General features: G+C 51.9%; 2 protein-coding genes across 2 annotated transcripts; one reads left to right on the top strand and one right to left on the bottom strand.

The window, feature by feature from the left end:
- The first annotated feature begins 14,009 nt into the window (after nucleotides 1–14,009).
- On the top strand, nucleotides 14,010–35,682 carry TF (transferrin). Its single transcript, XM_058030787.1, has 25 exons — nucleotides 14,010–14,186; nucleotides 16,216–16,379; nucleotides 16,557–16,665; nucleotides 17,284–17,475; nucleotides 18,401–18,536; nucleotides 18,809–18,864; nucleotides 19,894–20,063; nucleotides 20,185–20,371; nucleotides 21,718–21,872; nucleotides 21,973–22,066; nucleotides 22,706–22,735; nucleotides 23,398–23,556; nucleotides 24,679–24,823; nucleotides 25,277–25,341; nucleotides 25,450–25,634; nucleotides 26,297–26,483; nucleotides 26,870–26,905; nucleotides 27,326–27,349; nucleotides 29,306–29,506; nucleotides 29,658–29,752; nucleotides 30,543–30,620; nucleotides 31,642–31,724; nucleotides 32,263–32,399; nucleotides 33,175–33,229; nucleotides 33,873–35,682. Exons 1-25 carry the CDS (start codon nucleotides 14,144–14,146, stop codon nucleotides 34,087–34,089), a joined length of 3,003 nt encoding a protein of 1,000 aa, XP_057886770.1. The 5' UTR covers nucleotides 14,010–14,143; the 3' UTR covers nucleotides 34,090–35,682.
- A 2,338-nt stretch (nucleotides 35,683–38,020) lies between these two features.
- Nucleotides 38,021–60,726, bottom strand: SLCO2A1 (solute carrier organic anion transporter family member 2A1). The gene is made up of 14 exons (XM_058031298.1): nucleotides 60,637–60,726; nucleotides 50,805–50,942; nucleotides 48,173–48,335; nucleotides 46,493–46,708; nucleotides 45,381–45,479; nucleotides 43,723–43,850; nucleotides 42,657–42,738; nucleotides 41,672–41,836; nucleotides 41,200–41,389; nucleotides 40,045–40,204; nucleotides 39,546–39,709; nucleotides 38,725–38,789; nucleotides 38,500–38,623; nucleotides 38,021–38,414 (listed from the first exon to the last, which is right to left on the bottom strand). The coding sequence occupies exons 1-14, from the start codon at nucleotides 60,724–60,726 to the stop codon at nucleotides 38,294–38,296; spliced, it is 1,905 nt and encodes a 634-aa protein (XP_057887281.1). The 3' UTR covers nucleotides 38,021–38,293.
- Between the last annotated feature and the right edge of the window lie 7,457 nt (nucleotides 60,727–68,183).

Here is a 68,183-nt window from a genome sequence, read left to right as displayed (position 1 = left end):
CAGCCTCACTTTACACCTTTGCTTTTCCAGGTCTTTTGTGGCCTGGCTCCTTCATCACCATCATCTTCATCCCAAGAAGGAAAGAATTTCAAATCATATCCTCACAGGAAGTCCTTCAGGTCTGAGTTGTGCTGGTCCCACCAGCTTTGTGCTCTGGTCCCTGGAGCTCCCACAGGTGAGTGTGTGACACTCTCAGCCATGAATGAAAAGCTGATGCTCTATTCCTACCACTGCTCTATCACACACATCAATGACCCCAAAAGGTGAGGGTGGCCAGTCCTCCTTTCTCCAGCAGCACTTGTAGCTCTTCTACAAGGGGAGTTGGTCCTTTGTTGACCTGCTGATGGATCAATTTATTTATTTATCTATCTATTTAATTATTCATTAATTTTTGAGGTTTTTTCATGTGATGGTGCTGCTTTAGGGGAGTTCATGGCTCAAGGTGTCTGTGGGTTGTGTTTGCTCATGCAGGAGCTGCAGGCCAGGCTCCTTGCTTGGTTCTGCTGGCATTGAGGCTGTTGATAAACATCATTCCCATCCCTTCTTGCCCTCAGGACAATGTTGACATAAGGGTATCCAGGGCTTGGACGCTGGCCAAGTCACTGTCATCTTCTCCAGGACCAACTGAGCCCCACTGGACAATATTGTTATTGTTTATGGTTAATTAAACCATCACCCATATGGTTAATTAATGAGGTGTTGTGAGGTCCCCAGGACAAGGTGAGAAATGAGAATTTGACTCCATGTTCTCAGAAGGCTGATTTATTATATGAAAAGAAATTATATGCTATAACTATACTAAAGAAAGAGAAAGGAGACATCATAAGGCTAGAAAAGAATGAATAATAAAAACCCATGACAGACCCAGAGAATCTGACACAGCTGGACTAGGATTGGTCATTAAATAAAAACAATTCACATGGAACCAATCAAAGATGCACCTGGCACATTCCAAAGCAGCAAAACACAGGGAGAGGAAGTCAGATAATTATTGTTTACATTTATTTTCTGAGGCTTCTCAGCTTCTCAGAGAAAAGGTGAAAGGATTTTTCAGAAAATATCATGGTGACAAATTAATTAACTCTAAACCATTGTTTATGGTTGATTACCATATCCAGCTCCAGTAGTTTCCCTGGCTGGGGTGTCAGTGCCCTGTGGGGCAGTGTGGGGTAGCTGAGGAGTGATGAGGTGAGCCTCAGGGGGAGCCCCACAGCCACATGGGCTCCTGCAGGTGCCTGAGCTGAGGTGGAGGGGCTCAGTGCTCCACTGTGATCCTGCCATGGCCACAGGGAGGTGGTGGCACTGCTGGGGGGCTGCAGAGCCAGCTCTGGCCATTGTGTTTGAGCAAGGGCTGTGCAAACAGAGCACTACGTGCCGGGCCAAGGCTGCCGCTGCCATTTCTTGCTGGCAGCAGAAGGTCGGAGGTTCAGAGGGACAGGTCTGGGTGCAGAGTCTATGTGTGAGGAGAGCTGTGACTCATCAGAGTCATGACAGGTGCTGGGGACTGAGAGGGGTGGCCCCAGCAGCAGAGTGGGTGCACCGTGTGGGGCTCTGGGGCAGGAGGGATGAGCAGGTTGAGGTGGATGTTGTGAGGAAGAGGAGCACAATGTGCTCGTTTCCTTCCTGCATGTCTGCCCACACACGCTCTGCACCTGCACCAGGTCTGTGGCTGCCTTCATTCCTTCCTCCTGCCCTGTCTCTCTGATGTCCCTTCTCATCTGGCTCCTTGGCCTGGAGAGATCTCTCTTTCCATGCAGTCTGAGGGCACGTTTGTCCCACAGAAAGCCAAGGAGCTGAAGAAGGTGGGGATGGAGTCCCTGCTATGCTGTGCGTCACTGAGGGGCATGGGGTGCACTGGGGCTGTGTGTGAAGGTACATCCCCCACACCACAGTTGCAAAAGTGGCCCAAATACCAGTTCTTTGCAGATGTTCAAACATCCCCTTCTCTGAAAATGCTGTCAGGGCTGCAGCAGCAGCAGCAAGGCTGGGGCAGGAGTGTTTGCTGAGTAAGCAGCTGCTGATTGCACAGATGGGACTCATTAGGCTCCAGGTGGGTTGAACTTTGTTCCAGGAGTCACCTATTACAACTTGTGCTCCCCTCACCTCTGCCACCTGAGCTTTGGATTCTTTTCTCTGCTGTGGAATGATTTTCTTCTAGGCCATTTGTCATGGAATCACAGAATGGTTTGGGTTGGAACAGACCCTAAAGCTCATCCTGTTCACCCCCCTGCCATGGGCAGGGACACCTTCCACTATCCCAGGTTCCTCCAAACCCTGTCCAACCTGGCCTTGGACACTCCCAGGGATGGGGCAGCCACAGCTTCTCTGGAATAAGTTCTATTTCTATCTTTCCTGCCTCATGGCTCTTCCTCATAGTTATCTTCTAATCCTCTGCAATAGCCTGACCCAGGGCAGCTGGCAGGACTGCTCAGAGGGGCTTCTCTCTCACCAGACATGGCATTGGGTAGAGCTGATGCATTTTTTGAAGCCTGTCCCTGGGATGCTGTAAGGAGGCAAGAGCTGATATTTAGGAAAACATCCAATTCCCTGCAAAACCAGGGAATGTAGATGGCACATACTGTGGGTGAAAGCAAGAGGTGTGTGCAGGCAGGGAGGACATGTAACCATGACTGGCACTGCTCATGAGACATCTCTCTCCTGTCAGATCCATGCTGAAGAATACTCACCATGCTCAGCAAAGCTTGGCTGGGAAGCAGGGAAGAATGGAATAGAATCTGTTGCAAACAATCAGCAGGGAAACCATATCCCAAAAGGAGCTGTCTCCTCTACCCAATGGTTGAGTCCAGCTTTGAAAAAGCAATTTCTGAGTAAGGAGAATGCAGGTTCCAGGCTGGGGAGAAGTGAGGAGATGAGGAACTGAGCCCCCAGAAAGAGAGACTGGAGCACTCTGAGCTGTTTGGCATTGAGGGGGCACAAAGGAGAAGCCACAGACATACAAGTGGTTGAAAGTGTCTCGGGATGAATGACAGATGTGAGGGCAGGTCACAAGGAGTGGAGGAGCTCTCTGAGTGTCTGTGTAGCTGCAGTGGTTTCCACCAGCCTTGGAGGGCCTGCAGGGCTGGTCTGTGTGCTCCCATGTGTGGTAGCTCCAGGGAGGGTTGGGCATGATGCCCCTCCAGAACCACCCCTGCACCCCAGGGAATGGATATCCCTGTCCAGAGACCTTCAGACCACTGTCCTTCTGTTGGTGCAGGAGGTGTCTTTTTCCAGGTGTTCCTCAGCCAATCTGGGAGAATTATTTTATTTTGAACAACCAACACCAGGAGATACTGCGTAAAACCATTCTGCACCTTTACACTCCTCCTTAACCTAGTTAATCTTACAGATCACAACCTTCTAGATGTCCCCTGCCTCCCCTTTCACCATCCAAATCTCTGAGTAGGAGGTGTATGAACATGAGAGTTTGCCAGCTGTGAACTGAGGAAGGGATGAGTTAAAGAAGAGGGGATAGTTCCTCAAACTGAGAACCCAGAGTGGGACTCTTGCATTGTGTTAGAGCTCAAAGAGCAGCCCCAGCTCCAGCTGTATGTGCTGTTCCTGGGGCAGGGCTGTGTCTTGTGCCTGAGAGCTGGAGTTCCCTACTTGGCTCAGCCAAGAAGATTGTAGATGGAGGAAAATTTCTTGAGCAGAGCCAGCACCCCACTGAAATCCTTCAGGAGATGATTATGTCCAGGGTTTGGGTTGGGATACGGTCCCCTGGTTCGTCCCCTCAAGCCAGGACCCTGAGCGCTGCCAGGACTGGGACAGGAGCTGGCCACTGTCCCAAACTCCAGGTGCCCCAGCTGGGGGCAATGTCCCTGCCGCAGGACTCTGGCCATGGCACATCCTCTGTGTTCCCTTGGTGCCCTTTCTGCTTAGATCTCTTTTATTTTTGGTTGGTCACCTGTGACCAGGAGAAACTGCCCCGTGGCTGCTGGACAAGTGAGCAGCCTGTACTTTGGTGTTTGTGAGCACAGCAGATGTAACCCTGAACTCTTCCAGGTGCAGGCTCTCCTTAAAACCAGAACAGCTCGATTTGCAGTTAATCCTTTAATTCAGCTTGGATTGCTGAAGGTGGAATAACCTCTGAACCACCACCTTTAACAGGGGATACTCTGTGGTGTCCCTACTGTTATTACCCTCTGAAAGTGTCAACACTCTAGAATGAGAGAGGCAGCTCAGATTTATCTGTTAGGGGCTAAGCCAGTGTAACCTGCTCCCTTCTCTAGTTTAGTAAGTCCTCTGCCACAGCCAGAGCCTACAAGAGTTCCTAATGGAAATATTATGCTAATGAGAAAAAAGCTGATGGCTCATTTGGTGTAAAGCTCTCCCCTGTGCTCTGAAAATCTGTGCTGGCATCCCTCGTGGTAGACAAGGAAGAACACACAGGTTGGTGGCTCCAGCTTCCCCGAGCCTGCTGTCATTACACAAGGCTGATGACCTTGACCAAAGGCTCGGTCCTTTTTCGGGGATTTCCCACCTCAGAGAATGTGCAAAAGGAACAAAAATATTGCTCGTAACAGGATCTCCATACAGCTCTTCCTGCTGTTTGTTCATGTTATGTCTCCATGGCATGTTTATGGGGGTGGTGTTGATGTCAGCTTGGGGCTGTGGGACTCCTGTGAGAGCCAGGACTCAGTAAAAATGTTTGGTTTGATGGAAAAATCTTACTGCTGCATACAAGAAACCACTGCCCAGGGTAAAGTGGGATGGAAGTTGATTGAGGTATGGAATCAAAGCCCTGCAAAGAGCTGGGGTCTTGTTTCCCATTCCTTGGTTTAACCAGGGGAGAGCTTTGTGTTCTTGCCTGCGTGCCAGGCTACCACAAGGGCTGATTGCTCCCAAAGGAATGGGGACCCCAGCATGATCCCTGTCCCCCACAGTCTCCATCCAAAGTGATCAGGATGGGCCCTGGATAGCAGCTGGACTCAGCCCAGAGTCCAGATCTCCTGGGATCTGTTGGTGATGAGGAAGGTCTGAGCCTGGGATCAGATCTGGGGACAGTGGCAGGGTTGGAGATGCCCTGGGGACCACCAGGTAGGTCCAAGGTCTGGCTGAGGAGTCTGCCTGTGTGTTGGGGGAGCTGAGATGGAGCTGGGGACCAGCACTTCTCCAGCATTGCTCAGGCAGGGAATATCAGCTGAGCATGAACAGACTCCTGGAAGCTTTTAGTGGAGGTCCCCATGAGGCTGGAAAGGAGGGAGGATGGGGTTGTAGGAGCAGGTGATGCCTGAGGTAAGGGATATCTCTTGCACAGCTGACCAGTGTTTCTCCAAGGCTTGTTCCCTCTCTCTGCCCCCAGCACATGGCCCTGGCACTCTCTGGCTGTGGTGTGTGTCCAGGTTCCACCTGGCAGAGGCGTGGCAGTGGCAGGAGGAAGATGTTGGTGGCCAGAGATGTGCAGGTGGAAGGGCAGAACCTCTGGTGAAGGGGGGAGCAACAGATCTCAGATCAGGTCCTATGGACCATGGTCCTGTAGCCATGCTGAGACCCTCAGTCCCTGGCAGGGAGCAGACTCCCCAGAAGGAGTTCATTTCCCTTTGCCACTGCAATTAAAAGGGAATTGCAATGGAATGAAGTAATTTCTCCCCATACCTTGCCTAGAACATAACTGATCTTTACTGATCAATCTCCATTGTACAACAACAACAGTCCTTGTTGTCTAGAGAGGTTCTGGACCTCCCATCTCTGGAAGTGTCCAAAGCCAGGTTGGACAGGGCTTGCAGCAACCTGGGACACTGGAAGCAGTCCCTGTCAATGGCAGGAGGGCTGGATTAGATGAGCTTTGGTGTCCCTTCCAACCCCAGCCATTCTGGGATTTTATGATTACACCTACAGCGTGCAGCCACGTCCCTCCACCTTATGCAATTTTTAACAAAGCATCTGAAGCAAGAATTTTTCTGGTTCCTTCCTTATTCTTGCAACAGTTTTCAGGAGCTGTTAGAGCCATGTCACACTCCAACTGGCCTTTGCCATCACATTCCCCATTGCCACAGCACCCACATGAGCAGAGGGTGGGGACAAGGACCCTTGGATGATGCTGGGGGGCTCTGGGAGGGCTCTGCTGCATCCTGATGTCCACCCCAGCCCAGAGCTCCCTCACTGAGACCAGCCCCAGCTGGTCACAGCCAGACCTGTGTCCTGAAGCTCCCTCATCTCTGTCTATGTTTTCTGCTCCTTTATCCCTGCAGCTGGAAATGCAATGAGGATTAAAATGCCACGGGAGTCTAAAAGCCCTCGGGAGGGGGTTTGAAATCTGCTCAGCTGGGTCTTTTGCTCCCCCCTCTCTTCTCCTTCCAGAACTCTTAACAATCCCAAGACTTTTATTATTTTCCACATTGCAAAACAGTAATTACTGGAAAGGAGGAGGTTGTTTGAGAGCCAGGGTCCAGCAGTGCCTCGAGGCTGTGCCAGCCCCGGGTGGCCCGGGGGTGAGGATGGGAGGAGCCATTCCCCTTGGATTTTATCTCGATGAGAACATCTTGACCAGAGAGAAGGAAACAAACTCCTCTGATACTTAGGAGTGAGAGGAGGCACCAGAAGGTCAAGCCTGCTCGTGAGCTCCTCAGTGATGCCTGGGCAGGGCAGGTGTTTCACTGGTGGTGTGGTGGTCACCAGCACTGGGCTGGCAGGAGGAGATGCCCTCCCAGGTCCTGGGGCCAGTATTTGCTCACTGGTGTCATACTCAGCTCTTGACCTCTAAAGGGTGAGGTGTTTGCATGGCTCGTGACAGATCTGTCTTTGAAAATCTCAAGAGCAGGAGGGAAATTATTTTAACAAGAGTTCAAAGGGTCTCCAATAAAGACTAAGCCTTGCTGTTATTCTAAAGTGTTATTTCTATTAATTCCCTTTTAATGCTGCTTTAAAATTACAGAGTGGAAGGGAATGTTGGCCAACAGGTTTTTGGTGGTTTCAAAACAACCCCTATTAATCAGCAGGGAATTAAAATGACTGTAAGAGTGTTTAAATTGGAAAGTGGCTTCAACCAGGACACATGTAGCAGTGTGTAGCTGTGGTGACAGATTAAAAATTAGCTATTGTGAAGCTTCCCACATGGACAGGGGCTTAGAATTAATGATTACCATAAATTAACTAACTGGAAAGGGGTTGAACAGCAAGTGGTGGAGTTCAGCTTGACCCACTGGTGAGCTGAGCCTTTTCCCGTTCATTTAATGCCCAAATCTCATTTCTGACCAGAGCAGCCCTTGGGTGCAGCTCTGGGTGGCTGTGCCAGCCCAGCTGGGCTGCCTGGCCACTGTGGAGGATGGGAAGAGGTTCAGTCCCTGCTCCCTGGGTCAGATCTAGCAGAGAGAGCTGCTCCAGCAGATGGACAATGCTGCAGCCCCAGGGTTGGTACTGCTGGCATTGCTCAGGGAAGCTGCTTCCCCAGCCCTTTGCCTTCTTCTTTGTGTCCTTTTGGCTGCCAGCCTCTCCTGCCTGCTCTGCCTGTAGCTCCATGCCCACAGCAAAGTCAATTGCAAATTTGGTCCAGCAAAATTGCCAGCATCACTCTGCAGCAGGCTCAGAGCTGCTCCCCTGGCTGCACCTGCCAGGACCTGCTTCAGTGATGTCCCCCTGCTCCCTTTTGGTGGTGGAGTAGCAGTGCCTCACCCCCAGGTTCATCTTGTGCCCCTCCACTCTTCCTCCTCTCTCACTACAAGGTCATCTCTGTCCCCATCCCAGTGTCCTGGGCTCTGCCACTGCAGGAGAACATCCCTGGATGTGTGCACAGTATCTCACAAGAGCCACAGCTCCCTCCTCCTGGAGGTAAGCCACTTTTCCTCCTGTTCCCAGCCAGCCACATCTCTGGGATGGTCCAGCATCTCGTTGTGGGGACATGTCCCTGTGGAAACTGCCTGGCATGTCCCAGGGAGCTGGACACAGCCACTTTGTGGATGGAGGAGTTGTGCAACTGCCTGGTGTGTGCCCTGGCGTGGGACCTGGGGGCCTGCAGGAGAGGAGCAGAGGGTGCTGTGGCCACACAGGGCAGCTGGCACTCCTGCCATTTATCTCTCAGATAGCAATATTTACTCATTTGTTCCCACAGATCTTTGGAAAATATACAGGAGGCAAGGCTGAGTGTTATCAGGCTCCAGCTGCTGTCTTTGCAAGAGTGTCTTCAGCAGGAATTCACCACCTTCCCTTCCAAAATCCTTTCAGGAACACCACAGCTCCTGGTGTTGCACAGAGTTGCTGGTAATCCTGTTAACCTTTGGGTTAATTAAGCAAACAGAGACCCTTCATTAGGAGGAATGGCACTAATTGCATGTCTGAGAGGGTGAGTTTTGCGTGGACCGCTGGCTGGTGGAGCAGGAGCCACTGCTGACTTCAGCAAGGGGGCTGGGGAGTTAATGGGGGCCAGCTTGGGAAAGGAGGTCAGGAAAACCTGTTTCCTCAGCACTGCTGGGCCAGCTGGTGTTTGCTGGAGAGGGGGATGTGCACAGGAGGATGTGGGGCAGTGGCACTGTCCTGCAGAACTCCCATGAGGAGGGGAGCACGGAGGGTCGAGCTGCTGGCACCTGGCTGTTGAGCTGCCATTAATTTCCAACCTAAAAATGCAAATCTGTATTGGTATGACCTGGTAAGCAGCTCTGGACAAGAAGTCTCAGTCTGCAGCTGAGCTTAGCACTCCAAGCTGGGAAGAGCAGCTTAAAATCGACAGAGAGCTCTTTGTTTGCTGTGTGCGGTTTAGAAATTAGGCAATACTTAGGAGCAAATATTGGTTCAAACAACACCAGCTCCAACTCTCCAGTGGCCAGTTTGGCTCATCCCAGGTAGAAAACAACATTTTGCAACACAGTCAAAACCTGATACCGAATATTTCTCCTAACCAGCAGGGAAACGGGTTTGTGGCATTTCCTTAAAAATAAACTAAGCACAGTGACTCTGCAGTTGGAGCATGGCCCCAAAATTGACACATGGGTCCAAACACGGTCTGCAAGCCTGTTTCTGGAAAGCCAGCCACAGCTCTCCAGGGATCTGTCAGGCCTTGGGAGCCATGGGGAATGCCAAGCTGGTCCCAGTCCATTGCCAGCCAAGGCCATGCTCTCAGAGCTGGCACTCCCACAGTGGCTTACAGCCCCATGCTGACCTGGGCTCCAGGGCAGGACAGACTTCCTCTTCCAGGAGACACTTGGCATCAGGCAACAGGGCTGGGATTTCCCCCAGGTTCTTGCACAAGTGAGCTAAACCAGTTCTGCAGAAACCCCCTGACTTCTCCCTGCTCTTCCTGGGTACCTGAACATTGAATCCCAAAATGGTTTGGGTTTGAAATAACTGTTAAAGACCATCCTGTTCCACCCCCTGCCATGGGCAGGGACACCTTCCACCACACCAGTTTGCTCCAAGCCCCTTCCAATTTGGCCTTCAACACTTCCAGGGATCCAGGGGCAGCCACAGCTTCTCTGGGCACCCTGTGCCAGTGCCTGCCCACCCTCACAGGAAACAATTCCTTCCCAATATCCCATCAAACCCTGCCCTCTGGCAGTGGGAAGCCATTCCCCCTTGCCTTATCACTTCATGCCCTTGTTCAAAGTCCCTCTCCAGTTTTCTTGGAGTTCTTAAGGCACTAGAAGGGACTTTAAGGTCTCCCCAGAGCCTTCTCTGTTCCTGCTGCTCACACTGCTTTGGATGTGGCCCAGCAGACACTTGGCTGTCATTGCACAGTGCAGCTTACGTCCAATTTATCACTATCCAAATCTTCCTCCACAGGGATGCTCCCCAAGCATTCACAACCCAGAGTCACCATCTCCCATCTCTCAAGATAGGCACCTTTGCCACTTAAATGCCCATCTCAACTTCTGTCCCACCCAGGCTATTGTCAGAAGATGGTCTGGGAAAATGTGTTCCTGCTCTTCCTGCCTTCACCTGCCTCCACAGGCAGGTCCAGGACAGGACAAGAACCTGACCCCAGCTTTTGTGGTTGACCATGCTGCCATCCTTGTCTTGGGCATGCTCCAGCCTTCTCCAAGCCACAAACTGGAAATTCCTATTTCCTGAGGGAAACAATTCTGGAGAAGCTGTGACTCCTGGTGAGTGTATATTTTGCCCTCTTCCTTCAGCACACCTCACCTCGAGGTTCAGTAGATTCCCCTTGGGTTTTTTCTTCCATTTTCAGGCATTTTCTCCTTAGTCACTCAAGGTGAGCTGGGTTTTCATCACAACTGCCAGCCTGGTGGCCCCTGGGAACACCAACCTTAGCTCCAAAGGCTTCCACAGTTATCTGGGAGCACCTCTGTGAAATTAGATGCTCCAACATGTTGAGTGAGATACCTTTGTGGTGCCTTGATCACAGCTTTCCCTATTTCCCTCTTTTTTTAGTGTTTTTCAGAGGCCCAAACACAGCCAGAGCTCAGTTACAGCCCTGTTCAGCTGTGGGATGAGCTGTGCTGTGGGCAGCAGCCAGCTCTGTGGCAAAGCCAAGACTTCTCCCACACAGCCCTGCCAGCTCTAACTTTATCCCAAAGTCCTTTGGATAAAGGACAAACCTTTCCTGTCCTTTCCTTAGGACACAACCAAAACTCCAGTGCAGCCTCATCTCAACCACAAACCACAGGGCACACGCATGACCTTGCAGTAATGAGGGAGATGTGAAAATAAACAATATTACTTTACCTTCTCTTGGCATTGTTCTTTCCCCAGGGTTCAGCTGTGTTTATACATCACCAGTGATCCGTGGTTGGGCAGAGGGTGTGTTAATTTGTGTTTCTTCATCATTCATGTAATTTTTAGCAGCAGCATCCTCTTTTGGAAAACACAACGGCCGGTGTTGCAACGCAGCGGACTCGAGATGTGTGACAATAATTCAGGTCATTCCATGAAGATGTGCACTGCAGAGGGGTGAATGTTTCTGGGTAACTGGGACAAAGTCTGAGGGGCACTGACTTAGCTCTGTCCTTTCTGGTAAAGCTGCTCCTGCTCACATGAGCCAGAGCACGGAGCTCTTGCCTTGAAGGGCAACAAGAATTTTCAGCATTACTAAAAATTGGCCTTTGCTGCTCAGTCTCAGCTGAGTCAGCCAGACATGGCCACTTGGGAATGGGACCAACCATGCACCCAGGCAGCCAGGTATGAGTCAGACAGGACCTGTAGAGAGAGGTGAGTGTACTTAGCAAGAGGCAGGATTCACCATATTACTAAATATGTATTTTCTAATACAAAATTTGGCAAAGCAGATGTCTGATGGATGTTCAGGGGAGGAAATTGATTGCATCATGCAGTTCATCCCTCCTGGACTCCAAAACAAATGGCATTTTGCAGCTGGAGGCTAACCAGGACACTTTCCTTTTCCTTCCAAGGCATCCCATGGTGTGGTGGGCTGTACTCTTCAGAAAGAACCACCTTGGAGAGCTGTTGGGTCCTTTGGAGAGCAAGGCCTGAGCCTTCAGCCCAGGTGGCCCAGAGGGCACAGCCCTGGCCTGCTGTGCTTCTGCCATGGGGTCCCTCCAAGGAAAGCTGTGTATTCAAAGAGTTTCTTCTCCACAGGCTTGGCCACAGGAGTCCAAGCTGTTGAAGGAGCATCCACAGGAAGGATGCACACCAGGAGGAGAGTGGAATCATCATGGAGAAAGGTAGGATTTGCTAGCACCAAAAGGAGAAGCACCTCTGCATGTGGCTGGTGATGTTACAGATGACTTGTGGCTGGAGATCTGGAAACACAGGAGGTTGCTGTAGTACAAGAGGTATTGCAATCCAAGCCTCTTCCTTCACCTCTGGATTTGCCTTGATGCCAGCTGGGAGGGCAAGGGAAAGAGATGTGAAGTGAACACCACCCATCCCATCAGCACATCACAGCCATGCCCTTGGCAGGCAGAGAAGGCATTGAGATGCAAGCATAATGTGAGAAGGGAGAGAGGAGTTGTCCATGGAAAATGGTCTGGGAACCATGTCCAGAAGGCAAAGATAGTTTGGGCTCTTCCAGAAACTGCTCTGCTGTTATTTGAGTAGATCCTTTATGTTTTCCAAGCTCTCTTCTGCATCTTTCCCCTTCATCTGTCCTGTGGTAAAAGTATCTTTATCTGGGCAGTGCTGTAACTGCTTGTGGAGTCAATATGCCCAAGCATTTCCACCAATGTTTAGGTGCTCAGGGGTCTTTGTTGTTTCAGCTGCAACTACAGTTTCTCAATATCTCTGTTAGAAGAGGCATTTTGGAACAAATCAGCAAAAGGTTCTGGAAGAACCATGTGGGACATTTTCCTGCAAGCCCTTGTCCTTCTTCTTCCCATGGATGGGGATGTTGCTAAGGCTGCATGAGTGAGGCAGGGATCAGTGAGACCTGCAGGAAGCTGGGGATGGATTTCAGTCATTTCTACCTGCCTTGGTAGAAAAAGACCTTGTAAGGCCACAGCTTGCTGGAGTAAATATGGATGGGAGATCTTTTAAAAGGAGGGGCTTGAGGTGCGAGAAAGTCAGTCCTCCTACAGCTGCAGTGTGTTTGGAGACACTCTGGACACAGGAAATTCTTCTCTTCTGGGAAAGCAGGGGGTGAAGGGATGAGAAACAGGAGCCAGCCATGCTGAAGGAAGTGCCACAGATGATGCTGAAATAACCAGTGTGTCCAGGAGTGCCTCTCACTCAGCCACAGGCAGGGTGGGCTCCTGGTGCCACAGCTGAGGTGGTCATTGCCTGAGGGCCTCCACCTCCCTGGGTCACTCTGTAGAGCCAAATCCTTGGCCTGGCACTGGGCTCCCACCTGTACTGAAGCCACTCTGGGCACCACCACCACCTGCAGGTCGCTTTGCCCTCAGCCTGCTGGGAGAAGGGACAAGAGCCAGCCCAGGTGCTTCCAGTCAGCCTCCAGCTGTGTGCAGAGGAAGAAGGACCTGTGCAGGGGATCCAGGAGATCTTCCCTCCAAGGGAGGCTCATGCTCTTGAAGGCAAGCCTGGGAGCTGGACCTCCTGGCTGGGCTTTTTGCCCTCTTCCTTCAGCCCACCCCGCCTTGAGGTTCAGTAAATTCCCCTTTGGTTTTTTTCTTCCATTTTCAGGGCATTTTCTCCTTATTCACTCAAGGTGAGCTGGGTTTTCATCACAACTGCCAGCCTGGGGACCCCTGGGAACACCAGCCTTAGCTCCAAAGGCTTCCACAGCTGCCTGGGAGCACCTCTGTGGAAATAAACTGCTCCAAAGAGTTGGATGAGATACAGCTGTAGCTTCTGTGGGGTGGACATGGTGAGTGAATCAGCCCTAGCAGTGGTCCAGGGATGCTGTTCAGGCTCAAGGGCTGGCTGATGTGGTCCAGGGAATTCTCAGTTTGTGAGCATGTCCCAAAGGATGAGGCTGGTCCTGTACCTGGCAGCAAAGATGGGGACATGAAGGCTGGGACAGCACCCCAATGGCTGCCCTTCATAGACCAAGCCATGCCCTCTGGCCCCAGGGACAGGCCAGGAGTGACACAATGGGATGGAGAAGATTTGCAGAGGAAGTGGGAGGAGGCTGACTGCTAATCTCAGCATTTCTTCCCAGCTTCATACCAAAAATTTACCAAAAGTACAGCGTGATGCTTCCTTCTGTCTGCAGGGCACTTATGGAGCTGTCTGGCCACTGCTGTTGGCTTTTTTTTTTTTTGCCAGATCATGTGTAAGACTCATTTACTGCCTTTCAACCCCACTGCCATTGCCAGGAGCACACAAGGGAGCGGGCAGGCACTCGGTGCTGAGAGCCAAGGGGCAACGGGCACCTCAGCAGCAGTTACTGGCAAACACACAAAACTCAGCTCTGGATCCAGCAGGGACTTTCTGAGATTAGTTCTGGGCAAGGCAGGGGGTGGGCAGCACAAAGAAAATCGCCTCTCCTGCCGCGTTTCAGCCCGCAGGAGAATTCAAATGTCACAACTTGGGAATTTTCCATCTGAAGCCCCTTGTAAAATGCAAAGCGCTTTGCTCCGACTCCCGCCTGCGGAAGGGTTCAGTGCCAAAGTGAAAGGCTTCCTAAAAATGGGCTGATCCAGGGAGGGGGGCGATTTAGGAGCTATTGAGAAACAAGGAAGGACAAACAGTGTTAGGTCATTGCTTCTGCAAACACAGCCAAGGCTGTTGCTCTATAAAAGGGGCAGAAAGCGGTTCCAGAGCCATCACAGACTCGGAGGGGACGGTCTGTGACCAAGGCTGCTGCACCCCTCCCACGGCACCCGACCCCTGCTCAAGCATGAAACTCGCACTCTTCACTGTGCTATCCCTTGGGATAGTGGGTAAGTGTCTGCTGAAAGCAAACTTTGGGGGAAGGAAGTCAAAACCTCCGTGTCCCCCAGGCAAGGCTGTTTCGGAGCTGCGGCGTACACCAGAGCAGGCAGCTGCAAAGGAACAGCCAGGACACAAGCAGTGCTTGCTTTGGCAGCCGTGGATCTGTCACAGAGGATGGTGTTTTGATGTTACTGACAGCTTTGTGGGATGCAGGGAGGGTTGCAGCTGCCCACACTGCCGATGCCCACCCTGCAAGGAGGAGGGATGCTTGGGACAGGCTGCGCGCTCCGGCTGTCACGGGGCGAAGGGAAAAATCATCCTCTGTCCAATGCTGTGCTGGAAGAGGAGCACTGGCTCAGCCAGGGGGGAGAAATTATTGCAAGACATGCCTGTCAAGCTTGTGCATGTGTTTGGTTAAACTTGAGGGCAGTGACAGTAAAATAGAGCTTAAATAATGAAAGATGCTGTGCGCTTCCCACTCTGCTCCTGCGCTGCTCTGTCCTGCTGCTGCAGCTGCACTTTGCTCAGGCTCCTGCCTATTTTATGCCAAATTTGTGCTGCTGAAGGGCTGGCCCTGCTTGGAGCAATTCTTTCTTCTTTCTCTGCTCACATCTCTGGCAGGCAACAGGCAGGTAGCCGTGGCAAGGAGACTGCTGGCTGCACCTGGACAGGGAAAGAGGGATCTCCTTCCTGGAGTAGGCACCAGGTCTCTTCTGATCCCCCTTAAAGTGTGGTGGTGATTAATGTCCTCTGTTAGGAAGTGCTCCCTGTGCCTCTGGCATCAGGAAGTCCTTCAGCACCTCTGCTGAATATTAGCATGCAAAGATGTTTTTTTAATGGTTCCTCCTCTTCTTCCCCTGCACAGAAAGAGACAAGAAGTCACCCAAAAGGTCTGTGACAGTGGCCAGGGGACTCAGGCTGCCATTGCCTTCCCAGTGTCACCAGTACAGCTGGGGTGTCTCCCTCAGGATGTCCCCAGCCTCTGCCCCTGGCAGGATGCTTGCCAGCATTAGGTGACCATGGCTTTGTGCAGCCAAGACTTGAAAATTGTATGATGAACTTGGAAAACATATGAAAAGGGAGGTGGTGGCCACTGGAATTGAGGCTAAGGATTCTCCCTGTGGCCAAATTCAGCACCTCCACTGGGAGGCTCAGGAATCAGGTAAAGAGAGGCTATTTCTGAGATGAAGGGGAAAATGGAAATGACCCAGGTTAATCTGGAGGTGTTTGGAGGAAATGTGCCATGGAGGTTTGGAGGGAGAGCGGGGTGCAAGTGGCCTCTTGGTCTGCACAGCCCTGCCCAGAAGGGGCAGAGTGGAGGTGAAGTGACAGCACAGGCTGGCCACATCCTTGAACTGCAAGTTTCCAGCATTCCTGGCTTCAGGTTTCTGGAGGGGACATGAATCTGCATCCACTGGAGGCTTTTGCTTTGTTCTCGTCCCCCAGAGCAGCCATTCAGTTGCTTTTGCTGCTTGGGGCACTCATGGAGGGACAGTGGTGGTGCTGTGGCATCTCTCAGGGGTGCAGTGGAGCAGGTGAGACAGAGGGACAGTTCAATAGATCAGATCATTCAGCTGCCAAGGAGGGGAGGGTGGCAGTGCACTGCACACAGCCTGGCCAGCTCAGAGCCGCTCCCCCTCTGGGGTTATTGGCACAGACACTGCTTCTGTGCTCCAACTTTTCTCTCTGTTTTTGCAAAGGCTTGAGCTTGATTTCTATTGAAGTGTGTGGATTTGTTCTCCTAATCTTGTGGATGTTGCTGTGAGTCCAGGCTGCTTGAATCTCAATAGTCCAGGGACAGGAATGATCATCCTAGATGTTCCTGATGGTGCACACATCAGGCAAGAAAGAAAGAAAGGACCTTCCTGTGTGGCCAGGGAGATCCTGCATGTAGTAATCACCCAAGGCCGTGACCACAGGGAAGCAGTGACCTTGTGCTCACAGGGAACCATTGACCTTGTGCTCACAGAGATGCTGTTCCTCTCCAATCAATGCCTTTCTACCTCTCTGAGACTTTATTTCTGGTTCTTTCTACAGCTCTGTGTTTTGCTGCTCCCCAAAAGCCAAGTGTCAGGTGGTGCACAATTTCCTCAGCAGAGGAGAAAAAATGCAATAGCCTGAAGGACCAGATGCAACAGGAGAACTTTGCTTTCAGCTGCCTGCAGAAAGCATCATACCTTGACTGCATAAAAGCCATTTCGGTGAGTGGGCAGCAAATTCCTCTGCTGGGATGTTTCAGCAGCCTGTCACACCTGGAGATGGAGTTTCCTTTCTGGTTGTTACCTGTGATCCTCCTGTTATACACAAGGATCCAGGAGAGACTCTGGGAAGCGCTTTTCCTGTTCTTTGTTAATTGATGAAATCTCTTTGTTGTTTAGAACAGCGAAGCAGATGCCATTAGCTTGGATGGAGGTCAAGTTTTTGAGGCAGGCCTTGCTCCTTACAAGCTGAAGCCCATTGCTGCTGAGGTCTATGAACACAGTGAAGGTACATTTCCATGCCATTTTTAAAGCCAAATATTGGTAACAAACTGAGAGTGCAGAGGCCATCCCTTCCATGCAGAGTTCCCACTTATTTTGGTTGGGGGTCTAAGATATTGCCCCTGGTTTCCAGGTCCCAGAGGGGAAGGCATGGGGGGGCAGTTCAGCAAAATGTGAATCATCACCCATGGTCACAGGGCCCAGTGCTCCATTTCTTGTCATTTGCTGCAGTGCAGGTCTCTGATCCCATGAGCAGAAATCATGGTCCTCCTGAAACATGGCATAAAAATGGTCCCAGAGATCTGCTTTCAGTGGCCTTGAACTCTGTGGGTAAAACACAGAGCTGGGAGGCACAGATGAGTTCTGTGATTTCCTGTGCAGTCATCAAGATAAGGAAAAAAAAAGATTGGGGAGGCAACAGCATTACTTGTGGTTGGGAGGGACACCCAGTTGAGATCACTAAGACAAGAAATGCAGGCAATCCCCAGGAAAAAAGTGTTCAACCAAATTAGCTGATTGTTTAGAAGTGCAGCGCTCTGTTCCCTGAAACTGGGGGTTTACTAGGATTTGAAATGTCCCTAAGTCCTCTTTTCCCATTGCTCCATTCCTTTTTCCTGCCCTGCAGGCTCCACTACCAGCTACTACGCCGTGGCCGTTGTGAAGAAAGGAACAGGCTTCTCCATAGATGAGCTGCAGGGCAAGACCTCCTGCCACACAGGGCTGGGCAGGTCAGCAGGCTGGGTCATCCCCATTGGGACCCTCATCCACCGTGGGGCCATCGAGTGGGACGGCAAAGACTCGGGCTCCATCGAGCAAGGTGAGCCAATACAGCTGCATAGGATGTGCCTGGGCTTGTCTGGCCCTTGCTGCTTGACCAAAAGGTGCCAGCCATGGTGTTTTCACCCCAGAGGCACCTTTGGCTGGCTGGATGCTGCAGCTGGGCGCATGGAGGCAAGTCCAGGCTTGCAGGAGCTCAGGATTACCTTGGCAGAGAAGCTTTAAGGTGATGGTGAAGGAAAGGAGTTGGTTCTGATGGAGAGTTTGGATCCAGAGCTTTATTCCTGGCCCAGGAATGCAGCAACAGCTCCAACAGAACTCTCAGACCACGTGGTTGCTGTTCCTTTTAACTCCAGGGAGAGAGGGAGGGAAGGAACACGAGGGACCACCAACCAGATAGGGGGGGAAAGTCTCAAGGGACAGAGGACACCTGGATGGCCCAATGTCTCCTCAGGAGTGGGGCATCTTTTGAATTCTGCCAATCACTCAATGCCCTTCTGGAATGCCAGGATTGACAGACAGCGCTCAGCAGGGGTCAGGGTATGGAAAGGAGGGATGATTGACACACTTGGCAGGGAATTATCAGGGAGGAACCTGGGGTATCTGAGGCAAACCATGACATCACACCGCAATGTCTGGTGTCACGGTGAAAGGGGTGACACCAGGTGTCAGGGTGAGACTGGGGTGGGAGCTCAGCCAGGGCTGGTGTCACCATGAAAGGGGTGACACCAAGTGTCAGGGTGGGAGTTCAGCCAGGACTGGTGTCACAGTGAAAGGGGTGTCAGGGTGAGACTGGGATGGGAGCTCAGCCAGGGCTGGTGTCACGGTGAAAGAGGTGTTGCCCAATCCTCTGTGGGGGTCCCAAGGTAGCTCACAGGACACTGACATTTCTTGGGGGTCCTCTCCCTTCCCTGTTCTCCTAAAAGAGGATTTTTGACCAACTGTTGTTTGTTTCTCATCCGTAGCTGTGGCCAATTTCTTCTCTGCCAGCTGTGTCCCTGGTGCCACCACTGAAGCCAAACTGTACCGTCAGTGCAAGGGGGATGCCAAGACCAAAATGTCCCGCACGGGACCTTATTCTGGATATTCTGGAGCCTTTCAGTGAGTGACAGTTATTTCTCCTTTGGGAAAACATTCTAGCCTGACATATGCAAGTTTTTGTTGTATCAGGGAGGGCTGAGTTGGAATCATGGGTCCTGAGGAGACTGAATTGTTTCTCTGCCACTACAATTTCTTCCCTTCCAGCATAGCTTTTTTGGGGAAGATCATTGCTCTATGCCTGCAGTTTATGCCAAAAATAATTTGTTGAAACAGGAGATAGGGAGTCACAATGCCAGTTTTTCTAACTTGTCTTCTGTTCCTCCCACCTGCAGCTGTCTGAAAGATGGCAAAGGAGATGTGGCTTTTGTGAAACACACAACTGTTCAAGGTACACCTGCAAGATCCCTCATTTCTCCTCTTTCTGGCCCCACCTCTCTCTGCCACTCCATGCAATTTGTCTACACTGTGCAGTTTTCATTCCTCTCCAGGCTCAAATGCTTCTTTCATCTTTTGAAAAAAGTTTTGCACATTGTGAACTGACTCATCCTTGTTAATGAGAAATGGGATTATGGTGAATCCACTTTTTCTTCTCTGAGTTCTTCTTTGTAGCCGAAATACCTACTTGGTGCCATATCTCAGAGCCAGCTGTAATGTGAGCAGCTGAGCAGGTCTCCCATCCCTCTGGAAGGGATTTTGGAGGGAATTCAGCCCACAGCAAGAGTTCACTAAGTCTGTGGAGACCAAGGGTGGCCTGGCACACCCAGGACTGCAGTGAGCTCAGTAGAGGGTCACCAAGGTGGTCATGGGGCAGGGATAACTGTCCTGCAAGGAGGTGATCTGTAGGATGGGCTTGATCAGCCTGGGGACCAGATACAAGGGGAATTATTTTCCCCTTGGGGACAGTGAGGTAGTGGGACAGATTGTCCAGGACAGCTGTGCACTCTCCATCATTGAAGGATTTAATGATCTACCTGGAACATCCTGCTCTGTCCCTGCATTCACCAGGGATCTTCAAAAGTCCCTTCACTCTTGAATTCTCATGTAACCTCTTGATGTCAGTCCTGGGTTTTCTCTGTAGCCTTGACATTAGTCACCTACTGGCCTTCACTGGCCATGTGCAGCTCCTGACCTGCTCAATCCATTTGTATGGGATTTGTAAACCTATTTGTACCTCTTTGTGCAGAAACCCTTGTACTGTTGGGTTAGTTATGGCAGAGGCTGAGGTGATCTCTCTTCCAAAGGCATTGCCTTCATATGCCCAAGATGACCCCATTGCAAGGGGGGTTCCTGCAACCTGTCTTCTGCCAAGAAATTACCCCAGAGCTTCAGCAGAAATAAATTAATTACAAATCTTCCCAAACTCACCTTTCTGTCTGTTTTTATGGTGGTGCAACTCATGGTTCCTCCCCTCCTTTAGAAAATGCCCCGGCAGAGAAGGATGAGTACGAGCTGCTGTGCCTGGATGGCACCCGCCAGCCCGTGGACAACTACAAGGCCTGTCACTGGGCCAGGGTTCCTGCTCATGCTGTTGTGGCTCGAGATGACAGCAAGGTCAATGACATCTGGAACTTCCTCTCCAAAGCACAGGTACCACCAATCTCTCCTTTCCTTCCTCTAACATCCCCTGGCCTCTGGTTTTGGTCGCTTTCTCCAGCTTTCCAAGAGTTTTGGTGTGGTTGTTTGCTGATTATTTTTTCCCTTGTGGCAGGAAAAATTTGGTGTGGGCACAACCAGCACCTTCCACCTCTTTGGGCCACCTGGCAAGAAGGACCCAGCCCTCAAAGACTTGCTTTTCAAAGACTCTGCAGTACAGCTGAAGCAAATCCCATCACTGATGGATTCTCAGCTCTACCTGGGCTTTGAGTATTACAGTGCTGTCCAGAGCCTCCAGCAAGGTAGGCAGGACATCAAACACCAGTGTCATGTCAGCATGGGCTGTGTGGATCAGTTGGCATTGGCAAATACAGCCACACAAAAACAACATGATTTTTTCACAGACTGTATTATCTGCAAACTATTTAATGTGAAATCACAGAACCTTCACAAACTTCACTAACATCAACAAAGGAATTTGTTGTATCCAAACCAAAATCACCACACTGACAAATATGGAAAATCTACACAAACTCCATACCAGTTGTTCAGCTGGTGGTAGAGATTGGGCACGGTCATAACTGCTGCTTAGAAAAAACATTTTTAGGCTGTAAAAAGAAGGAACATCCCAAGACACCAGGTTGAGACACTTGAGGTAAACAATGTCCTTGATTTCCATCTAAATTCATCAAGCATTTTGTGATAGCTTTCTGAGAGTCAAACATCCTACAAAGGATCTCTGAAACCCACTAAGAATTCATAGTACAATTTATGCTTCACTTCTCTTAAGTGATATTTATGGAAGGGGGTGAATGGACTTCACATAGCATCAAACCAGATTATTCAAGTGCTGTTCTACAGAAACATAACTAGGTTTCCAGTTCAGTGTGGTCTTAGTCTCATGGCTGTCTGGGCTGTGAGGAGTGCAGAAAATGTGGGACATATTTCAGGCAGCAATTTCAATTACTATTATCACACAGGTGTTTAGTGGTTGTGTAGTTCTAGCTAACAGAAATCTGCCTGAATGGCTTGTGTTATGCAGCAATTCACCTTTCTGACCTGTAAGTTGATTTTTGAGCCTTCTATAGCTCAAGAATCACTATTTTCTATTCTTGCCAGCCCAGGGCTTAATTAACAAGAACTCCTTGCCCTGACCAGCAGCAGGTTGGTGTGTACAGGTGGTTTGTGGCCAAGTCCCTCACACCAGGATGTGACCGTGTTCACAGGGGTCCCAGGATGGGGGAAGAGATGAGAATCCTGACTCCATGTTTCAGAAGGCTGATTTATTATTTTATGATATATATTATATGAACAGAAAATGCTATACTAAAACTATACTAAAAGAATAGAAGAAAGGATTTCATCAGAAGGCTAGCAAGGAAAGGAAAGGAATCATAATAAAATCTTGTGACTGCTCACAGCCTCGACACAGGTGGCTGTCATTGGTCATCAAGTAAAAACAATTTCACATGCTGGGTAAACAATTCTCCAAATCACATTCCAAAGCAGCAAAACATGGGGAAGCCAAAGCCTCCCAGCTTCTCAGGAGAAAAGATCCTAATGAAAGGGTTTTTCAGGAAATAAGTCAGTGACACCAGGAGGTGGCTGTGCAGGGCTCATCCCTGCTTTCCCTGTTTTCCCTTTGCAGATCGCCTGAGCCCCAGCCGCAGGGACAACAAGATCCAGTGGTGTGCCATTGGCAGGGATGAGAAGAAGAAATGTGATGTCTGGAGTGTGATGAGCAATGGGGATGTGGAGTGTGTTGTGGCAGAGGACACCAAGGAATGCATCACAAAGATCATGGTACAGCTTTTTTCCCCTTTTCTTCTTTTACCATCTGAGCTCTGGAAAGCGCTGGCCTGGGGATGTGCAGCATTTCATTTCTGCACCTTTTCCATTTCAGAAAGGTGAAGCAGATGCCATCAGCTTAGATGGAGGCTTTGTCTACACTGCTGGCATGTGTGGCTTGGTGCCAGTGATGGCAGAGAGCTATGAGGGTAAGCATAGCTCTGTCTCAGGGTCCAGCTGGTGGGGAATGGGCTGGTGCCAAAGTGCTGGTTCTATTCTGGAATCTTGCAAAGCAGCTGCGGTGCTGCATCCTGCAGAAATCACAGAATATCCTGGGTTGGAAGGGACCCACTAGGACCATCAATCCAACTCATGGCCCTGCACAGACACCCTGACAATCCCAGCCTGTGCCTGGGAGCATGGTCCAAAGGCTCCTGGAGCTCTGGCAGCTCAGGGGCCATGCCCATTCCCTGGGGAACCTGGGCAGTGTCCCACCACCCCACTCCTCTGGGGTAGGAACCTTTTCCTGATGCCCAGCCTAACATACGGTGCTCTGAGGCAACTCTGCCCACTATTGCATGTATTTTCATGAAAGCAGAACAACCATGGATAGTCAGGAACTCTGTTTTAATTAGGATGCCCTGGTCCTTTAGCACCAGCCTTGGTAAAACTGCTTGTTTTAGCTCAGAGGAGCAGCTGGAGGCTCTGCTTTGTTCTGCTGATTCATAAGATGTTACTTGAAATAGTCACTTTTACAACAGAGTTTTTCCAGAAATTAGTGAGCTTGATTCTTCTTTTGGATTTGAGGTGTATTTAACTTAACATCTTCTTCTTCTTCCCTCCCACAGACAATCACTGTGAATCACAAGAAGAACCAGGTAATTCCTGCCAACAGAAGGACAGAAAACAGTCCGGAGGGATTTAAGTAGAAAAGTAGATATGAGTCATGAGTGGAGAATAAATGGCCAGTCTCCACCCAAAGAGTGTCCAGTGTAGATATTAGAATTTTGGGAGATAGGTTTAGCAGTTGGAGGGAAAATTAGGGGCTGCAATAAGGTCAAGGTGAAACATTTGGTAGTGGCAGAGATTGGTGTGGTCACATTATAACAGTGTCAGGGCTGTGAACAGAGGAAGAGGGGCTGGGCTGCAGCATTAGGAAATTGTTCTTTCTAGAAATGGAAAGGAGAGAGGAGGGGAGGGTTTTGTTCTTTGCTAAGGAGAGAATAAGAAATCAGGAGTGGATAAAAAATCCTCATTTGTGCCTTGCCTTCTCATAGGCTTCTCATATGCCCAGGTATCAGAGCTTTGGAGGGCAGGGAAATGTCAGGGATAATAATTTCCCAGGAGTGTGGTGGAAGTAGATGCATCACATCTACAAACTCTTCCATTGTTGCTGCCTGGCCAAGTACTTATAAGCACAAAGTAATTCTGTGCTGTTCATAGATGCCCTTTCCCAAGTGAAGCCAGTGCTCTCTCCTAAGGGATTACAGTGGGATCCTTGGGTCAGGCCTCAATTCTTCTCTATTTTATCTTCTGAAAGCAACCTACTTTGCTGTGGCTGTTGTGAAGAAGTCTGACAAGGACATCAGCTGGAACAACCTGCAGGGCAAGAAGTCGTGCCATACCGCAGTGGGGAGAACTGCTGGCTGGAACATCCCCATGGGCCTGATCCACAACAGGACAGGCAACTGCAACTTTGGTGAGTCCAATTTGGAATCCATCTCTTTGAGCTGGGAATCTGTTCACAAAAAAATCTTTTACCATCCTTCATGGTTTCTTGTGCCTCGAAGATTCCCTCTTGGAGGGAGGAAATGGAGATGCTGTTATTTAAGGTTTCACTGAGCAAAATTTTAGGCATTTGGCATCCACTTCAGAGTATGATATGGCACCTCAGCTGCTTTGGGGGTCTTTGCTTTTTTTTCACATCTCTCCCCTTCCTTTTGCAGCAGCCGAAGAGGTGTTCCCAAAAAGGGAACGTGGGCTGCCCCACATGGGCCTGGTGCTTGTGCAAGGTGTGGAGTGGGGATAAAAGATGAAACTCAAAGGGAGGGGAAGGGCTGAGAACAGGGGACAGAGGCTGATCTTTAAGAAACTTAATCTGACTGCCTAAGACTTCATTGAGAGTTATGGTCCAACAAAAATAATTTGGAAACATTATCAATGTTAACAAGCAAGACAAAGTAAGCATATAATTATTAAAAGGAAGTCACTAACTACATGAAGATATTAGTGTTAGTAAGTTTTATTCTTAGCGTCTCTATCCTCCTGCCTTCCTTTTCCATTGTCCCTTCTACCCCAAGAGCTCTGACACTGCTGCCAAATGCACCTCTGCTGACCCATAAAGGCTGTGGAGGCTCGGGCTGGCTCTGTGGGAGCTGGGAATGGTTTGCAAGCAAAACATTCCTCTTTTTATTCCAAGATAGTACCTCTTGCACTTGAGCCTTAGGCCCTGCTTCGTCACAGATTCATGGAATGGTTTGGGTGGAAAGGGACCCTAAAGCCCATCCCATTCCACCCCTGCCATGAGCCCAGGTTGCTCCAAGACCAATCCAGCCTGGTCTTGGACACTCCCAGGGATGCAGGGGCAGCCACAGCTTCTGTGGGCAACAATAACAATAATTATCAACAATAACAATAATTATCAACAATAACAGGACCCAAGTTCCATGGTCAAACTTTGATGCACGTGATATGCTGCCCACTAAGCCATGCTCCTTCTCCCACCCCATTTCCAGCTCCCCAGTGAGCGAGAATGTGTTATTACAATAAAACCTAACTTCTCAGGGCAGGAAAAGTGAATTTCTCCTATCCCTGCCTCCAGATGAATACTTCAGCCAGGGCTGTGCTCCCGGGTCTCCTCCCAGCTCCCGCCTCTGCCAGCTGTGCAAGGGCTCAGGGGGGGTCCCTCCTGAGAAGTGCGTTGCCAGCAGCCATGAGCAGTACTACGGATACACCGGAGCTTTGCGGTACGTGCTGGGACAGCCAGGCTGCCTCAGGGCCCTGGGGCTGCTCACAGAGGACAGGCCACAGCTGAAGCACAGCCTCATGTCCACACGAACTCTTTTTCTCCATTACACCACTGAAAGGGCATGTCTCTGTAATTCTATACATGCTCTTTCTTTGCTTTCTGAAAATTTGCGTGAGATACCCCCATTCTGTAAAACTCATGTCCTGGTGCTTCCAGGCAAACCTGGAGAGGCACAAGCCCTGCCACAATGGCAGAAGTACTCCTCTCTTAACATAAATAAGGAGTGTAAAGGCTGTGTTTCAGATATATTTAAAATATTTGTGGCAGGGCTTCTAGACCTGGATGTCCTTGGAGATTAATTGTACAGAATAGACTCAAGTCTAAATCAAATCTGTGGGAAAGGGACAGGATTCAAGCATTTACATCACTGGCCTCTTTTTGTACTTCCCAGGTGTCTGGTTGAGCAGGGGGATGTGGCCTTTATCAAGCATTCCATCGTTGAGGAGAACACTGATGGTACGTGCACAGGGCTGCCTTCCCCATCTGCAGGATTGCTTATGTGGTGTTGAGGCTGATGTCCTGCTATGCAAGCACTCTGAATCTTCAAACCCATTCTCTTTATAGGCAAAAATACAGAAAGCTGGGCCAAAGATCTGAAAATGGACCAATTTGAGTTGCTGTGCACTGATGGGCAGCGGGCAAATGTCATGGATTACAGAAGATGCAACCTGGCCAAAGTTCCTACCCACGCTGTGATGGCACGTCCTGAGAAAGCACGCCAAGTCCGTGAGATGCTGGAGAACCAAGAGGTTTGTAGTGCTGAGAGTAGAAGAAATGTTGTGGGGCTGCTCTGATTTTCTCCAAGTCAGTGTGAGGTGGAAGCTTTTACCCCTTGGCCTCCCCCTTCCTCCATCCCTTCCCAAGTGCTCCTTCTCCTCTACCACCTTAGCAAACACACCTTTAGGTAGCAGTGGGATTACAGCTGTTGCTGCTGTCACACTGTACTTGTGTGACATGATTTTATCACCTCCTTTCCTGTCTCTGCTCCTGCTGGGCTGTTTCAGAAACTCCTTTGTGGTGCCTGGTCTGTGCCACAGCTGGGTCAGGCTCAGCCCCAACATCAGGCTCCCTGCACACGCAGAGCTGACCAGAACCAGGCTGGACCATCTCTGTTTCTCCCTGCAAACTTTAATATTGGCTCCACCATCAGGGTCTGGTGAGAGGTCTGGTCTTTTGCTTCTACTCATGGTTAAGTTGCAGGACCTGCTGGCAGCATCTCTGCACACAGGGACATGTTAAAATGAGACAAGAAATGTCCCTCCCAGTGAGCAATCCCTCCTCTAAGCATACAGACAGAAGGCTCAATCCTAAATTTCCAGAGCCTGGCTTGAGGCTTCCCAGACTGATGGTGAAGAACCAGGATGAAGTAGGCCAGCTTTCTATTTCTCTCCTCTTTGTGCCTTTATTTCAGAGGCTGTTTGGACCAAAAGGAACCAGGAGAGACGATTTCAATATGTTTGCATATGAATCCAAGGATCTCCTGTTTAAAGACCGGACAAAGTGCCTGATCAGTCTCCGTGATGGAATCTCGTACAAGGAATTCCTTGGAGATAAATACTATGCTTCACTTGCCAGCCTCAACACCTGCAATCCATCAGGTAACTGGAACAGCCCCAGAGGAAGTCCTGAAGTGCAGTTCTTACCTTGCAGGCATGAGCAGTTTCTTCTGGAACTGTGTTTTCAATGCCTTTAAAGGAAGAAAATGTCAATATTCTTTTCTCAAAGTTCATTGGGTGAACTGAGAACAGATTTAAAATCTGCTGCTCTGGCAGCCACGTGAATAAAAGATTTTTCCTTACCTTTAGGAAATAGAGACCTCCCTCCCCAGAGCCAGCAGTGTGGGATTTGTGGTTAAAGCTCTTTTTTTGTGTCACACTGTGGATTTTCCATGGTGTGACACTGTTGGCATGGCTGGATGTGTGCTGGTGGGACGGGAGTGTTTAAAAGCAGGATCTGAACTTCTCCCTGTCCTTTCCCTTTCCAGATCTTCTCCAGGTGTGCACCTTCCTTGCAGACAAGTAGGGAGATGGGAAGGATCCTCGAGGTGGGGGAGAAAACCTCAAGCCATGACTCCTCTTGTGCCCTCAGCAGCAAACACTGACCCACGGAGGGCCCTCTGCCTTCACTGCTTTGTCTGCCCTCCCTCATCACTCTGAAAGTAGCTCTTTGACACTTTACAATTCTCTGCTGCCAGCACAGCAAAAAATAAAATTTAAAATCTAAAAAGGTGTCCTGAGATTTTTCCAAATGGTCCTTAAGCCCATTCCTTCCTCAATGCCTCTCGTTGTAGTACAGTGACAGACACCAGCGTGGCTCTTGTCACTTACTGCTGCCCTTTAGGGAAATTTCTTGCACCATTTGCTGAAGCAAAATGGATTGAATATACCCTGGAGCCTAATTAACAGATGCTTTGTACTCTCTGTGCTTTTGCTTTACACAGATTATCCCATTGTCCCCCTGGCAGGTGAGGGTTCCCCAGTGTGGCTGGGACACAGGAAGAGGGAGAATGTTTGTGTCAGGGAAGATGAAGGAGGAATAAAACCCACTCCAAACCAAAATAATACAGTGGGAGTAAGATGGGAGGGGTGAACAGAAGCTGGTGTGTCTCAGATCTCAGCTGGCTGAGTCTGAGTTCCTCCCAGCAGGCAGGACATGTATTGATGGGGAGAGTCCAATCAATCCCTTTTACTTTCTGGAAAAATCTAGGATTTGCTCAGGAACTTATTTGTTTTAGCAGTCTGTCTGGTTTTGTGCTGCTGACCTGAAAACAAACATGTAGCTTGTTTTGCCTGATTCTGAACCACTTTAAAATAAAAAGGCAAGGCATAAAGGGCTGCTGAAACTCTCTGCTCCAGAGGAACAGCCAGGGTGTCCCAGTCCTGGAGCAGCCTGGGCTCATCCAGGGTGTCCCAGTGCTGCTGTCAAGGCAGGCATGGAGGAGATGCTGAGAGCACAAAGCTCCTGGCTTTGAGGGAATGAATATTTTAATGATTTTTGGATGCATATGCTAAGTGTAGTGAGAAGTCCAGCAGCCTGGCTGAAAATCCCCCTGGATGGCAGAAATGCAGAGTGTGACAGGAAAGGATGAAATGCAATCCCTCAGTTTATGTAGAATGAATACACTGGACAGGTGTTTTTTAAACACATTCTTCAAAATTAACAAAGAAAGAGAATCAGTGCCTCTAACAGGCTGTTTCTACAATTCAGTTAGAGAACTTTCCCCAAAAAAAGCTGCACCATCTGCATTTCATGTCAGCTGTAAGCTCTTGTCCCATAGGTAGAAGGCATTAAAGGATAAAAGGAACCTCACTGGAGGATCACTCAAGCTGGAGGGACCTCTGGGTCCCATCTCCTGCTCAAGGACAGTGTGAAAAATGCCAATCACTTGTTTTTAAAATTTTAAAGGTTTAATAGTAATAAAGTGGCTATAAAAATAGCAATATAATTAGAGTAATAAAAATTTGGACAATTGGAATTAGGACAATACGAGACAATAAAAACAAAGAGTTACAGACAGTCCGGGTACCTCTTTCTGGGCAAAATAAGCCTGAAAAAGGACCCACATTACCAGAGGATTAACCCTTAAAAACAATAACCTGTTGCATATTCATACATCTCATACATGATGCATAAATTCCATTCAAACACAGGATTCTGTCTAGTCAGTGTAAACTTCCTCCTCTGAATCCTGACAGCATCTTCAGGGCTGAATGAGGCAGGAAGAACTCGGTAAGAGAGCAATAAATTCTTTTTCTCTGAAAGATTTAGGTGTCCTGTGGCTGCTACCTCACTGCGAGTCTTAAAAAAATTATCCTACATAGCATAGTTTCTATTTTAATATTATGTATAACCTAAAACTATATTTAACACACTACTTAAGAAAATGAATACAGCATAACTTTCTAACACAACACATATAATATTCATTTTAATGTTCATAAAAAGCCAATCATAAAATACACATTTTTCACACTGTCCCTCTGTGCTGGGACCTGTGAGACACCTCCAGTTCTGAGCCCAGCAATTCAGGAAGGACATGGAGGGGCTGGAGCGTGTCCAGGGAATGGAACAGAGCTGGGGAAGGGAATGGAGCACCAGGAATGGCTGAGGGAGCTGGGAAGGGGCTCAGCCTGGAGCAAAGGAGGCTCAGGAGGGATCTTGTGGCTCTGCACAACTCCTGACAGGAGGGGACAGCTGGGGGGTCAGGCTGTGCTCCCAGGGAACAGGGACAGGATGAGAGGGAACAGCGTCAAGTTGTGCCAGGGGAGGTTTAGGTTGGACATCGGAAAATTTCTTTGCAGAATGAGCTGTCCAGCCCTGGCCCATCTGCCCGGGATTTAAAATCCCTGTGTATGTGGCACTTCGGGGTCAGAGAGCCTTTTGCACCCTAAACCACTCCATGTCTCTCCAGGCTCCTGAGAGGAGAACTACAGCTCCCATCAGCCCCCGCGCCTGCCCTTCCCGCCGTGCGGCGGGGCCGGAGGCGGAAGCGCGGCGTGGCCACGAGTGCGGACCATGGCGGGCGGGCTGGAGCCGCACCTGGCGGCGCTGCGGCGGGAGCTGGGCGGCCCCGCCGTGCTCTCCGTGCTCGTCGCGCTCATCGCCGTCGCCGTCACCTTCCGTGAGTTTCGGGAACCTCCCTTTCCCCCCGCCCCGCGGGCTGCTGAGGGCGCGGCGGTGCCGGCAGCGGCGGGCTCGGGTGTCCCCTCATCCTCCTCATCCTCCTCATCCTCCTCACCCTCCTCATCCTCGTCTGCTCCTCTCTCCCGCAGTGCTCTGGCGGTTCGTGCAGGGCAGGAAGAGCAGTCGCAAGGCCGTGCTGCTGCTGGGCCTCTGCGACGCGGGGAAGACGCTGCTTTTCGCGAGGGTGAGCGGGGAGCCCCGGTGAAGGAGTTCCCCTTAGTTCGGTTTTTAATCTTTTAATGAAAAGATTGAAAGTTGGGGTTTACAGGGGTAAGTAGGGATGGAGAGCGAGTTTTGTCCACCACGGGGTGTCCAAAGAAATTGCGTTTTGGTTTGAATTTGTCATGGTAAAAGGTTTAGGGATGCTTGACCTCACGGCAGTGTGCAGCTCCAATCTCTGGGAGCAGGGACAGCACCCCAGGGAATGGCTGGAGCTGTGCCAGGGGAGCTGAGGTTGGAGATCAGGGAAACATTCTTCCCCAGAGGGTGCTGGGCACTGCCCAGGCTCCCCAGGGAATGGGCACAGCCCCAAGGCTGCCAGAGCTCCAGGAGGGTTTGGACAACGCTGTCATACCCAGGGTGGGATTGTTGGGGTGTCTGTGCAGGGCCAGGGGTTGGGCTGATCATCCTGGTGGGTCCCTTCCAACCCTGGATATTCTGTTACTGTTGAGTCTGAAAAAGAAAGGGGCACAGCCATGGAAACTCTGAAGGATTTGTTAGTACACTCTCTTCCTTCTTATTTAGTGGAGATTCACAATTTAAATATGTATTTATTTTCCTAATGACCATTTATTAATTAACTGGAGAAAGCGACCCCAGCTGTAGTTCCCCGCAGGAACCTGAGATCAGATCTCTGCTGCCCGTTACCCTGTGGGACCATTTGAGTTCCTGAGGAGTCTGAGGGTGGTGCTGGTGCTGGTTTGGGCTGGGGAGCCTCTCAGGCCGTGGTTGTGAGGCTGTGCCTGTTCCCCCAGCTGCTGTCGGGGCGCTACCGGGACACCCAGACCTCCATCACCGACAGCTCTGCAGTCTACAGGCTCAGCCAGGACAAGGTGAGTGCCCTGCCCCTGCCCTTTTCCTGCTCCCCCTCCTAAACCTGGGAATTTCTGTGCTGCTCAGGCCTCAGTTTGAGTGCAGGACAGGATTTTTCCAGGCCATGCATACTGAGAAAGAAATACTGGGATGTGCAATATATAACTGGGTTCCACAGGCTCTTTTTTCTTTGCTTGTAAAGTAGGGAAACATTTCTGACTGAAAACCACACCTCTGGGGGTTTCACTGTTCTGTTGCATTGGTTTATTTCCTCAGTAGTAATTTCTGTTTCTGCGAAGAAAACCTGGAATTCAAAGTTTTATCAGGTTTAAGCAGAGGCTCCAGCTGGACTTTATATGGTCCCAGAAAGGATTTTGTTATTTTTAGGTTCCCAGATCTGGTTGTTTTCAGTTTTTGGCAGTTCTTTCATTTTGGAAATCTCCTGTGCTGGATGCACACGTGGCAGGGAGAGCAGAATGCTGGCAGCAGCTTAACTGCTGGTGAATTGTGAAAGCAGAGGCAGGTTTTGTGGCTTCACCTTCTCAGTCATTCTTAACAACAGTGATAATAAGGAAAAAACTTTGTACAATAATGTGCAGGGTTTTTGAAAATTTTTTTTCCATTTTTCTGTTTCTTTAATTAAGCAGACAAGTATCTGCAAGGCAGATTGTTTTTTTGATTGTTTTTTTTAACCATGGCCAAGTTTTCCAGTGAAATTCAGGAGCAGTGGGCTGCTGCAGCCTTATCTGGAGAGCAGTGACGTGGCCCTGCTGGGCCCTGCCTTTCCTGGGAAGGAAAACCTCTGCAGCCTCCAGTTAAAAAAGGCTCTTGCAAAGTCATTTTTGTGTTATTCCCAGCAAGGTTTGGTGCATTTAGGGAGGCTTGGTGTGTGTGAGTAGGTGAGGCTGTTGTGCTCTGCGTCAGGGCAGGTGGGGCTGTGCCTTCAGGACACAAATGCAGGGTCAGACTGCTTTTCCCAGTCTGTGATCACAGATCACCCCCAGATCAGGTGTTGTTAATTCCTCCTTGCCTGTGTTCCAGAGCACCAGTGTGACCTTGATCGACCTTCCAGGCCATGAGAGTCTGAGGCTGCAGTTCCTGGAGAGGTTCAAGGCTGCAGCCAGGTAACCTGGAGGGGATCAGCAGGGCAGGAGGAGGGGACAGGTGATCCTTTGGAAAGAGATAAACCAAATGATGGTGCTGGGAATGCTGTGAGCTGGCCTGGTGGTGCCCCTAGAGTCAGAGCTCTGCTGTGGGGGGATGCTGCTGGTTAATTTTTGCTTTGCCTTCATGGGATATCCTGAGTGGGAAGGGGCCCACAGGATCGTGGAGTCCTGACCCTGCACAGGACAATCCCAAAATCGCACCATGAATTTCTTACTTGCCTGTGCTTGTGGTGCACCAGGAGGCAAAGCCACTGCAGCAGGGAGGTCTGGGGGGTGTGGGATATCCTGGGGCAGGGGGATATCCTGGGGGACAGGGGAAGAATTCCTGCTGGAGTTGGAGCTGGCCATGGGATGTATTTCATCCAGCACACGCTGCCAGTCTGCGCTTGGGCTGGCTGAGACCAGATGTGGAGATGTCAGCCCAGGCTGGAATACCTGCAGGGAGAGGTGACTGCAGAGCTCCATCCCCATGCCCTGTCCTTGCCTGTTGCCCCAGAGCCATCGTGTTTGTGGTGGACAGCGTGGCCTTCCAGCGGGAGGTGAAGGACGTGGCGGAGTTCCTGTACCAGGTGCTGGTGGACGGCACCGTGCTCAGGAACGCGCCCGCGCTGCTCATCGCCTGCAACAAGCAAGGTACCCTGGGCTGGGCCTGCAGGGCTCCCTGCTGCCCCTGGGGGCTGGCATTGCAGCAAAAGGAGGGCTGGAGTTCAGGTTTAAACCCTGACTACTCAGCAGGAGTGTTAAACTCTCACTTGGGAGAGCTGCAGCTCTTTGGGTGGGTGTAGGTGATGCGGGTGGATTTTGTGTGGCTTTTTGTTTCTGCTGGCTTTGTGCAGAGCTGTTCCTCAGTCTCCATCCAGGCAGCAGGGAATAGGATCAGTTCACACTATCCCTATACACTCAGCAGCTTCAAAGTTACTATGTTCAGCTGCCAGAGTTCCATGTTTTCTCTGGAGTAGCCTGAATTCCCAGCTACTAAAAAAGACTGATTTTCAGATCCCTACAAATTCTGCAGTGAAAATGTGGGTCCCTGTGTAATAATGGGATGTTTTGGGGCAGTGTCAGATCTGGGTTTTGTAATTATTTCTTGCCCTAACTCATGGCTCTGTGTGCCACGAGTGGAAAGCACAGGACAGGAGGGAGTGCTGGTGCATCAAACCCATCCTCTGAAGTATCTTCCTGCCCAGAAAGAAGAAATTAATTCCCTGTATTGTGTCAGATTGTTAAATTGTTCCCATTCACGCCTGCTATCCCAAATCTCCAGCATCCCTCATCCCACTGCAGGCACAGCTGTCCTTGTCCTGGTAGCTCCAGTGACTGCACAGTGTGAACTGGCCTTACTTTAGGGGGAGGAACAAGGTTCTGAATTCTGACAACCAAAGAGCTGATTTCCTTATTTTCTCTCCAGATGTCACAATGGCAAAATCAGCAAAACTCATCCAGCAACAGCTGGAGAAAGAGCTGTAAGTATGGAATGGGACCTCAATCCCTCTTGTCCTTTTTCTCTTACCTCAGTGAGCTCCCTTGAGCTGTGTCTGAGTTCCCTGTGGAACTGGGAACAGTCTGTTTAGTGTGGGGCTTGGCAGTGCTGGGTTTGCATTGGACTCCATGGTCTCAGAGGGCTTTTCCAAGCTGAATGATTCCCTGGATCTATAACCCCTTTGGCCAGCAGACGGCAGCAGGGCTGTTTGTGCTGTGCCTCCTCCAGGCTGAACACTCAACCTCCTGCCTTTTAGCACAGGAGTTAGTTGCCACACATTCTCATTCTGCAGGAAAATAAGCAATAAATTGCTTGTTCTGATGTTGAGCATTTGCCAACTACCTGTGTGTAGGTGTTGGATTTCTAGGGAGTTGTTGTGCCCTGTTAGGCACTGTTATTCCAGTGCAAATTGGGATAAGGATATCATCATCATCATTATCTGATTTCTGCTGTCCTTTATTACAAAACCAAACCTGAGTGCCCTCCTACTCCCCTGAGCCTCACAGGGCAGTGCTGGGCCTTGTGTCCCTGGTGTAGCTGGCATGCTGCTGCCACCCCAGACATCCCAGTGCAGGTGGTTCTCCCCTGGTCCCCAATTCCTGACCCTTCTCCTTCTCTCCCTGCAGCAATACCCTGCGGGTGACACGCTCTGCAGCCCCCACCAGCCTGGATGGCTCAGCCACAGGGGGCCCTGCCCAGCTGGGGAAGAAGGGCAAGGACTTTGACTTCTCCCAGCTGCCCATGAAGGTGGAGTTTGTGGAGTGCAGTGCTCGAGGCAGCAAGGGAGAGGAGGGAGAGGCTGACTTGGAGGCCCTCCAGAAGTGGCTGGTGAAGGTGGCCTGAACACAGATGGACAGGGCTGGGGGGCTGAAGGGGAAAAGATGGTCTGGAGCACTCAAATCTCACCTTGATGTAAAAAGATGGAACTCCAGCTGGAAGTCAGCACTGTGGTGTCTTCTTCTGCTGCTCATGGGCTTGGGAGAGACCTGACAATTGCTGGTGTGATACCCTCTGGCTGTCCCTTCATGCTGCAATGTTTTTATCCTCTCCCCTCTTCTCTTGCCCTCCTCTGGGCTGCTGAACCTCTGGGTTTGTTTTTTTTTTTCCTTAATCTTTAAGCTTTTTTTTGGTAGTTGCCAAGCAAATCAGGAAGGAGTGCAGTGGCAGGTGAGTTCTAGAGGCTGGAGTGAGCCTTTTGTTTCCTGCCATGGTTTAGAGCCCTGTTGCCCCTCAGAGCCCTGACCACCTTATGGCTGGGGCTGCTGGGGAGCACTGCACAAGCTCCCTGAGTTGGGCAGGCATTGAGAGAGTACAAAAAGCTGTTCTCCTCTTTGTGTCTGCCTTCCCATTGTTCCAGACTGGTGCAGCCCCATTTCTGTGGGGCAGGAGGAGTGTGAAATGTCCAAACCAACCCTGCTTTACTCCCTGGGCCCAGCTCTGTGCCCATGTTTGGTGATTTCCTCTCTTGATCAGCTCCTGGGAGTTTTTCTTCAGCTGAGGGCTGTTCTGAAAGCTTCACTCTGCTTCTCCTCCCACAGCCAGGAACAGAGTGGCAGAGCTACAGGGGGTCATGGCATGAAACTGTGAGGTGGGCACACTTTCAGACCTGTGCCTGCAGCTGGGACCTGCCAGGCGTTTGCTGTGCAGTCTCCTGCTGCAGGAAGGTCTTGCTTTGTGTGTAATTAATTAGTCAGCACTTAGGGCACAGTGAGAGGGAAAGCCAAGGAGCTGCCAGCACGTGGGTGTGCTTCCTCCTTGTGGCAGAGATGCTCAAGGAAGGGGGGAAGGAAATGGGAGATTTTCCCAGCTTGTGTCTCACTGCACATTGCAGAGTCCTAGTGCAGTGACATTTTCTCTTTGTGGCTTCCCCTGTTGTTTTAGGGGGAAGGGGCTGGCTCCTGGCAGACCCTTCTGTAGTTTGTAGCCCTCTCTCCCCTGTGATTTGAGTCCTCCTTCATCCCTCAACTCCTCTGTTATGTTCTTTTCCTTCTCTGGGGCTTTCCCTGCCTCCCTGCAGCATTGCCAGGTGTTGGGAAGAGCAGGAACAGCCCTGAGCAAAGGCCTGTGCCTGTAATGAAGCTGGTCCTTGCATTTCCAGCCTCGGGAGCCATCCATGCAGGGGAGGGTTATATTTACCAAACATGTTACATTCTTCTGTTTCCTGCAGGCAGAGTCCTGTTGGAACGTGTTTGTCATGCTTTGAACTCCTTTAGCTGGAGGTCTTGGGCTGCCTGCTTCAAATATCCATAATGCTGAAATGATTTTGGGCAAAAAATTGCTGTTTGCTGATGTGATTGTTCTTACAGAGATGGCAGAAGACAAGCACCAGCCTCAGCTTAAGGGGGGAGGTACCATGAGGCCATGGTGGGTTTTAAGTTATTATTTTTAAAAAAAATATTCCTTAAGTAAATTCTTTTATGCTGAAATGTTTGTTCTCAAGTCTTGCTTCAGTCTCTGTGTTTGCCTTGGCTCTTCCCAGTGGTATCAGATCCACATGAATGGGGCTCAGCACAGTGCTGGGCATCAACCTTCCTGCTCTGTGGCCAGCTCTGTGTTGTCAAAAAACTTTATTTTCTGCACACAGAGGGCTTTGGGGTTGGGGTATTTTTTTTTTTTTTTTTTGTTTTCTATTTACTTCTTGGTCTGAATAATTGAGAAACTGATCATCACATAGCAAAAAAACGCCCACAAATCATAATTAAAAGGCACTTTGGTGGTGTGCACAGGAAAGCTCCAGCCAGCTGTGGTGGCTGTGGTGGCAGAGCAGCACTGCTGTGCCCTGGAGGTGGCTGTGGCACCCTGTGGCTGTGCTGGATGCAGAGGAGATGCCTCAGCTTTCCTGGGCTGGGGAGTGGCTGCACGGCCATGGCTGAGCTGGGGCTGTGCCCAGAGCACAACTCCAGGAGTTTTTTGGGCCTCACTCCATGATTTTTTAAATATTTAAATACTCAGGGCTGGTTTTCCCCAGTGGCTGAGGGAAGAGAGCAGAACTGGAAAGTCTGAGTGTTGTTTTCTTGTTTTTCTTGATTCCCCAGTCAGCTCTGTGCTTTGTTCTTTGCTCTCCTGACCTTGTTCCTAGCCCGTGGCTCTGTCAGCTGGGAGTGCTGCTCCTGAGGCTGCAGCTCAGCAGGGCTGTGTTGGGATGGCTTTGGCAGGACAGAGGGATGTGATGAACTCAGCCCCTTCTTGCTGCAGCTGCCTGACCCTGGGTGAGGAACGTGCTGTGTTCACACATCCCCAGGCACCGAGGCCCTCACTGTGCTACAGCTCTTTGGGTCAGTGTTTTTTTGCTATGGATTGTACTCTGAATTGTTCCCCTGGACAAGACAGATGTTTTTGGAGGAGAATGAGGAGCACAGTGATGACTGGGATAGCAGAAAACCTGAAAGAGGAGGAGAGATTGCTGAAAAGCAAAAATAACCATGCCTAGACATCAGCAACCCAAGGGGTGGTTTCTAAGGCTGCCCAGCACAGGTGCTCCAGCTGTGACCTTCCCTGTGCACAGAGCCACCACCCTGGCACCTTTAGGGTGCCAGCAGAAGCTCCTGGCCCCATTTGGGCCACCTTGTGCCCTTTGTGACCAGCCCCTCCTGGGGCTTTGTCCTGCTGGGTGTGAAAGAAGGGGAGAAAGTTACAGAAGGTCAGGTGGGTGTTCAGGGTGAATCTGCTAGGTAGAGGGGGAAAAGGAGCAGGGTTAACATGGAGAGAGCTCTTTTTTGTGAGGACTTTGGTGATCCAGAGCAAATCCAGGGCAGGTCTGCTCTTGTCCTTCCTTTTCCCTCGACTTCCTTCATAAACATGGATGCAGCAGGGCCACAACCACAGGGACAGCAGGGCCTGAGTACATTAAACCCGTAAAACCCCTGAAAAAACACCCCAAACCCACTGTTCCCTATCCAGAACCCACTGCACTGAAAAAATTTCAGGATTTTGAAGTAGCTCAGTGCTTGACCTAAGTAGCTGGACTTGTTAGGCCATGGGTTGAACTTGATGTGAAGCCTAAGGCTGTGCTGTGTCAGGCAGAGATGGATCAGAAGGAAGCCAGGAGCTGACAATCTGATCAATAATAATAGTAAAGATCATTAATAATAGTTAGAATAGACAAAACTGCAGTTAAAATATTACCTTAAAATGCTGGAGTAGTTGTGGTCTGTGTACTGGAACATGGTATGGGGTTCCATCAGAGTGTGGACTAACAGAACCAACCAAAACCCACCTGAGGGGTGTGAAACAACCCAAACAGCAATGCATTGAAGGGTGAGAAGGACCCCAGGCTCTTGGTGTGAGGGAGATGGAATGAAACTTCAATTGCCAGGCATTTCTTTGTTCAGGGTCCCTCCTCTCAGCCACCAGCTTGGGCAGCTGAATACCAGGACTGATCTGTGCCAACAAACCCATAGGGATGAGAAGCTCAGGTAAAACCTTGTGCTGTGCCTATCGGGGAGATGTGGGCAGGGCTCCTCAGCTGCCCCGAGCTCTGTGTAACCCCTACCAGCCCTCAACCCCTTCTGCCACCATTTTTTCCCCTTTCCCAGCTGCAATGTGCTCAGCATGGCCAGGCTGTGACCTGCAGCATCCCCAGGGCTTGCCTTGCTGCTGGTGGGGAGCCCAAGAGCTCACCACGGTTGGAAAAGTGACCTTTATTTAAAAAATAAAAAGAGCAACAAACCCCAGATGTTCTGCAATAAACCCCTTGTGCTGTCTTGTCCCAACACGTGTGCTGTGTCCCTGCTGGCCTCTGTGGGGACACCAGGCTGGCAGCCACCTCCCCTGCTCCTGTCGCGGCCGGGAATGTCACACCGGAGCGGCACCATGGCCCGCAGCAGGCGCTAATGCGGGTCCGGCTGTTCCAGCCCTCTCTGCCTCCTGCTCCGGCGGGCCGGGGCTGTCCCTGCCCGGGGTGACAGGCTGGGGACCCCGGGAGATGCCGTGCTGGCCCGGAGCATCCCTGGGCTGCGGGAGGAGTCGCTCCCGTGTGGAGTAAAACGAACCCAAACAAGATAAAGTAGTGGCAGCGTGTGATGGGGTGCGAGTCAGTCCTCGGCGGCTACACCAGCCCCGCCGCCTTCTCCTGCACGTTGTACTCCTTGCTCCTCTTCACCTTCCAGCTGATGAGCGCCAGCAGCACGGTGCCCACCACCTTGTAGCCCACCTGCAGCCCCAGGTATCTGCCGGGAGAAGAGCGGGGACATGTCACATCCGCAGCTGGCACTTCCAGCCGGGCCCGGGGAGGCCAGGGCACACACAGCGTACCTGTTTCGGAGGAAATCGTTGTTGTAGTAGGCGCAGAAGCGGCCCGGGGCGCACTGCTGCTGCTGCCAGTAGATGCAGGAGGAGTCGATGAGGGCTCCGAACATGGCCGGGGCCGGCAGCCAGGCTGGCGGGGAGAGAGGATGGAGTCAGCGCTGATCCCGAGGAGGCTCGGTGCCTCCTGCGGCTCCAGCAGCCCCGCAGCCTCATTCAGGGATGAGCACTCACCCAGCAGTCTCATCAGCAAGAACTGGACTCCGATGGCGAACGACTTCTCATCCTGGTTCACCACCCTGCAGGGGAGAAGCCACAGGAAGCCTGTTGTAGTGTGTTTTTATACTTTGTAATACTTTGTAACAGTGTAGGTTTTGTATCTCCGTATTTTTCCCAAATGGTTAACCTCAGATTGTATCCCCTCCCTTTACCTGTGTAATCCCTTTCCTTTGCTGAGATCATCCCCAAATCCCACCCTGGCTCTCTGTCAATCACTCAGCATCCCATCCCTCCATCTAGAAGCTTCGGTCCAGGATGTCGAGTGATCAGCCAGAGGCTTGGGGGTCAGCCCCCCAAGCCTTGCCCCACACGCTGTCCTAAATGTCTGTCCCCCAGTACCCATCCCTCAGGGTCACTTGTTGGTTAGTAAATGTTCTCTACTTTCAGTTTCCACCTCCCTTTAAATGTAACCTTGGCACATCTCCCGGGGTTCTCAGCAGGAGCCTCCTGAGGTGTGGGGGCTCCTTTGGGACTCCTAGAATAAAACCTTGGATTAACCCCTGCTAAGAGTCAGCCCTTTATCAATACCAATGTCTCTGGTATCTCTTCTGCCGCAAAGGTGACCAGCCTAGGTACCCTCAGTACCCTCAGGGCATGGGAGAGTGTCTCCCTGCTGTCAGCTGTGTCGGGGTTCCTGAGAGGCTCCCAGAGAGACAGAGACAGAGCTGCTGGCCCTGAACTTGGCCAAGACTTGGGCTGGTTGCACGTTTATGACATCCCATCGATCCCATGATATCGGCTCCCCCCTGGGACTGAGGGCCCCGCACACCACTCACCGTAACACCATCATGTACAGGGGGTTGTGGGACAGGCAGGCGACCAGGGCAGCAAAGGAGATGAGGAATATGGCAGGAAGGAGCATGTGGGAGCAGCTGACTGGACAAGAGCCCGTGTAGGTGGAGAACAGCTCATTCCCATTCAGGGAACAGTTGTGGTAGATCTGTTGGAAGCGTTTGGAACAAAACAGACGTCAGACTCCCAGCTCCAGCAGCAGCCTTCTTGGGATAAATCATCCCACATCCCTGTGCAGGACACCCATAAGAGCACCAGCTCCAGTTATAAGGCACAGCCATGGTATCCTGTAATGGGATTTGCCACCATCCGTGTTCCTCCAAGCAGGTTCCTGGGCCTTACAGCAATTCTCCAGGGCACCTTCCCAGGGCTCAGCACACCTTGTGGGAAAGGTTCCACCCCCTTGTTGCATTTGTTGGGCTCCTGCAGTATCACTCCACTATTCCCAGCAAGGCTGCTTTGCTACCCACTTGCTTCACTCACCTTTTGCCTGGGGTTGGAGGGGTTGGTGGTGCTGTTGGTGCAGCCAGCGAAGCAGGGGGAGATGTATTCCGTGGTGTTTTTCCAGCACACGGGGTGGAAGATCTGCTTAGAGCACTGACACCCAACCCGTGCCTTAACCTGCTGCTGGGAATTGGGTGTACTGCCAGAAAGGAGGGGGGAGAAATTGGTAAAAAGTTAAGAAGTAGGACAGGGGGAATTAAGAAAAAAATAAAAATCCCTTCTACTAGTTGAGCAGTTTTCCTGTTCCTGTTTGGGCTGGGACACTGCCAGCAGCAGCCTGGCCTTCTGCCAGCCCCTGATCCCTGCAGGTACCTCTGGAAGCGTGCAGTGAATGTCACAGGAATTATGTTATGTCTACAAACAAGTACTGACACACTTCTTTTCTCTTTTTTTTCTAAGCTGGAAATTAATCTCAGCCTGTAGAAATGGACCTGGGCTCCATCCAGAGCTGCACAAACAGATGTGTGAACAGCCACAGCTGGAAACACCACATGGACACAAACTGAAAGTGGGCACGATCCCAAACAAGCCTGATGGCTGTGGAAGTGAAGAGGACAAACCCAAATCTGCCCTGTCTTCCCTCAGTCCCCCAAGGAGTGAATCTGCTGGAGTCTGAGTCCTGCAGGAATGTGGCACTGGGGAGCTGCCCTTGGGCAGGGTGGGATGGGGCTGCTCCACCCCCTGTGGGAAGATGGCATCAGAAATCTCTTCCTTGCTGGCAGTGCGCTGGGAAATGAGCTCAATGCACTTGACATCAAGCCCTGCTCGTACACAAATGTCATTTTTATCTTAGGAAGTCATGGTAAGAGCCAAAAATATCCACTGAGGTGAGGAGAAAGACAATGTCCAGCTGGAACACTGGGAGCGTGCGAGGCGATGTGGACACGATGTTACTAATTTTCCCCTAAAAATCCAGAGTGAAAAATTACACCCTGCTTTTTTGGCCTAGAAAATCATGGATAAACACCCTCCCAAGCTCTCTGGGCTCCGGAGCACCCAGATCTCCTCTCCATGCAGTGGGGATCAAGGAGCAAGAAGCATCGTGGTGATGTCTTCTTCCTCTCCACCTGCATGCGTCCCTCCCCACGGGTAAGAGCTGGAGAAAGGAGGATCTGGGAGCAGCCCCTGCATTACCTGGGGTGGTAGATGCCCTCGATGTGCCCTGTGGAGCAGCCCATGAAGAAGATGGGCAGGCAGATGAGGATGGAGAAGACGAGCACCACGACGGCGAAGCGCGGGATGGCGCGCAGGGAGAAGGAGAAGCGCTTCATGACGATCCCGCCCAGCAGCATCCCCAGCGCTGCTGCCGGCAGGTTCACGGCTCCTGCAGAGGGATGGAGCCTTCAGGGGGGCCCTGCCTGCCCAGATCCCCTCCATGGGCAGGGCACAGCTCTCTGGGCCCCACAGGAGTTGGGAGAACACACAGATCCAACTCTTGCCCAAGACAGGCAGTGGGGAACTTCAGGAAAGTCACCAACTACCCCAAAGTGAAACCCTCATCCAAAAATGAACTTTCACTCACTTCTTCTCCAGAATTTAAAAAGCCTGGGGAATATGGGCAGCTGGGTCCCTGCTGATGGATATTTTTGCCTCCATCCATGCTCACCTATGAGGAAGTTGGCCTGGGAGGGGGAGGCACCATACTGCTTCTCCAGGAATTTGTTGAGGAAGGTGGCCAGACCCGCAATGACGGAGGAGAAGCTGCACTGAGCCAGCACCAGGAGGATGAAGAGGGGGTTGAGCAGCAGCCTGATGAAGATCTTTGGGAATCCTACAGGGGAAACGTAGGAAAAATGTATTTTAGCTATTTGTACTGGGAGTAAACCTCCACCCTTAGCCTGTTCCCAGTAAGGATATCTGTGGGATGATGATGTTGATCTGCTGCGGATGCCTGTGGGCATGGGAAAGCAGGAGGGGAGACACCCTAATGTGTCCCAGCAGCTGGCAGCACCAGTGATGGGACATTGTGTCCTCTGGCCCCATCAACAGAGGCAGATGGACCCTGGGAGCAGCTCTGTTTATTTGGTCTCTTATGAGCTTTCTAATTAGCTGAGAGTGGTGGAGAGCCAGCCTCCATTAAAGCCCAAATAAAGAAGAGGGAGCTGACAGCTCCAGGATGTGACTGCAGTGGAGGAAGAGGCAAGGAGGGAGGGGCTTTATCTGGGAAGAAATCCTCCTGCAGCGAAAAGAGTCATTAATCTGGTGCCTCGGCAGTGACATCCCTCTCAAGCCTGTTTTGGCTCCACATAAACAGCGTCAGCTGCAGTGGGTGACCTCGTCAAGGAGCTGGTGGCGCCAGCAGCCCCGTGCCCACCCCTGGAGACCTCCCAGAGACCCTTTTCTGGCACACTCCTACCGCTTTGAGGTCCTCAGTGCAAAATTTGAAACAATTGAGGCCCCACAAAGGGAGGCTGTGCCCACCTTCCCCTGGTCCTTTCTCCCTTGTGGTGCTGGAGCTGATCCACACAGAGTGCTGGACTCCCAGCAAACCCCCTTGGTGTGAACCTGCCGGAGTGGGGGTCCCCACCCCACTTGGCCCAGCACAGCCCAGGATCCCCATCCACCCTCTCCTGGACCCCCCAGGAGTTTACTTTTGATGAATTCCAGCAGGGAGGTGTCCTGGGCAGCTCCTGTCTCCATCTTCCTGAGCATGCCGGCCTCCGTGTTCCGCTCCTGCAGGGAGAGAGGAGCAGCCTGTGCTGACAGGGCTGGCACTGTCCTGGCACAGGGAGGCTCTGCAGGGCCAGGGGCTGTCCCAGGGGCCTGTGACCCCCAGCCAAGCCTGGCAATTACAGCAAAGCCACATCCCATGTGCCCTGAGCATTTCTCCAGGCTGGGAGAGCTGGGAGTGTTCTCCTGGAGAAGAGAAGGCTCTGGGGAGAGCCCTCAGCCTAAAGGGGCTCCAAGAGAATTGGAGAGGGACTTGGGACAAGGGCCTGGAGTGATAGGACAAGGGGGAATGGCTTCACACTGCCATTAGGGTGAGATGGGATATTTGGGGACAAATTCTTGCAGTGGTGAGGCCCTGGCAGAGGGTATCCAGAGAAGCTGTGCCTGTCCCATCCCTGGAAGTGTCCAAGGCCAGGTTGGATGGGACTTGGAACAACCTGGCCTAGTGGAAGGTGTCCCTCCCCATGGCAGGATGAGCTTCAAGGTCCTTCCAACTCAAACCATTCCAGGATTCTATAATTAAAGGGGTGAATTATCTCAAAGATCACTGCAGCCCCTGAGCAGAGCAACAAGACAACAGCTTGCTGTTGGGAGGTTTTAAGAGCTTGGAAATCTTTCCTCCCCTGAACCCTGACAAAACACCTCCCCTTTAACTCTGCAAAAAGTCTGAAAATGAAAGTTAGAGATAGTTCAGCTCAAATCTGGGGAGCCCTTTAGCCATAACTGCGAAATATTTGGGGTTTGATTTTACCTTTAAAGAATCAATGAGTAAACAATTTCAAAACAGAGCCAAATTATTTTGTAACAAACCTGGTGGGGTTTGGGTTTGAAACCACCAAAATTATACACATGAATTATTTTCCACCTTTTACAATTTGTTTTAATGGCAAAGGGTTGCTGGATTGCCTTCTTCCCTCCCACCGCTCTCCTCTGGGGACAGGTCTTCCCTCCCTGAGCACATCCCTGGCTCTGGAGATGAGGTCTCACCTCTCCTTTCAGCATGCACCGAGGGAAGAAGAAGTAGGGGATGGAGGTGAGCACCAGGCAGCCCGAGGAGATGAGCAGCCCCAGCCACCAGGCTCCGATCCAGCGCTGGTCGCTCGGCGTCAGCTCCACTGTCAGTGCAACACACAGGGACACTCTGTGAGAGATCGTGGGGGGACAGGGACACAGCTCCATGGGAATATGGGCTGGTGGAGCATGCAGAGTCACTGTGGGCACAACCCAAGCGTCTCTGCACTGGCATGTAAGAGAAATGGATGGAGGTGGGAGCTCCCTCCGGTGCTGGCAGCGAGACCGGCCCTGGTTGTGTTTGATCTGCGTTTTCCCTGGCTAGGGAAACAACCACTGCCACTCATGCCAGCTGTACCAAGCCTCCCAGGTGAGTGCAGGATGGATTTGGTCACCATGGGAGCACACTGGTGGCACAGGTTCAGCTCTAACCCCTGAGCCAACCAGTGAGGCAGAGATTATGGGGGCCTGACTCCATCCTCTGCCCGGAGAGCACAGTGGGTTGGACCATGCTGCTGAGCCAAGACAGGGACTGGGAAAGGCTGTGCTGCTTTGCTGGAAAAAGTTGCTGTCCCATTGTTCCAGGCTGGGTCACTTTCTGCTCACAGGACCGAGGGAAGGCCCTGTGCTGGCAGAAGCTCCCGGTTTCCGAGTGCACCAAACTCCGGGCGCCTTCTCCGGAAAAAGGAGGAGAAGGTGAGAGCCTCTGTGTCTCCAGCACACACATCCTTTGGCTGGGCCAAGGGATGCTCAAGAGAGGTCTGACAGATTGCCTGGCCTGCCTTGGGGACACGGCTGCCCACGGCCAGGATGGAGCCATGGCCAGCTTGGGATGGGAGCTCCGTGCCAGGGTGTGACAGGAGAGGAGCCCACACCCCTGTGGAACAATCAGCCCACTTCCCCAAACAGGAGCACTCCACTCTGGAGCCTGGATGTCATCATGGAGCGACCAGGAGAGGCTGCTAAATCCGTCTGCCGCCGCGGGGAGGGGGCCAAGGCTGTTTGGCATTTCCTGCCCACGTTCATTTATTATTCTTATCAGGCACCGGACAAAAATGTCAGGCAGGCTCTGATCTCTCTAAGGAAACACAGGAAAAGCCACGTTAATGATGGAGCTGGGGAGAATTCTTTAGTGATTAAGTTACCAGAAATAATAAGCACATGCCATGGATAAAGCAAATTGTCCCTGTGGTGGCGTCAGCTCAGCCCCTTGCTCTGCACGTGCTGAGGAGGAGGAGGATGAGTACACCCAAGTTCTCTGTGTATCCATAGGGCAGTGCTTGCTCTCTGGTTCTCTTCTCCATCCCCGGATTCCTCAGGTTTCCCTGCTCCTCTCCACCATCACGCCAGGGTTGTGGGACACCTCCTCAGTGTGGTGGCAGCAGGCAGACCCAGCCATGACCTCCAGTGCAGCACCATGGGCTGGCCATTGGAATGTGCCTGCCCTGAGCTCTGCTTCGGTGGTGGTGTCAGGACCACCCGTATCTTATGAGGTGACAGAACCCAGTATGACTTTTCCAGGGCAGTGGGTTTTATGTGTCACAGGGCTGGTGGCTTCTGTCACCTTTCATCTCAGAGTGGCCTTGTGGCCCACAGAGGGTGTTTGGAGCCCGTGCTACCCGAGCAACACTCACCAGTGTGAACCCTCCCGATGTCCACGAAGAGCCGCAGCACCACGGAGCCCAGCAGGTATCCAAAGGCAGGGCCAAACACAGCAATGGCAAAGAGGATGGCTGGGAAAAGTGAGCACAGAGAGCCCCTGTGAGCAGGGAATTGTAGTTCCCATGCGGATGTGGCTTCTGTCTTCCCAGGAAATGCAGGAATGGTGGCACGACACACAGAGGGCAGAAAGCACCCTTCATCACAGTGAGAAGGTCCCCACTGCCCTAACACTGAAGGTGGTGTTTGTCTGACAGAACAGAGGGTGCAGGCACCTGCCTGTGGACAAATTCCCTCTGCTCTACTGCCATCAAGGCTTTGCTGACACCATACAAGTTGTCAGCTACATCATTAATATCCATGATATTCATGAGCCCCAGGGAGCAGCAGGGCACTAACATCCAGGTGATTGAGACCTTCGTGTCCTCTAAGATGCCAAGGGAAAAAACACATACTAATCCTCAGATTAAAGGAAAAATATTTTGGTTCAAATGTCAGGAGAGGTGAAAGATTCTGAGGGCAGAAAGGCCACCAGACCACCCTGGGTGTAGCTGAACCCTCACATTCCAAAATAGATAACCCATGAGGTCAGAACATTTTCCTTTCATTTGTTTGCAATGACAGGATCCAAGTTCCCTCCTTGAGAGAAACTCTTTACACAACTTTCTCAAGATGTTTAAAAGGAGGCAGTGAGCTTGAGCTGCATTGGACATAAAATGAAATGGGACTTGGGGAGATGGAATTTCTGCTACATTGAGGCAACCCTGGAGCCATTCACCCTGACAGACATTCCCATAGCACCTGTATTATAAACAACACACCAGTCCCTCTTTCCTTCTCCTTCAGGTTCCTTCAGTCCTCTTTGTTTTCCTTGCAGATTTGGGAATTCTAAGGGATCAGTGGGACAATTCATTGGACAGTGATCCCTCACTGCAGAGGGGAGACAAGGACGCTGGACCTTGGAGCAACCTGGGATAGTGGAAGGTCCCTGCCCAGGTGAACCTGGATGAGCTTTCAGGTCCCTTCCCACCCAAACTACTCTGGGATTCTGTGAAACAAAGTAATTGCCAGAAATGTTCCCACTTACCAACATAGAGTGGGGAATTGTTGGAGTCTGCAAAGTCGTCCACGTAGGATATCCCAAAGGGCTGGATGGGCACGGTGCCGATCCCGGCCAGCAGCTGGGCAATGACCATCATGGCCCACACGCTGCTGGCCTCCTTCTCAGGGTCCTTGGTGCTGTTTGAGCACACAAATCTGCTCTCTGCATAGCACAGCTCATCCTGCCCCTGGCTTTTGTTACCTGGAAGGGGAAAAAAATGAGCATTTCAACACTGGGTACTGTATCCCCTGCCTCCTCCCACACTAAATCCCCAAATAGCAGGAATCTCCCAAAGTCACTGAGTAGGCACAAACTCCTGGATTTTGGAGGGATTGCTCATTTTATTCAGCAGTTCTTATTACCCTGTACTTCCTTTGGAGTATTATATGAGGTCAGCAAACAAGCAGACTATGATTTGAATCACACTTTTAAATAGTTCCATGACATGGAGTGAGGCTGCTCTGGGTTTGACGAGGGCAGAGCTGACCCATGGCTGGTTTTTGCTGTCTCTGGTCTCTGCTCCCTTGTGGTACCCAGGCAGGAGCAGCGAGTGATGCCCTCTGGGGTCACCTGGCTGCCCTAAGCAGGACACCCTGCCCTGAATCCCTGCTGCCCCCATGGCTCAAGACTGGCCCAGCTCCTTCCAAAACATGGCCCTTGCTTCTTCATACAGCCCAGACACTGGAGGTCTTCACCCCGCTCCATGGAAATTCCAGCCAGGACTGAAGTATCCTCAAGAGGTGTTCACAGACTGAATGTGTTCTTTTCCATCAGGCAGTCCTCATAATGTCAATATCTCTGCCCTGTCCATCTGTTTTTGCAGTCCATCCTCTAATCCTGTTCAGTTTAGCAAAGGTGCTCTGCAAGAATTGTGTTCTGTGCAGAACTTTTGGGTCATTTCCATTCTGCATGGAAAAGTGAGCTGTCATTGTTCACATGAGCTGGTTCCCAAAGCCTTCCCAGTGAAAGCATCAATCTTCCTTGGGCTGGATCAGATCAGGATCCTGGGCAGAGCAGAGCATGGGGACAGGGGAGCTTTGCTATCACAGAATTCCAGAATGGTTTGGGTTGGAAGGGACCTTAAACCCATCTCATTCCACCCCCTGCCATGGGCAGGGACAACTCCCACTATCCCAGGCTGCTCCAAGCCCTGTCCAACCTGGCCTTGGACACTTCAGGGATGCAGGGGCAGCCACAGCTTCTCTGGGCACCCTGTGCCAGGGCCTCAGCACCCTCACAGAGAATTTCTCCCTAATATTTAATCTAAACCTACTGTCTCAGAGAAACTGTGGCTGCCCCATCCCTGCAAGTGTTCAAAGACAGTCTTGGAGCCACCTGGGACAGTGGAAGGTGTCCCTGCTCATGGCACGGGGTGGAATGAGATGGGTTTAAGGTCCCTTCAAACTCAAGCCATTCCATGATTCTGTAACAACAGCTGGAATAACATGTGCAGGAGAGGCAGAAGAAACCCCACATGCAATTTTGGCATTCAGAAGGGGTTCCGAAGCTATAATCATGTCACGTTTGACCAGCAACTTCCCACCTTAAGGCTCCGTTCGAATCACGCGTGCCCTGGAAACACCCCCTTGTTTTGGGGGGCAGTCACACATCACCCCTGTGGAGCAGCTGATGGGGGTGTGTGGGGGCCCAGGCGGTGTCACTCACCCGTGCTGAGGGCAGTGTACTCGTAGGGGCCCGAGAGGAAGTGCGGCAGGGTGACCAGGAAGGCGCCCAGCGCCAGCAGCAGCCCGCCCAGGCCGATGACGCGCGGGCGGTGCACGCGGCTGCCGAAGTAGCTGACGAAGATGATGAGCACCACGTTGCCAATCTGGAACAGGCACAGAGAACGGGGGGGAGTGTGAGAATCCACACAGAATCACAGAGTGATGGAGTTGGGAGAGACCTCTAAGATCATCGAGTGTCAGAACTCAGCGCATCCCTCCGGGTGTCCAGAGCTGCTAAGGGCCCTGCCGGGGGGGCTCAGAGACCCTGGCACGCAGCCCAGAACACCTGTGGGTTTGATTGTGACCCCTGGAGCAAGTTACCAGCTTTGTATGAGGACCTGAAAGTCATAGAAGCTAGGATAGTATAATAATAAAATTATCACAGGGTGAAAATGTAGATTTTGGGATTTTTGGAATGGCGGTTTTGGGGACAAGATGGAGGAACTTGGGCATGCCCAGCCTTTCTTCTTCTTCTTCTTCTTGGTCTCAATATTTTGCTGTGATGTTGGCACCTTGGAATTGGTTTAGAATAGAAGTGCACTGTCTAACACAGGTGATAGGTATTGGGAATTAAGTGTAAATATGTTATAAGTAGTTTGTAGTATAAAAGGACAACACTGCCCTGGGGGCGGTCAGAGTGCCTGTGGCTGCCCTGCTGAGCAGACCTCAGCTGGGCAGAAAGAAAAAAAAACATTTATAAATAAGAATTTTATAAATAAGAATTAATAAACAACTTCAAGACCGAAAACTGAAGAGCTCCGACTGGTTCTTTGGACGCACGGGCTGAAACAGAGACATTCTGCACATCTCAGGCTGCAATTAAAAACTAAACTCTAAGAATCGAGTCCAACCTGTGCCCTAACACCTCAACCAGACCATATCACCAAGTGCCATGTCCAGTCTTTAAACACACCCACAGATGGTGATTCTGCCACCTCCCTGGGAAGAGCATCCCAGTGCTTTATTATTCTTTCACAGAAAGGGGACATCCAGGCCCTATGGCTGCGTCTGGGGGGTGGGCAGGGCTCTCATCAGGAAGGGTCTGGCCCTCACAGGAGCAGGAGCATCCCCAAGTGCCCATGTCTCCAAGTGCCACATCCACAGGTCTGTTAAACCCCTCCAAGGATGGGCAGCTGTGCCAGGGCTGGGCAGCCCTTTCTGGGAGGAAATTTTCTCTCATACACAAACTAAAACCCCCCTGGCCCAGCTTGAGGTAATTTCCTCTTGTCCTGTCCCTTGTTCCCTGGCAGAAGAGATTGACTGAAGTGGCATAAACTGACAATTCCTCCAAAACCAGCAAGGAATGAAACACATTGCCTCCACTCCTGTGACTCAAACAGACATGAGCTCTGCTACAAAGTCCAGCTCACTGCAAATATTTATGACCCTGGGCATTTGCAACTGCAGACAGCATCAACTAGAAAGGCATGAAACCACACAGCTTGCTCAGGCAAGTGGGTGAACACCACAAAATTCCCATTACAAGGGCTTTAACAGGACAACCTAAACATCATTTTAGCTCTGGCATGTTGAAGCTGTCTCTGCTCATTGCAGGGGGTTGAGCAAGATGGCCTTTAAAGGTCCCTTCCAACCCAAACCACTCCGTGATTCTATGTATGGCTAAGAAAACTCTGTATTTATGTTTGTGTGGGCTCCCTTGTTTGTCTCTCTGTGGGTTTTGTTCTTGGAATTGCTGTAGGCACCAACGCACTAAGATTGTTGTCCTGGACAGGCAGGGCACCTCACACAGTCACAGACAGCAGGAAGTCTCAGTGGGCCCTGAGACATCTTTTTAATCCCAAATGCCCATGCTGGTCGAGGTAAGACTGGGGCATCCACTTGCCCAGGGATCCAGGAAGATTCCCAGTGTCCAGATTCTTGATGGAGCATCCCCTGTGCTCACCAGGGAGCAAGTGTGCTGCCACTTGGTGCCAGCAAAAAACTCCCTGCCAGCAGATCTTTTCCTGTCATTTCCCAGGCCTCGAAGAGCTGCTAGGAAGAACAGAATTCCTGGAAACGTGAAGGAGGAAACTTATTCCAAGGGATTTCTTGATAAGAAAGTGTTTGTGAGAAAATCCTCAGCCAGCTCAGCAGTATGCCTTAAACTGCCCCAGGGCAGGGTTAGGTGGGATATTGGGAAGAAATTCTTCCCTGTGAGGGTGGGGAGGCCCTGGCAGAAGTTGCCCAGAGAAGCTGTGGCTGCTTTTGGATCCCTGGAAGTGTTGAAGGCAGGGTTAGATGGCGTTTGGAGCCACCTGGGCTAGTGGAAGGCGTCCCTGCCCATGACAGGGGGTGCAATGAGATGGGATGAACTTTAAGATCCTTTTCAACCCAAACCATTCTGGAATTCCATCCAGTGTAAGTCTCCTCTTGTCCAAGGGCCACCCCCACAGGACCCCCCATTCCCCCTGGACGTGGCAGAGCAGAATGAGGTGTGGGGAGGTGTCCCAGGGCACAGCACAGCTGCCCTCCCAGCACACGGAGCCTGAGGAAGCCCTGGCTGTAAGCAGCCCCGTTTTGGGAAGGTGCCCCCCAAATCCTGGCCACCCTTTGGGTGCTGCTGTCCCAGTTACCTCGTGCAAGCTGGAGATGAAGCCTGAGGAGAGGCTGGAGAGCCCGAAGCGCTTCTCGATGGTGGTGAGGCTGCTCTTGAAGTTGGCGCTGTAGAGGAGCTGGGAGAGCTGCAGGAGCCCATGGCACAGCACAAACACCTGTGGGCAGACAGAGAGAGCCACCCCAGTGAGGACCCAGTGGGAATCACAGACTCAGTAAGGCTGGAAAAGACCTCCAAGGCCATCAGGTCCAGCCTTTGACGGGGTACTGCCATGCCAACTAAACCTTATTGAGAAGTGCCACATCTACTTGCTGTTTGGACACTTCCAGGGATGGTGTCCCCACCACTTCCCTGGGCAGCCTGCTCCAATGATTAACCACTCTTTCAGGGAAGAATTTTCCCTGATGTTTGATGTGGGCCTCTCCATGCACCCTTTGAGGCCATGTGAGACCACAGTGCCCTGCTGCTGGTGACCACATCCTGATGAGTGTATTCCAGCTGGCTTTGGCCACTGGCAAATGCACCTCTGGCATGGAGCATCCTGCGATTACTCAGCTGGAAAATCAATTAACTGAACCTGCTCCAAGGGGTGGTGCTAGAAAAAGTTTAAAAAGGGCGTTAAAAGCCCCAGAGGGAGAGGATGAAATATGCACAGCGTATTTCTCACTACTGGAAGATTCCAAAATAGGATTCCAAACCCAGCACCTTCCCTTGAGCTGGGCAGTGAGCCGAGCCAGGAGCCAAGGTGAGCAGAGGCAAGGAAGGCAATACAGAGAGTTTGGGAGCAATCTGGCTGAAATAGCCTGGGTGGGCTGCGAGAGGAGAGCTCTCTCAGCCAGGCATGCAAGAGGCAGCTCATGCAAGTGCCTTTTGATCTATATTTAGTCAGAACAGTTTTCCTTTATTTTTCTTGGAATGGAACGCATCCATGTGGTGCCAAAAGCATTTCAAAATCAATTTTTGAAAATCCCAACAAACAAATAATAATAATAAAAAAACCAAATGGGGGAAGGTCTTTTAATTTAAATTCACAGGAAATCAAATATTTGCTGAATACCGGAAGAGTGTCCCTCAATGATAACGTCGGGAAGTGCAAGATGATGGAATGGGGGATCAAAGGGCTGACATTCCTGATGTTCTTGGCCAGAACAGCAGCAATAGTCCTTATGAGTATTTATCTGAAGGGCGGTAGCACCCAGTAGTCTTGAGCCATTAAATGATTAAAAAAAATAATCAAAAAAGACCAGCTTGGAGGATGCAAATTCCATCAGTGGGTGGAGTTTGGTTTAGGGAGCAGGGGATGATGCATGGCCAGCCCCAGCAATTGTAGCAGAATTTGGGTAGAAGATGGGCAAGAAAATGGTTTCTTGGGAGTCTTCTTCTGTGAAGGAAGAGAGATCCAGCCAACAGACTTGGCTGGGAATCTAAAAGCATAACGGATGGGAGAGACAGAAAAAGAGAAGAGGATGGAGATGAAGGAGAAAATGGAGCTCTGGCAGTGCGAGGGCAGGCTTAAAAAAACCTGGAGACCATGGGGAAGATGAAGGAGAAAGACAAACACCTCAAAATGAGGAAAGAAGGATCACAGGCTGCCATCACAGAGTCCCCAGCCACATCTGGGAGGGGTGAGAGCAGACAGGCTGGCATCAGGCTGGCATCAGGCTGGCATCAGGCTGGCACTGCCATTGCAATAACCAGGAGAGGACAAAGTCCCAAGCTGGGACTTTGCCCCGACAAAAAGCTGCAGAACAGGAATTTGGGGTGTAACGTGGGAAATCCTCCCAGACAGGGCCAAAGTGGAAGTGAAATATCTGCCAGTAAACTCTTGAAGATGAATGACCTCTCCATCCTCCCACCATCAGCTCCCACACTTGAAATCCCATCCCAGGACAAAATCCTGTGGGTGGAAGCCGGATCCACCACTTCCCCAGGCCTGGCTTGGAATCATCGTTGGGTTGATCTGGAGCAGAGGGGTGAGGATGGCAGCTGGGGAGGGGCTCTTGTTGCCAGAGAACATCAGTTTGAGTCCATGTGGCTCTGGGCAGGCCCTAGAGAAGGCACAGGAGCAAGGAAGTGCTGGTTGAACAGCAGCAGTCTGGGAGCCCCAGAGCAGCTGGACACAGAGCTCTCCTGCAGCCAGGCGCCAGCCAGGGAAGCAGAGCTGTTTACCAACAGGGAGGGAAGAGGGTGGATCACCAAGGCTGAATTTAGCACGGCAAATGTCAGCCTGACCCCAGGGCAGATGGGAACACAGAGTGTCACGGACAGAGGGGATGCTGGCACGGGGGGGAGACGAGAAGGAGAGGCAGCCTTGGTCCCCAGAATGGTGGGGGTGGCAGGAGATGGGCTGGAGGCATGGAAGGACCATGGCAGGAGAGGAGAGGGACAAGCCATGGGAGGAAAAGGCAGAGCTGCTCGGAGATGCCCTGAGATGCCTTGGTGATAACCTGGGATGGCCAAAACAGAGCCCTGGATCCCTGGGAACAAGCTGGGGCTGCCTGCCAGGAGGGAAGATGAGGTGGGAGAAATGCAGCTGGAGAGCAGCAGCAAAGGGAGAGGAAAGCCTTGGGGTGTGACTGCTTCCCCCTGCCCGTGGGTCCTTCTAATGCAGCTCGTGTCCGCAGGGTGAACCGGAAAGGCGGCAAAGCCTGGATGCTCCAGGGATGTGGGATGTGATCCCACCCTGAGACCACACAGCAGCCTCAGCCCTGGGATGTGCAGAGCTGGGAATGGGAGGGGAAGGGCAGGGGTGACTTTTCTTCTTGGGAAGAACCTGCCCCCCCAAACAGCCAGAGAAAGGCAAAACAACCTTGGCTCCGGGACTTGTGCAGCGGAGTCTGGCTTTTCCAGACACACTTCAAGTGTCTGGAGGTGAGATGAGGATTCTGATGAATTCCCAGGAATTCAGCAGACTCAGTTTTAATTATAATAAGGACATCCCAAACCTTGAAGGCTCCAAGCGCAAAAATATGAGAGAGAGCCTTACTTGGAGGGCTCCCCACAAGGAGTCCATGCACCCCCTGAGGCTGGTGGACATGGGGGGCACCATCCTCCTGCCTCTCCCATCCCTGTCTCTCTTCCCACGCCTTCCCATCCCCACATGCTCACCCTGACCACCCACAACCTGCCGGTGCACGGAAACCAGCCCCGTCCCGGCCCTTCCAGCTGCTCCAGATGTGCTGTGCTGCCCCAGGAGGGGAGGGAGCTGCCCTAATCCATCTTCCCCGATGACGAGAAGGGGCTCTTCAGGAGGAGCCGGGCTCGCTGGCGGGAGGTTTGGCTGATGCAAAGGGTGGGAGGCTGAGGAGATGGGGGCACTCCTGAGTGCTGACCCTCCGGAGCAGAGGCTCCCACGGGAGCCTGGAGCATTTCTGGAGCTGCAGGCAAGGAGGGCAGGCAGGCAGGGAGCAGCACAGGAGGGCCAAAGGCGCGCACCCACGCGGATGGACCTCCCCAAAATCCCCGCGGTTCCTTCGGAGCAATCCCGGCTCCAGGCTGTTTGCACAAGGCGCTTGACTCCCTTCCAAAAGGAGCTGCAGTTAGAAGGGAAGCAAACTCCTGGGGGACACAGGCTGCTGCCCCCACCCAGCTCGTGGGACCAGCGCCTCCCCAAAAGGGCAGAGCTTTTTCCAAAGGAAGAGAAACCCACCCCATGGCACAGAAGGGGGAGGACTGGTCCTTCCATGAGAGCTGGCAAGGATTCAGTCCATCCCAGCCTAGGCTTCCATCTGAGATGTGTCCAACAAATACTCAGGTTTCATTTCATAGAATAGAACCATCTCTGTGGAGCCTTCAGGATCTCCAGGAGCCAGGATAAGGCTCTTCCAGGTGGGAGCCTAACTCTGCTCTGCAGGGACCACAGGTTTGGGAGGATCCTGCTACACGTGGCATGGCCATTCCTCCAGCTGGAGGAGTGAGTTAAGGGTTAATTCCTTGCTGTGCTTCCACAGTTCCTGTTCAAATTCATCCCTCACCTCATTTTTCAGTGTCTTTTCCTTGGCAGCCCGGGTTGGAGATAATGAGAGTGGAAAAGACTCCAAGCTGCCTACCTCTGGAGTCTCCCTCCACTTTAATCTCCTGAGCTTGTGAAAGAAAAAAAAAGGAAAAGGAGGAGGAATTGTAGGAATTAATAAGAATATCCCCAAAATTTTAATAGGGAGAAGACAGTGTTTATTTTAGAGTAGGGAGATCCTCCAGCAGTAGGACAGCTGAGGACACCCAGCCCAAAAGAAATATATCAGCTGGATATGGAAAGTGTAGGGTTAGGGTTAAATAGAGTGAGGAAATACATCCCTCCGTGGCATCACTTTCCTATGGGCAGCTGCCTGGATTTGTAGACCAAGAAGCACCATGAAGGATGAAAAAAAGCACAGCATTTCCACAAAGGGAACCAAACACCCTGCACAGAGCCCATCCTTTGGCACAGAACCTCTGAGTCTGGCCCGATGGCAAAATTTGGCTTCTAAGTGGGATTTGTATTGCAAATAATAAAATAATGTATAAAGTAACCTGATCAGGGATTGTCTGAAGCACGCTGGAATGACGACTGTCTACTGCCAAGCCACACATGTTTTACACGCCCAGCTGTCACACGCAAAGACAATATTTGCTCTTTTTGCAACAAACACATGCACACGGGATTTCCTGGCACTGTATCCCTTCACAAGGCCCAGGTGAGCCCAGCTTTGCCCAGAACGGAGGTTTTTGGCTGTAGAGAATTGCTGAGGCAAACCCTCAGTGTGGGACGCTTCCCAAGAAAATACCCCCCTCAAAATAGGATGCTGGGCATCCCTCAGCCTCTCCTCCCCCTGGCAGGTTGGGTGGTTGGTGTTCCTTCATTCTTTCCCGAAGGTCTCTTTTCATTGTGGGCCATCAGGAGCCACTGAGGGTTTCCCTGGGGCAGGTCCAGGCTGGCAGTGCTGTGCCTGACCCACAAGTGTGTGCAAACACTGCTCCTGCCCGCCCGGCCTCGTGCTCCCTATCAGCGTCACTCCTCTCCCGTCCTGCTCCCATAATCTTATCTACACTGACCACTCCTTGCTTGTGTTTGGGCACCCAACCACCTCGCCCCTCATAAAATTACCTTGCCTCAGGTCTCCTAGACCTTGATCCCACTGAACTTTCCAACCCATCTTTTTCCTCATCCCACTGCTGGTGCTGCTGGTGGAGACCCAGGTCGTTCTTCCCTTCTGGAGCCTGATCCCACCAAAAGCAGATGTGAGCATAGTGTTGGACCATCCAAGCCCAGCACCATCACCACAAACGCTGGAAGACCCTGGTCCTTCTTCTCCTGTCACTGAGGACCCTCCTGGTGTCTTTGCCACAAACACTCATCACAGTGCCCAGAACTGCAAAATTGCGTTGATTTTCCTGCTTAAATCAATGCCTCTAATCAGCCATCACTTTCTCCTTTCCGTGTTCCCCTCTCCAAACCTACAGCCATGCTGCCTCCAGATCTGTGCCTTGATAAATCTCCTGTTCTGGCTAAACAAAGCCATTAATAATCTTTTCCAACAGGATATGAGAGCACAACTGGTACATCTCCAGGCTTCTAGAATACACTCCTCAGCAAATTCCTTTGGTCCCTTGGAAGGAAGGGACAAAAAACTTGAGCTGCTGCTGGGGGGACCTCAGACCCCAGGGCCAGGCTCCGTTTCCTCTGCAGGAGACATCCAGCCTCCCCAGGGAGGTGAGAGCTCCCTGCTCTGCTCGCTGCTCCCAACACCTTCACCCCAGGATGCTTTCAAGCCTTATCACACCCTGAGAGCCCACAGTCTCCTCCTGAAGCTGCTGTCCCCTCCCCTACCCTTCTTCCACTCCCTCCCTCTCCCTGCCCCAGTACAAACCCAATTTAAACCTCTCCTAAGGCTTTTAAATCTCTCTCTGGCTGACATAAGTGAGAATAATTCTCTGTTGTCCTCCTGTTTCCTTTTCCATGCCAGGCATGGAAAGAAAAGCCTCCCCCTGACTGCACTCACAACACTTTCACACTGCTCCTCTGTGCTCCCCAGCTTCCAGCTGAAACCAGTCCAGCTCCTCTAAATCAAAAGATATTTATAAAGCTCTCCTGCTTGTCATCTTTCTGGGGATCCCAAAATCAATTAAAATAGTTCAAAACCACGAATGAGACAGTAAAGGCGAAGAAGCCAGAGTAATTGAGGCTCTGTAAACAGAGAATTCCTGTGAAATAATCCTTCTCCAGTGGTTGCCTGGGAGCAGAAAATGGACATAGAATCACAGCCTCATTAAGGCTGGAAAGGACCTCCAAGATCATCAAGCCCAAGATGAGCTTAAATCACACGGCTGGGGCTCAGGACTGGGGGACACTGGTGGGGTCCCTGGCCATGGGGGGGTATCAAAAGCACCTTCTCCATCTTTCAGACCTGTTTCAGTCCTTTAGGCTGTGAGGTTCTCGGTGTCCCCAGTGCCACCAGGTGCTGGTGTCCAGCTGAAGGTTGGGCTCATGCTGCATTTGCTGAGCCCCAAACCCTGGTGCCAGTCAGCACAACCCTGAGAGCTCTGGTGAATGTCCAAGCAGAGGGATCAGAGAAATCATGGGATGTTTTGGGTGGGAAGGGAGCTTGAAGCCCATCCTGTTCCACCCTGCCATGGGCAGGGACACCTTCCACTCTCCCAGGCTGTTCCAAGCCCTGTCCAGCCTGGCCTTGGGCACTTCCAGGGATCCAGGAGCAGCCACAGCTTCTTGGACACCCTGGGCAGAACCTCAGCACCCTCACAGTGAAGAATTTCTCCCCAATATCCCACCTGAATGTCCCACCCTCACTCCCATCTCCACCAGTGCCGTGGGGTAAACGGGATGCTCCAGATTTGCGGCTGAGCTCAGAGCTCAGCAAAACCTCACAGCACCTGCAGTTTTGCGCTGTGCTGTGTCTTTTCCAGGGGGATGGGGGTGGCAGCAGCGGGCAGAGGGCTCGGCAGCCCCGGAGGCAGCGCGGGGCAGGCTCAGCCCGGCGCTATCAGCAGGGACCGAGCCCGCTCTGTGTCACTGCCCCGGCGCCGCAGACCCACGTGTGACCGGCAGTGACTCCGCAGCCCCACGCGGAGTCGTCACACCGGGCTCCAGGGCAGCTGGAACCGCACCTATCCAACCCACGGCCACACCACATCCACCGGGAATTGCTTCCTCAAGTGCAGCTGCACCGTTCCTGCATCCCCAGGAACCGCACCTATCCGAGCCCATGGCCACATCCCCACAGGGAATTGCTTCCTGAAGTGCAGCTGTGCCGCCCCTGCATCCCCAGGACTCCAACCCCATCCCATGGAATCCCCCAAACTGCCCCTTTCCTCCACCCTTCTCCCTCCCCGGTGCCCATCCCTGGCACCATTGTGTTCCCACACCTCCAAACATCGCTGGCAATGGGTTCAGCTTTCCAGTTCTGGAAAACACCCAGAGAGAGATGGCGTCTGGTGCAAGAGGTGGTGGTCCCTGCCACAGGCATCATGGAGGGGCGAGATGATGGAAAAATTATTTGTTATTTCAGCCCCAGCACTGCAAAAGACACCCTGGATATCATCCCGTCACATGGGCTTTGGGGATTAAATATGAGCTTTAGTGATTAACTCTTCCAAGTCTTAATTGTGTCCTTCCAGGCCTGTTGAAAGTAGGGAATTTTGTGTTGTTGGAAATGCTGTGAGGATGTTGTGTCTGATGGTTCTGGGGAGGGCGATGCCCACAGCTTCCCATAAAATCTGGGGCTGGATGAGGCTTTTTTATAATCCATCATTCATAGCAAAGTGGCTTCTTGTACAAATAACAGCTACAAACCCTTTCAAAGCCAGATGTTGGCCACACCTTGCCCTCTGATGACCATTCGCTCCAAAACTCCCCAAAACTGGAAATTCCCCACAGTGGAAATTCCACTGTGACACTTTGACATCCTACTCATTTTTGGAGGCTGAGGGAACTGACACTGCCCCCAGGCCAATCCTTTCTGACATGAAGCAGTTCTTTTGTTAATGTATATGCGTTTAATGCAAATGTCACAGGACAGGAAGAGTGAATAGGTCAGGAAAGGGTGGGGGATCTTGTTGCCTGTCAATTTATACATTTTTTTCTTAAAAGCAGGAATATTTCTCTGTGGGATGGGTGTCCTGACTGCCCACCATCCCAGATGGAGCACATCATCCAACGAGCTTGGATGGGTAGAGCTCAAACTGTTCCTTCGCTTGCCTGCACAGTGCCACTGCCAGGCTGCTGACTCTCTAAACCAGAAACAACCCTAAACTGCAAGTTTTGAAGTAAAAACTTTAAAAAGCAGTTTCAAAGCTTTCCTGCAGGCAATGGTTTTGCTGCCACAAGCAAAGTGACACTCCCAAGTCACCTGCCCTTGGCCAGATGCCCCTACAAGGTCCCATCCAAGTGCCCTGGGGCATGTGGGGTGCTGAGCACCCAGCCTGGCCCTGGGGCACCCACACCCCACACCCTGCGGCCGCCTGTGGGGTGTGCAGATGGAGCAGCGCTTATTTGTTGGGGCTTTTGTTTTTTAATCTGAAAGTTTGACATCCTGCAAGAGGGTTTGGCAATGTTTATTCACTCCAGGCTGTTTTTGCTTGCTGCCAGTTGCCAGAACAGAGCAAGAACTGCAAGAAGGGCTCTGGTTTTGGGTGACTTTACTCACCCCAGCTCAGGGTCGTTACTGCAGCAGCCTGGAGGGCGCTGGGGGCAAATTTTGCACCTCCAGCAGAGCAGAGGACAGATCAGCAGTCCCTTCCAGAGGAACATCAGTGTGGCCCAGGGTAATCTCCAGCTCTTTCTCCTGGAGACCACAGCCAAAAAATGTCATCAAGTCACCTGCTGGAATAGTCCAGGGGTATGTAATACCTTCAGGGGTATGGGAGTGGGAGGCACCACCTGGGTTCATGCCACCAGCCCCGTGGTACCCTACAGCATCCACAGAGCCCCAGCACAGCCCGGGGGGCAGCACCGTGCTCCGTGCCAGGGTGCTGGCAAACAAACCCCAAACCCATCCCGAGCACCACACCTTCTCCACGGCCACATATCCTGAAAACCCAGGGCTGGGAAGAGCTGACACAGCACACAGCAGACACAGAGGTGGGAAAGCACAGCCCGGCACGGAGGGTCCTGCCCGGCGGTGCCCCTGGCACATCCCAGGGCACATCCAGGGCACATCCCAGGGCACATCCCCGGGCAGCAGCCCTTCCCAAAAACTGCACTTGGTGCCCGTGCGAGGAGGTGCTGCCAGGAGAGGATGGAAATCCCCCCTTCCTTCCAGGGACATCCCGGGGACAGGAACCAGCACGGGCAGCAGCCTCGGGGCGCATCCAAACACGGGGAAAGAGCGGGAGGGGAGGAAAGGCAGGTGAGGGGCGGTGTGAGGGCAGCGGGATGGGACAGGTGACACAGGCTGGGGTGAGCGGTGTGCCCTCACACCAGCAGCCAGCTCAGGAGCCTGGAGCTCAGGCAGGGACCGGCGCCCAGGTGAGGAACGGGGCAGCCAGACCTGAAAACCCACCGAGTTTTGTTTCTGTCACTCAAAACCTCTGCTCATGTAAGTTTTTAAAGCAAGCCCGTGTTATTCTGAAAGAAAGCAGTGCTTTCTCCTCACACCAGGATGTGGTTAATCATTCCCCGAGCAGCAGCACACCGTGTACCAGGGCCGTGGGGAAGCTCACGGAGAGCCGCTCCATGGGGTGAAACACCCACGTGCCGAGCAGGGCATCACTCACAGAGCCCCCCGGGACTGCCCCGGGAGCTGCAATTCAAATTCTGCATCGCCAAACCCCCCTGGTTTCACGGGGGTGCCTGGGGTGGGCTGGGGACAGGGCAGCACCCCCCTCCCTCCCCGCCAGCATCCCTGCCCCATCCTTACCTTGATATTGCAGAAAAACCTCCTGGAGCAGGTGCCGGAGCTCTTGGGGATGTCAGCCGGGGGTTTGCCGACCTCGGGGCGGACTCCCATGGCGAGGGCTTCCCGGGAGCCCGGGGTTTGGGGGCTGCTCTGGGCCCGCACGGGCTGAGCCGGATCCCTGCGAGCCCGCGAGTGCGCCCGGCCGCGGCAGCGCCGAGCCCTTATAAACCGGCTCCGGGAGCGATGATGAAACGCTTTCTCCTCCCTCTTTCGCTCTGGGCGCCGAGGGAACTTTAAAGCCGCAGGAAGCCGCGGCAGCGCAGGTGGGGACGCTGCGGAGGGAGGGATGTGACAGCGCTCTGCGCACCCTGGGGACACGCAGCGCCCCGAGCCACCCCCGTGCCGCTGTGCCAGCCTGCGGGACAAGGAAACAGCGCTGGCAGTCTGAGAAAAACCACCGGGATTTTAATTCAAAGCTCTCCTTTCAGCAGCTGAGATTTGGCTCCCAGGTGGTGGGAGGGGGAAACTGGGTGGTCAGATGGAGAATCCTTCACCGGGCCGTGGGGTTTTGGAGGGACAGAAAACCGTCAGAGTTTGTTTTTATAGAAAAAGCTGCGTTGGTGAAGCTCCTGAGCGCTGCCCTTTTTCGCCAGCACCTCTCGGGGCTTTGTTTATGCAGAGCGCTGATTTATTTTGCAAGCTCCTCTCAGGGGGAAACGCGTAAGAAGGAGAAGGGCAGGTTGATCCAGCCGGGGGAGAAACCAGCTCCAGGTGCTCTGTCCGCGTTATCGCTTCCCTCTGCAGAGCAGGTGGGGAGGGCAGGGGGACCCCAGGGGGACACCCCGGGCTGTGCTGGGGTGGGTAAATCGATCCCGGCTCCGGGATGGTTTCCCTGGGGGGCTGGCGGGTTTCTGGGTGCTGTGCCACGGACAGAGCCCCCTCAGTGCCACCCCCGGCCCCGTCCGTGGGCGCTCACCACGAGAGGGTGCCTGGAGCCCGTGGGAAGCGAATTCCCGGGCGCTGCCGGGCTCCTTCCCGACCCTCGGGATGGGACCTGCCCAGGGCAGCGCCACAATCAGCGATGCTGAGATAAAGAGAGTTAATTTGAGCTGCCAGCTTCTCAGTTTCTGAAGCCTGTCACGGGGCGGGTGGGTATCACTGGCATTGGGGTGGCAAAAGAAGCATCTTTGTTTTCCAGCTTTCTTTTTCCACTCCCCAAATTTGCCAGATCTGTGCTGTGAAGAGACCCTTTATTCCCCATCAGAGTTAGCCAAGCCCCTTTACCCAACATTCTGCGGAAAGATGTGGAAGTTTCAGGCTCACCAAGAGCAAAGCTCAAGCAAACCAGCAAACCAACATCTCTGCTCCTCTCCCATCCTCCCAGGAGCCCAGCGTGCCACTGACCTAATTTTTGAGGCAGTGCCTGACCCGCTCCCTACCCCGTTTATTTTGCAGCAGCTGTGAGGCTCACTCTGTCATAACAACCCCTGACAGAGCAGCTGCTCTGGCCACTGACTCCAGCTTCTCCCTACAAATTTGTCTCCATACAGGAAAACAGAGTGGGGAAGATGCCTGACAAGCCTGAGCCCGGCCTGGCAGCAGGGAAACAGCCCTGCCCTGATGGCCTGTGCCATGGGGGGGATGGTGACCCCAACAAGGGGAACTGGGACCCTCTGCAGCTACCTCTGGGGGCTGGATGCTGGTGCCCCACTGGAATTGTTTAGATTGGAAAAGCCCTCTCAGACCACGGAGTCCAACTGCTCCCCCAGCACTGCCAAGCCCAGCACCAACCCACGTCTCCAAGTGCCACATCCACACCTCTGTAAATCCCTTCAGGAATGGGGACTCCACCTCTGCTCTGAGCAGCCCCTTCCCAATGCCTGACCACCCCTTCTGGGAAGGAATTTTGTGATATCCAATCTAAACTTCCCTTGGGGCAGCCTGAGGCCATTCCCTCTCCTCCTGCCCCTGTTCCATGGGAGCACAGCCCAACCACCCCCAGCTGTCCCCTCCTGTCAGGAGCTGTGCAGAGCCACAAGGTCTCCCCTGAGCCTCCTTTGCTCCAGGCTGAGCTCCTTCCCAGCTCCTTCATGGATGCAGCTCCTTGGTGGGAACTGACCACAGACCCCCTCAGGGGCTGGCGCAGCCTCAGACCTGCTGGGCAGCCCAGGACCATTGTCCTCCCTGGGCCTGGCCACCCCCAGCAAGCCCCTCAGCCATGGGGAGGTGCCCCAGCAGGGCCAGTGTGCTGCAGGGCAGGGAGAAATGCTGCTGGCAAACCATGCTGCCCGTGGATTTCTCAATGTGCAGCTCTTGCAATAGGTAAGGCGAGAAAACAGCTGGTTTGTGCCCAGCCAGGAGCCAGGGATGGCAGTGGGACACCCCAGGGGCTGCACACCTTGCTGACCATCCTGCTGTGTGCTCCAGGAACAGCTCCCAGCCCATCCTGCTCTGAGCTCCAGGAACAGATCCCAGTTTTCCCGAGCAGGGAGCGCTGCCCAAGCCATGGCTGATTAAATACCCTACTAACACAATAAAAGCTGACAATCTGAGTTTAAAGTCCAGTCATCTCTGACCATCAGAGAGCACTGGTGACATCTCCCACACTTTTATCCTGCTGGAAGAGAAATTCCAGCCCTTGGACACATGTTCATCTCTCCAGCTTTCCTACACCAACACTGCTCTTAAATCGTGGGCTTGAGATTGTGCAAGAGGATTTAGCAAAATGAGCTGCATGTGAGAAAATGGGGGTCTCTGGCCTCTCTTTGAGGATTCTCTACTGCATTTCACTCTCTTGGCACAGAGTGGCTCATCCTGAAGATGAGTGCACAGGAGGGAGGTGATTTATGGTGGAGAGCTGGGTTTCTCATTCTTCTCATCATTGCTCAGGGCGATAGGGTTGATGTTAAAGTGCCTGTCAGGAGAGATCCCAGTGGCAGGGTTGGGTTTGTTCCACAGGGTTGGGTTTGTTCCACAGGGTTGGGTTTGTTCCACAGGGTTCCCAGGCCGTGCTTCATGCTCCTCCTGGTGAGGAACCAGGGGAAGGAGAGCCCCTCATGCTGCTGGCTGACACTGACAGGGGATCAGCCACTCCAGGCCACAGCTCTCCATGTGCCCAGCAGCTCACCCTCCATCCCAGCCCCTTCCCTCATCCAGAACAAGTGGAATGGTTTGTCTCCATGTGGAACATGCCCACCTTGCACATTTCCAATGGCCAGAGTGAGCCTTCACTGGTGCAGCAGTGCAGGAACCAACACAGGTCCCTCTGTGGGGTGCTCACCTTATTCACAGACCATCAGAGCCCTCTGAAGCCACTTTCCTTCTGCTGAGGAGATGATCGGGTCAAACTGCTTCTACATGAGCAAGGAGAGCACCCTTTAGCCACGTTCCCCTGCTCAGTTTCACTGAGTGTTGGGCTGATCTTTGTTTGAGGACAAGGCTCACCCTGCTTCACCACCCACCTTCAGGCTGGCAGGGACTGAAGCACCTCATTTTTCCTCCATGGTGTCTCCAACCTGTCCTGCTCAATTACTTGTTGGCAGCTGGGCCTTAAAAACACAGAAATCATGGAAAGGATTGGAAGGACCTTAAAACTCATCCAGTTCCACCCCTGCCCTGGGCAGGGACATCTCCCACTGTCCCAGGTTGCTCCAAGCCCTGTCCAGCCTGGCCTTGGACATTTCCAGGGATGGGACAGCCACAGCTTCCCTGAACTTTAAACTTGGAAATTATTTTCTTTAGCTGTTTTGCTGCCTCTAGAAGACCTCAGGGCGCTCTGACAGCTGCCCCTGAATGGAAATCAATTTGCTGGGGAAGCAAACACGGAGCCCCTGGGCTCCCAGGAGGTTTCAGAATTGCAAGTACAAACACTGTGGATTTTAGAGCCCCCTCCCTGTCACCAGAGCCAGCCCCTGGGGTGCAGAGCAGCACACCAACCCCACCCATGGAGCCCCCGTTTATTCTGCAGGGCTGCTGGGGTGGCACAGGGGGGAACAGGGACTGGAGTGGCATCAGTGGTTCCTGCCAGTGCCCGTGGCTGGGAGTGACAGAGCTGGGTTTGTGCATTTGGAGCAGGAACAGTGCTCAGGGGAAGTGCACAGCTGTGCCTGCAGAACAGGCTAGGCTGGCTCACAGCCCCACTGTCCTGGGCAGGGATTCAGCAGCACCCAGGGGAGGGGACACTGCCGTCCCCAAGCTGGAGAGCCCAGAGGGGGTTTGCTTTGGGGACAAGCGACAGCTGAGCTCCAGAGCAGGAGGTGACACTGCCTGTCCTCCCTCTGAGGCCACCCCAGCCCTGCAGGGCTGCACCCAGGGCAGGGTGGGATGGAGGGCAGGGAGTGACGGCAGAGCTGCGTGTCACGGTCACACCTGCCCTCCGTGTCACGGTCACACCTGCCCTCCGTGGGGCAGGCTGACTAACAAACACCTCAGGCAGCTCACCCCGCAGCCAAAGCCAGGCAAGCAAACCTCTTGCAGGGCAGCAGCAGAAGCAAGGTGGGTTCTGGAGGAATAAATGGGAAGGCAGGTTTTGCCAGGCTGTGACTGCAGGGAGGCCGTGATTTTGGCAGGCTGAGACTTTAGGAAGAGCAGGGAGGACAGCAGAAGCTCCTCCACCTTTAAGAGCTAACAGGGGAATGGAGGAAATGCTTCTAAATGAGCTGGTGGTGCTTTGTGTCTCTTAAAACAACCAGTTTCTTTTCCTCTGCCTTTTCTGTTTCAAGGAACTCCTGTTTATTCTGAGGGCACTTGAGTTTCACCATCAGTTAAGGCTATGCCATGAGGCTCTTCAGTTAAATACTTATAATATTAATATAATTATGAATATTAATATGCATATTAATATTAATATTACCAGAGGCTCTTCATTTAAACTGGAGGTGGCCTGAGGGCTGGATTATCTTGGTGGGAGAGCCAACTCTCCATTCCCCACGACACCTTTCCCACCTCTCCTTTCTCCCCACGAGCTTTCAGAGATGCCAGCCCCAAGGTGCCACGTGTGGGGCCCTCAGCTCAGGACATTCCAGAGGAGAAACTCTTCTGGCTGGCTGAAGGAGGGAGATTGGAATTGGGATAATTTATCCCCTGCCCTGCCCTCTTGTGTTGTGCCATACACGAGGGCAGCTGGAAGGATGGATGATGACGCTCATCCCTCGCTGCCCTGTGAATTCCAGGGGTCACCCAGCACCCACAGGACCCTCCCAGCCCTCACACCCTCCTGGCACTCTCTGAGCACAGGGTTTCAAGCAGCCAGATGTCTACAGCCAAGCCAGAGCCTTCCCTGCAGGATGTGCTCTGCGCAGCAGAACAAAGAGCCAGCCTTTGCCTCGGAGGATTTGCAATCTAAAGCATCAGTATCCTGTAGGAAAAGCAATTAAAGGAGGCAGACAAGGATCTGACACAGCCATTCAAAGCAGGATTGCATTTCCTTGAGATTGCTTCAAGTGATCACGATGAGACAATCTAAATTGCCTCTGCCCACTGCCAATAAACTGCACAGTTGGTAAATATTTCAGGAACAGTGCCCCTGAGCGAGGATTCTGCTGCCTGGAAAGGCAGAGTCAAATATTTATGTAAAATTCCCTAACCTCCTCACCTCCATGGATTCACAGCCTGGAGAGACAGAGTCAAATATTTATGTAAAATTCCCTAACCTCCTCACCTCCATGGATTCACAGCCTGGAGAGACAGACTTTTCCAGGCTCTCCTCTGCCTCAAAATGGGTTGCAGGGCAAAGCTGGTGCATCCAGCAGCACCAAATCCTGCTGCTGCTTGTAGGAGTGTCCTAAATCCCTGCAGGTCTGCAGAGCTGTGAGGGGTGAGATGTGGGACTGCATCTGTGATGGTGTTCACAGGGGTTCTTGGATGAGGGAAGAGATGGGGATCTGACTCCATGTTTCAGAAGGCTTGATTTATTATTTTATGATATATATTACATTAAAATTATACTAAAAGAATAGAAGAAAGGATTTCATCAGAAGGCTAGCTAAGAATAGAAAAAGAAAGAATGGCAACAAAGGTTTGTGGCTTGGGTTCTCTGTTCGAGCAAGCTGACTGTGATTGGCCATTAATTAGAAACAACCACATGAGACCAATCACAGATGCAGCTGTTGCATTCCACAGCAGCAGATAATAATTTCTTACATTTTGTTCCTGAGGCCTCTTGGCTTCTCAGGAGGAAAAATCCTAAGGAAAGGGTTTTCCATAAAAGATGTCTGCGACACTGCATCAGACCCTGAGCAGCTCCAGGAGGGTCCTGTCCAGAGGGACACCCCACAGCAAGGGGCTCATCCCAGCTCAGGGAAGGAGGTGGTGACATCTCAGCATCCCCTGCTCCCAGCTGGGTGTGAGGAAAAGGCAGAGGGCTCAGGTGTCAGCCTCCTTCGTCCCCTGGGGAGGCCTGGCAGGTGACACAGCTCCGTGCCAGATGTGTCACATCTCTCTGTGAGATGTGTCATTGTGTGACACCCTCTAATTCACCGTGGGTGAGGAGCCTCTGCTCCCTGACACACGAGGCACTGACGTGAGCACAGAGTGCCCACAGACACCCAGGAAGGGCCAGGAGGGTGGGATGGTCTCTGTGGTTTCGGACATGGGACGCCCACTTTGGTCACATCCCACTGGAAACCTTCACTTCTTCCAAGAGCTGATCCTTGCTGGGTGTATCATGGAATCACAGCATGGTTGTGCTGGGTTGGGAGGGACCTTAAACCCACCCAGTGCCACCCCTGCCATGGGCTGGGACACCTCCCACTGCCCCAGGTTGCTCCAAGTCCATTTAACCTGGCTTTGCAGGGACGGGGCAGCCACAGCTTCTACAGCCCTCCAACTTGGAAATTATTTTCTTTAGCTGTTTTGCCTCCTTTAAAAGACCTCAGAGTGCTCTGGCAGCCACCACTGAATGGAAATTACACTAAAAAAAGAAAAATATCCAAAAGCTTTAATGGCTCTTACCCCATTACATGACAGGAGCTGGCCCAAGCACAGTGCAAAGATCACAGCTCTGATCTGATCCCTCCTGAAGCTGTTCTAAGGACAGTAAAACCACAAAATTTGGATCCTTATAGGCTTCCCCCTGGAAAAAAAGGTTAAATTCAATAAAAAGAGGATAAGTGAGAGTGAATTCAGCACATCTCATTCCTAATATCTCTGGCTCTGACTGCACTCACACTGCTGCAAGTTCTGAAGCCCTGGGCATTGTTAAATATGGAATGAGAGTTATGTGTTTGCAAGGAAAATGCTTCAGCCTCCACTAATAGGCAGCAAAATATTTTTATTATACTATATATTGGCTTATTTAACAATGATGGCAACAGGAGTGCCAACAAAGTTGTGTAATCATCTCTTTTTTTTTTTTTTTTCCATTTTGTTTTTCAACTGCTCAGAAGTTTCATAAAGCCTCCTTGTTTGGTTGGAAATCTTGCAGCTCTCCCCGATGCTGTGGGGTGTCACTGCGTGGTTTGGCTGTCACCAGGGAAGGGCCACCCCCCTCCATGAGCCAGCCTGGATTTCAGGCTCCAAACTCCTCAGCACACCCAGGGCAAAGCCATTAAACCTGCTCTGCTTGGCTC

The sequence above is a fragment of the Melospiza georgiana genome, chromosome 10, assembly GCF_028018845.1.
Source record: "Melospiza georgiana isolate bMelGeo1 chromosome 10, bMelGeo1.pri, whole genome shotgun sequence".
Lineage (NCBI taxonomy): Eukaryota > Metazoa > Chordata > Aves > Passeriformes > Passerellidae > Melospiza > Melospiza georgiana.
The sequence above is the reverse complement of the archived record's forward strand: the minus strand, read 5'-3'. Positions and strand labels throughout refer to the sequence as shown.

Excerpts from the sequence above, each read along its gene's own strand:
- TF (XM_058030787.1), top strand. The coding sequence starts at position 14,144 with ATGAAACTCGCACTCTTCACTGTGCTATCCCTTGGGATAGTGG. Across the intron at positions 17,476-18,400 it reads CTCGGGCTCCATCGAGCAAG|CTGTGGCCAATTTCTTCTCT; the intron begins GTGAGCCAATAC and ends TCTCATCCGTAG. Across the intron at positions 22,736-23,397 it reads TGAATCACAAGAAGAACCAG|CAACCTACTTTGCTGTGGCT; the intron begins GTAATTCCTGCC and ends ATCTTCTGAAAG.
- SLCO2A1 (XM_058031298.1), bottom strand. The coding sequence starts at position 60,726 with ATGGGAGTCCGCCCCGAGGTCGGCAAACCCCCGGCTGACATCCCCAAG. Across the intron at positions 46,709-48,172 it reads GTACACTGCCCTCAGCACGG|GTAACAAAAGCCAGGGGCAG; the intron begins GTGAGTGACACC and ends TTCCCCTTCCAG. Across the intron at positions 40,205-41,199 it reads GAGGGCATCTACCACCCCAG|TACACCCAATTCCCAGCAGC; the intron begins GTAATGCAGGGG and ends CCTTTCTGGCAG.